This window comes from Sinohyriopsis cumingii, chromosome 12 (genome assembly GCF_028554795.1).
Source record: "Sinohyriopsis cumingii isolate HCF-2022 chromosome 12, ASM2855479v2, whole genome shotgun sequence".
NCBI classification, from domain to species: Eukaryota; Metazoa; Mollusca; class Bivalvia; order Unionida; family Unionidae; genus Sinohyriopsis; species Sinohyriopsis cumingii.
The window spans coordinates 62,321,484-62,393,572 of record NC_142972.1 but is presented as its reverse complement, the minus strand read 5'-3'; the positions used below and the strand labels follow the sequence as shown (position 1 = coordinate 62,393,572).

The 72,089-nt window shown below is 35.4% G+C and overlaps 1 long non-coding RNA gene across 7 annotated transcripts; it reads left to right on the top strand.

The window, feature by feature from the left end:
* Positions 1 to 25,034: 25,034 nt before the first annotated feature.
* On the top strand, positions 25,035 to 54,087 carry LOC149786579 (uncharacterized). 7 transcript variants are annotated; one of them, XR_016424987.1, is made up of 8 exons: positions 25,035 to 26,134; positions 26,640 to 26,761; positions 31,659 to 31,773; positions 50,956 to 51,081; positions 51,426 to 51,515; positions 52,368 to 52,564; positions 53,065 to 53,222; positions 53,418 to 53,957. It is a non-coding gene; the product is annotated as an uncharacterized LOC149786579 (long non-coding RNA). The 7 variants fall into 7 exon arrangements; XR_016424983.1 differs by adding an exon at positions 53,977 to 54,087 and having other exon boundaries at positions 50,956 to 52,564; positions 53,418 to 53,524; XR_016424985.1 differs by having other exon boundaries at positions 51,426 to 52,564.
* The last annotated feature ends 18,002 nt before the right edge of the window (positions 54,088 to 72,089 follow it).

Sequence of the window (72,089 nt, the reverse complement as noted above, 5' to 3'; positions counted from 1 at the left end):
ATAAACATGGAAAAAACATCGTTAATCTTCTGATCATATTTGTGTCTAATGCATTGTGTTATACTCGTTCATTATCAGACACGCACACAAACACCCAAAAGCATACACGCACACACCAGTTCAATTTTAATTTACTATTTAGGTGGAACATATCGATCTTGTTTCACTAGATGCAATGAGAGAGAATTTTCAAATAAAGATGTAGATACAAACATTGGTTATAAGTAAGAGTTGTGAGATTGGGTGATAATATAATTACTGTGAAAGATGCAGACTGATTTACCATTTCATTAGATAAGATTGCAAATGTCGTGGCTTTTGACGGTAACAATTAAATTTATATATTGATTTTCTCTACTTTTGTGATAATTCCGAACCAGTATTTTTTTTGCGATACAAAAACTAAAAAATATTTTCTTCTACTTCAATATCCTGGTGACTAAAAGTTAATACCCCTGAGTACAAATTAAAATATATATATATATATATATATATATATATATATATATATATATATATATATATATATATATATATATATATATATATTTATATATACATACATACATACCTTAGACCCCTTGTTGACGTGTACATCTCTCGTCTATACGTTGCAAATCCGAACGTACATGTGGAATATATCAAAATATCAGACACCAGATAATGGTTTACTCTTTTGGATTGTAACTTGGGGTATACACGAGCAGACAAGGTGTGTCTTCTTCTCATATGTTTGTCTAATCGATTGTCTTAGCACAATTTTCGTATCTCTACTCCTTATCTACAAAGATGATAGCCGTGTAACCTACACATGCACATATATCGTAAAGTCTAATTAAATCCAAAATAAATATCATGATATACATGTGTCTGTTTACAAGATTTGATAAAATGATATGACCTTAAAGCGGTTAAATCTACCAGTGTAGCAATATGATATTCCCAAAATGAAGTTTTTAATTTGTCTGGTTAAACATACAATTACAATATATTTTTCAGTGTTTTAGAAAAGATGTAGGTCATATTCGTTTGAAGGACTATGTTTTTTGCCATGATTCATATTTCTTTTAAAACTATTGTACCTTTCTATACGTGATCTTTTAATTAAAACTACAATCTTATTCCTAAATTATGCGTACTCTATTATCTCTCTTCATATCGTTCAATGTGAAAACACCTGGATCAGTGCTTTAGAAAAGATGTAGACCATTCATTTCTTTCATCTGAAAGACTACATTTTTATACCGTTCATTCATCTTTCTTGTAAAAGCATTGTACCTTTATATATGTGGTTTTTAAACAATAGTGATACTCTTCTTGATGAAATATGCCTACTGTTTTATCTCCCTTCAAGTCGTTCAAAGTGTAAATACCTGGATCACCTAAGAAAATGTGTCTGCTTTTAGATATTTCCTCAATAAGTTTCGATTTTGTTTGCGTTTTGACATTTTAACTATATCAACCATTATCAAATTTGATGATCCAAACGTAAATAAGGTCAGGTAGACACGTAGACACATATTATGATAAATACCATTTACTGGTTTTTTTCTTCTTCCTTTCACTACAGTTATTTATATTCATATATTGTCTTTGAATTATATCCCTCCATTAAATGTAATAATTTAAGGAATGTTTTATTTATTATGAAATACTTCCACGTCCTAGATTTTAAGTTTTCATGAAGTATTTGCACTGCATACATTTCCCTGACCGAGTGACTTGAACAAATATTGAATATTTGTATCTTTGGAATCAGTATGTGTGGGTTGTGTTTCTGTTTTTGTGTGTGTGCATCTTTGTATGTGCACGTCTGTGTGTGTGTGCGGTATGCCCCTACATACGAATAGATCGACCTCCTACTGCTCGTAAAATCGAACGTTCATGGGACCATACCAAGAGATCAGACACCAGGTAACAGTCTATTCTTATTGTTTCTGAATTTGCGGTATATACCGGGAGCAGAAGGTATATCTTCTGCTCATATTTTTCTCTAACTAGTAAAAGGATGACCCTAAGACGTTTACAGTCATACCAAAATCTAATTGAATCTAAAATAATCAGGTACCGGTTCTATACATTTAATGTGTGTTTGTTTGCAAGATTGAATGCAAGTAAAGTTTTTAAATGTAACAGTGTTACAAGATGAAATTTTGTAGACTAAAGAAACTAATTGGTCGACTTCAAACATAAAATATATATTTCAGTATTTTATGTAGATGATGTTCATTTTATTTAACAACTTTATATTCGATTTCCCTTTTCGATACTGCATTTAACTTTGTATATGTACTTTTTTAATCAAATATATACTCTTCTTCCTACAATATGTGCACTCTATCGTCTACCTTCGAACTAGATCACTTAGGGTAAAATATCTGATTTTAAATAATTCTACAGAACGTTTCCGTTTTGTTTGCATTTTGAAATTTCACACCTTATTAAATATGGATATCCAAACGCATATATTGTCAGGTAGACAACTATTCTGACACCGATAACACTCATTTGTCCAGATTTATTGTGTTGTTGTTGGACGGGTTGGATATCGTAATGATGCTGACAGCATCTAATATAGTAATCAATCTTCCAGAGAAAACAAACACACAATCTCACAAACACAAACACCCGAACACACACTCACACATATACAGACACACACACACACAGACACACACACACTCACACCAGTTTAATTTGAATTGTTACTGAAGAACAAATATCATCACAACCATCACTTTATAAGCTATTGAATACACAGTAGCTGACATGTCAACTCCGATAATATTGCACTACTTTTGATTGCTAGAATCAATATCATACTTGGAAAGCCAACAATAGTAAGCATCACCGTCTATCAACCAAATCATTATGTACAGAAAGTAAACACCATCGACACTATATTAACAACTATTTTTCTAACTGAACTGGAAGACTATATATATATATATATATATATATATATATATATATATATATATATATATATATATATATACTATTATTTAAGGTGGGTCGTGGGCAGTTTCGTCGTCCTCGGACTGGTATCGTGGGCAGATGAAAGCTTCGTGGGCAGATGGAAATCTGCCCATGAAGCACGTCGTCCTTTTCTGCACTCTTGCCACAAATATAAATAAAATAAATGCATATTTACGCTGCTGAATGTTAAATATTCGATAAATATTCATCAGCAAAATAAAAAATTGCCTTTTTACCTATTTATTTCCATTTTTTCATTAATGAATTGAATTGAATAGCACATCTTGAGTTACCTCCCATTATGTACAAGCATTTCTTACATGGTAAAAATAGATTGACCCGGAAGTAGTATGTTTCAAATTTACTGCCCATGATGACAGGGGGTCGTTACAAAGAAAATCAAGGGATGGGGTTCTAACCTGTAACAATATAATATGTTAATATTGTTACAGGTTAGAACCCACATCTGTTGATTTTCTTTGTAACGAGCCGCTGTGCCCGTGATTATTATTGTGAGAGATCACAACTGCCCGGGAACCAGGATGTGGAGTGAATAATCTGCCAATGTCGCCAAAAAGCACCATACATAATTACATATATACTATTTATTATGATATCTAAGAAGTTTTCAATAATGCTAATTAGTAATGTACATGTACTGTTTAAGGTACAAAACTGTTTTGCATACTTCATAACTTATTTATCTAATAGTGCAAATAATAGGAGACAGAAGACAGTTAGAAAGAATTAATTTGTCAAAATAAGTTAAATATCAAGATTAGTTTAATGGACGTTTGAAAATTTAGTATTAAAGTAAAATTGCCTATTTTTGAGAGAAAAATCCTAATAGTAATACATGTACTTTATTTAAATTAACAGTAATGTAGAGGATGCTGATTTATTTATGAAATATACCATAAACGTGTGTTTCATGTTCATTACTCCAAAGTAAAATATCCAAGAACCACCTCAGGAAATCAGTAATGACATATTCATGTAAAACACAAAACACAATTCTAAAAAAGTGTTGGAGATGCAGTTATCAGCTGTGAGTCACATAGCTAACACATGTTGAGTAGCAGACTGGATGCTTGGTATGGTAGGAATTGTATTTGCCTTGTCAGAATAGTTGGTAAAGATTGTAAGAGGACTTCCTGGTTGGAAAAAAGTGAATTTGAGAAATGTATTATTTTTTTCATCGTGTGTGTCCTTGTTTCACTTCATTAATAATAATGATATGACTTTTGACAAATCTTTTTGTCTGCGTGACTCAATGCTGATATGTGTAAAACAAATGTCGAGGCTGCGACAGATGTGTCCTCTGTAGAAATGGGTGTTTATTAAACTAGGTCAAAATTAGGTAGTGTAAAAATAGGAAGTGGAACAATACACAATATGGAAAACGCTCGCTTTGGAAGACATTGGGCGGACATACAGACACATCAAGATGTACTTAATAAGATTCATACACATATTATATACTGTTGTATAGCTGTCCTTGTATGCTTCAGATTTATACTATTAACATTGAAGTTTGTGGTACCGAGGCAAACGGCAATGGTAGATGCACGTATCAAGGATATAAAGATCGTTAAATTCACAACCGATACAGAGTCAAAAATACCAAAAATTTCATATTGCATTTTCTTACATTTCTACTATCACAGATCGATTTAGACTGATGCGAAACCTATCAATTTATATCAAATTTGTCAAAATCGGGGTTTATTTACTATTGTTATGAGTTATTCACCTGTATGGAAAACGATCGTATAGGAAGACATTAGGCGAAATGACAGACAAAGGAAGACATACTTAATAAGATACATACACATACTATTTACAGTTGTACGGCTTTAATTATATGCTTTAGCTATATAGCAATAGCATCGAAATATGTAGTACGATCGCAAAACGGCAATGGTAGATTCACGTAGCAAGGATATGAAGATCGGTAAAGTCGCACCCGATATTCAGTAAAAAGAACAAAACCTTCTATTTTGCATTTTCACACATGTCTATTGGCACCGATCGATTTAGTATGATTAGAAACATATCAATTAAAATCAAATTTTTCATCTGATATCAAATGTGTCAAAACCTTGTTTTTGCGATTGTTATGACTTATTCGCCCATATGAAAAACTTTCGTATAGATCGGATCTAGGCGCACGGACAGACAAATAAAGACGTGCTTATTAAAATATATACACACATTTTATAATATTGTATAGTTTTAATTCTATACTTCAGATCTCTAATATTAGCATCGAAGTATGTGCTACAATCACAAAACGGGAAGGGTGTATTAAAGTAGCAAGGATATGAAGACCGGTAAAGTCGCACCCGATATTCCGTAAAAAGTGGAACTTTTTTATTTTGTATTTTCACACACGTCTATTGGCACAAATCGATGTAGGTAGATGAGAACCTATATATTAATATGAAATTTGTCAAAAGCTGTGTTTGTTTACTATTGGTATAAATTATTCACCTATATGGAAACCGTTCGGATAGGAAGGCATCGGGTGCACAAACAGACATATGAAACCGTACTTAATAATATACATACACATATTATTTAATGTTGTACATCTTTAGTTATATCATTCAAATCTATAGTATTAGTATCCAAGTATGTGATACTATGGCTAAACGGGAAGGGTAGATGCACATATCAAGGATATGAAGATCGGTAAAGTCGCAAGCCATAATGAGTCATAAATACCAACTTTTTTATTATTAATTTTCTCGACTTTTTTGGGGGACAGATCGATTTAAACTGATGAGAAACCTATACATTGATATTATATATGTCGAAATATATGGTTGTTTAAGATTGGTACAACTAATTTACCTATATGGAAAATGTTTGTGTTGGAAGGCATTTGGCGCACGGAAAGCCAAATGAAGACGTACTTAATAATATATGTAAACATGTTATATGCTGTTGTTTAGCTTAAATTTTATGCTTGAAATCAGTAGTATTAGCATCGAAGTATGTTGTAACCCCCCTCCCCTTAGTACGCTACTGCAAGCAGACTTTGTCAAATGCTAAGAGACACTAACTTGCTGGAAAATTATAATTTTAATAATTTTGTGGACTCGTATATTATAACCTTATAATGCGCCTTCATTTTCCATCAGGTAGGTCTCCAGGTCGAGTTGTCATGAAAAACAGGAACCAGTATCGTACATTCTTTTCTAAGCGACTTCTCCGATGGTGCAATGTGTCTATAGAGCGTCCGCCTCGGATGCGAGTGGTCGCGTATTCAAACCCCGGCCGAATCATACTAAAGACATAAAAAATGGTACTAGCAGCTGCCACTTTTGGTGCCGATCATTAAGAGGTTAGTGTTCGGATTAGCCGGCCTGTTGTCAGGATAGTGTGACTGGGTGGGACAAGTTTGTCTTGTGTCCGCTAAAATGCAAAAGCCTACTGAACCAAGTCGAACAGGATACGTATTATACAACTTATTTTCGACGTTTCAGCGCCCCCCCCCCCTTAAATGCGTACATTTATTATCAGCATACCTCCATACGCAAGCCTATGCATTTGGGTTACCCCCCTCCCCCCTCTATGCGTACATACTAAATGGACGGCCCCTAACCATTCATGAGATGGTATTGATTCAAATTTATGAGTGCGATTGTGATGTACGCATTGTCCTACACAAACACGGGATGGTATTATTCAACCGTACATGTCCACAAAACTATATATATTTATAGATATATGTATACAACCATGGTACAACAATTAGGTATCTAATTACATAATGACAGTGTAGTGGTTAGCAAATTTGAGAAATATACTTTTTTATTCAGACACCATGCCAAAAGGAAAGAACTAACTTAAGTTTACTCTAAACTAAATTAAATTTACTATTTTTGTTTCCAGCATGGTCGGAATATGTTTAAATGTTTCATATTATGAAACAATTTGCATTATGGCTAAGTATATCTTAGAAGGAAATAAGATGTTCTTACGAACTCTTATTTTGTTGGTGTATTGGTTACCTCTCAACATATGAACCATTCTTTGCCATCTCACGATTATAATCCGTATGTACTTATGTGTTGTCTCATTTGTAGTATTAATTTTTAAATGTATACTTTGCTTGTAAAATGATCCCACTTTATATAAATGTACAAACACCGCAATCGTGATGTGCTTACAGGAATACATTCTTCTGAGTTCTACTGAAGTCAATTATTCAGTATAATTTGTAAAACGATATGGACTGATTGATAAAAGTGACTGTTTTCTTTACTTTGGTTTGTCGCAATATTTTTCTAACACAATACTAATATACACTGGTCACACATGACGCCCCAAAGAAGCAGTTGTAGTTAATTCTTTTTTCCCTGTAGTAATGGGATTTTTACAATATATGGCAGTGGCAGATGTACGTCGATTATCAGACAATGGTCGGCTTTTGCATTATTCACTTATTTCCCTACTGCGAGTGCGGACTGATTGACCGTTAAGCAAAATCTCAGTTAATCTCTGCGATTTATGTGTTATCATTTTGATGCAACGTACGATATTGTCCCCAGTGTTTATTTAATTCCATCATCGTTTAACAAGACTTCTTTTCTTATCCACTCTAAATCAACTTTTGTTGACCAAAGACAATACATTTTATAAGCAAGGCAGAACGCAAAATCACATTGCCCATTCACGAGTACAATGAAAATATATAAACAGAAATAGTTAATAAAATTCCAAAGTATGTATAATATTGTAATATATTTTGGAGTATGCGCATTTGTTTACAGCTCTCCATTTTAAGGATTCATTATATACTTGCTTGAATATGGGAAGTCGGTGCTGGGATTATAGTCTTTAGACCGAAATAATTAGCCAGTTACTAGGGGCAAACGTTACGGAGTGAAGTGTAAGTGAGTTTCAAGATGACATGGTTTACTTTTGGTGAATTCAGGTCAGAGCCGCATGAGTGTCCCTGTCACTCAGTAGTCCCTATTCAAATCTAGTTGCGTGAATTGATCGTGTGACTCCAGGTGCAGTATTTATGACTGGAGATTGGTAAATTATACAATGGAATCAACAGGAAAGAACTGTTCCGCCGTCGGCAGGCGCCATTTATTGTTGCTATGGTGGTAAATATATTACAAAGTTACAGGCGTAATTAAGCAAAAAAATCATGATTTAAATGGCCTAAGGTAGCGTAGTAAAAACGGTTCCCTGTATTAGGTTGTTGAGTTGTATAGTTTCACGGCGTGAAATACTGGTGGTAAGTTACGGAAAGTTAACGAAGAGAAGCTTTGCAGTTGTGACCTTGACATTCAATTGGGAAATTGGGATTTGTGGTCATGTATTAATTAGAGTAACATTATTGATAGAATGGACGCGTTGGACTTTCCAGTTTGCAGAAGTAGTTGTACAGGATTCCTTTGAATCAGGGGAAACTTATGACTCGTAGCGGGATTCGCGCAAGGGCTTGACATCGCTCGGTCAAGAAACCCCTTTGGTTGATACAATATTTCTTGCGTGAGCATAATGCAAATATATATACTGGCTTGCACTGTTTTCAGCTATGATGTACGATGTTGAGATCTCAGTCGGTCAGAATATTCTTTAACAATGGTATCTTTTATCCTAACACGTCTTTCAATACGGTTCCATTTCAATAGGGTACCATTTACCCCTTGCAATAAAGTATATCAGTTGGAGGTTGAGGATGAACTAATCGATATTGAATTTCTCTAAGTACTGTTTGGTCAATGTTCGGATCTCATTATCTTGTTATTGCAAAAAATATATATTGGTTATAATCAATTACACCTTTAGTTTTATGATTATTTAGACATTCTATTTAAATCCAGCATGGTATTAGTTAATATTTCGACGATATTATTATATGTGACCAGTACATTTGAACAGGTATGATTATAAACAGTAAATATAGGCATTTAAACTGTAGGATAAAAAATTCTACTGAAAAATGTTTCATCAGCATAAAAAAATAAGGATTGTCAAATCCGAGACTAGACAACATTTTATAGTACCTATATTTGCTCTTTTCAGGCCAAGTTCTCACATAATGGCTTGTTTTAGTAGATGTTTGCATTCACTTGCTTGTTTTTGTGTGGGGTTTTTTGTGCTTCCACACAAAATGCGCATGCGCGGAATTTAATTTCCGTTGCCATGACGAATAAAAGTTACCGGCCATGCACCAACATTTTTCTTTTTGCATCAGATTTGCATAACATGATTAAAAGTAGTTATACTTGAACAAAAAGAACCAAAAAAAAAAACTATCAAGTGTACAGAAAAAATAATTTAATTTCTCGAAATAAAAGTATACATCACTGTTACTTAGCTACGATTTTCCACCTATAGAGGACGCCAGCAGGAAATGACGTACATTTATCCCCACAAGACGAAGTACTGGGGTGGGTGGGGGGTGAGGGGCACCAGACAGATCCCCCCCACTTTTCCAAAAAATTATGGTGTTTTATGTGTATTTATTCCCCCCCCCCATGTGTTGTATGTTTTATATTATGCAAAAGAATTTAGGTAAAAAACATTTAATTCTAATTTTTAACGGGGTATTTTTTTTTAAACTTAGTTTTATCTATAGGGTTGTTTTTCCGAGTAGGTTTCCATCTTTCCATCACCTGACTTGAAATCCCTTCCCTATACTCTTGGTTGACCTTGGCTAGAGGTCGCCTATATCCCGTGTGTGCTATATGTATATATGCTATAGTTTGTGTATGCTATATTTTGCTTCCATGTTGGGATATCCTATATTTTTTTTTCCCAAATCTCCCCAGTAATCTTAGGACCTTATAATCGGATCAAGAAAAGGTTTATTTTTATTTATTTAATATATTTTGGAATTTTGGCGAAGTAACGGTGTATTATAATTTAATTAAGAAAAAAATAAACCTTAATGTGTTCTGTGTGCAAATATATTGAATTTGTAAATTGAAATCCGCTGTACTCGAGTTGGAGTCCATACACTTTTTTATTTGCTTGTATTTCTCCCACCTAGAGTTAGGCCGTCTCAAATTATTCATTGGATTTCTGCCAAAATCTCTAAAAATGGTTGTTCTTCCCCCCCCCCCCCCCCCACACACACACACAGTGGGGATTTACCGTGCAGTGCGAGAGCTGCACATTTAGAGCGAATAGAATTAGAAGAGAGACTTATTAGATCCTTTGTTTTCGTGTTTGTATGTAAAGTTTCCTATATGGGGTGTTTTCCCCGACTCTTTCATAGCCCATGACGTCATTATCTCGTACTTTTCCCATATAGTTTCTCTGTCCCGATAATTAAGATTTGTGATAGGTTGCGTAATATAATTAAAGTCTATTTAATTATTTAATTTTAATTTTAATGGATAATAAAAAGAAACTGAAGCTTTTTAGGAAAATTTATAAGAAATTAAAAGGGTGGCGGCTACAGCAGATTCCAATCCGGGGTGGGGGTATGGGGGCAAGGGTTCACTTTGTGGTGGTCCCCTTTAAGGGGAGACTATCCATTGCCCCATCTCCCTCCCCTTCTTTTCACCCTTTGCAGCCCCGTCCCTCCCATTCACAAATCTTCCTAGAAGGTCTTTTTTCTAATTAATTTGAAAGGATTACAAAAAAATTGGCCTATTCATTTTTTTATGTTTATGACTTGGTCACATGCCATCATGGTTTTAGTTATGTAATCTGTTATTTTTCCTATTAAATTTTTGTTAAAGTTGCCGTCTTGATATAAAATTTGGTTTCTTCTGTATTCTTATTTCTTGGATATCTCCATAATAATTGTATCCTGTCTTGTTTCCTAAACTCGCACTGTGCTATCGCATGATATTTTGTGGAGTTCGCACATTTGCACATGAGATATTTTACATGTATGCGTATCATTCTCCTTCGGAGTGCCACTTCACCAGTCAGCCATATGTCGTGTAGATATTTGAATATCAAGCTTTGTATTTTTGGAGAGCCGATGTTGGTCCAGTACCTCCAAGGTCTGTCCCAATTAACCGAGATATTTCCTCCTCTACTTTATTTTTAATTTTAGAGGTTAAGTTTTCCCTTATCCAATTATATGTTTCCTTAGTTTCAATTCCCCAAAGTTCCTCATTTTCCCTATATTTACATAAAAGTTCCTTTATACTTCTAAAGGTCCTTGGTTTTTCTAGTCTTTTTACCAGTTTATTATTTTTGTAGATGTCACTTATGTTTTTCATGCTAAAACCAAACCCGTAAATGTATAAAGCTTCCTAAGGGGTTTTGGGTTGGATATTTACTTCTTTTACATTATAAATGAAATACTAGAGAGGAGGCCTAACTCGAATTGGGAGAAACACAAATAATTAAAGAAAGTGCGGACCCTGACTCGAATACAACCTGCCTCATTTTGAAAATAGACTTTAATGTGAGAAACGCCACACCATAGTCACTCACATAAAACAATAGGTTTTATTTTAATTTCAACTGGTAGTATACCGTTCATCTCGCCGGAATTCTAAATTGAAATTAATTCAAAAGCAACTAAATTTATACCAGGACAAACAAATAAATTTGAAAAGTCCATAGAAAAATATATATTAAGACAACAGGGACAAATTTGACATAGTATTGCTGTCCCTATACACAGACTATGTAGCATACACACACCATAGCATTGATACACATAGCATACACGGAACATAAGAAATCCTTGGCAAAGATCACTAAAAATCAAGGATATGAAATCTGAAAATGGGAATAAGACCCATGTTTCAGACTACTACCCTTTAGAAAACACTGGGACTAATTATAAACTAAACGTTTGATCAAAATTCCTTTTTTAAAACTTTAAACAAGCACACACATCTTGGGGTATACAAGAGTACATGAAAACACTTTATTTTTTGTGGTGGGGGGTGCATCTGTCTGGTGCGTCCCCCCCAAAAAAAAAAAATAAATAAATAATAATACTTTCGTAACCCATACTAGCGAAAGATTATCATTTGCAGTCACATTGTATGTTCTTTAAAATAATGATTTTTTTTTAATTTGCGAGATATCGTTGTATAGTTAACCTGGATACAATACAATCTTGGTCCGTTTGCACCTTGTAACTTATCATGCGTGAATGGCAGGCGCCTTCAAGCAATCTGGTGATATTTTCGTTTCTTTTGCGATATTTTTTTTTTATTTGACATTAGCGATACACACACAGTAAGGATGCATACGCATGCCGGCATCCGCTACATTTACGGAGTTCGTTGATATATTTTGTTCTCTAAATTTCGCATGATGAAAAAAGAAGGAATACATTATAACAATGCAAGGTTAGTTTCTTTTATTTTATTTTCAATCAAGTGTTTGTTTATTGTACCGTGCCGGGGTGGGGTGGGGGGTGGGGGCACAAATTCAACACAAAATTAGTTCCTTTCTTATCTGCATGGAATAATGGAGCAAATATGATTGACGATATTGACTAGTAATAACAAGCTTTCAATTTACACACACGAAGACAACTTGAAAAATAGAAACAAACAATAAAATTAACTGGTAACTTCGCACTTGTTCAAGGTTTTGTAGTTACAATGGGGGGGGGATTTTCTTTGCTATTCTTTGGTTAGGCATGACTATTTCGCAGAAATACAAACAAATCTTTTGAGATGAGCATAAAAGACAATTTCTTTTCCTCCATACATTTACGATGCTCTCAAAGGACCCACATATTTAGGTAAAATTATGACCGTTACCAGGCGTTACTGAGTTGAAAAGATGCCGAGTAAACTTACGAATTACGCCACGTACAATGTATAAACAACACTTGGCAACTTTTAATGATAAAAGTTGGTGTTTTTATTTATTTACTTTTTTATTTAGTTATCAGAACTCTTTCAGAATAACAATGTAATTGCCGATTATACAGCTCGCCTCTAAGAAGATTTTCGTAGTTTCCAACTGCCATGCATAAAATAAGTTTATGCCAAAGTGATCGTGACCTGCATAATGTTGGCCATTGTCACAGGGCATAACATTCATAAAACAATAAAGAGCATTCCTTTTTGTTCTATCAAAGCAGCGGAACCATAATGAGTTGATAAAACACAAGGATATTTGTTGTTGTTTTGCAAACCATTGCTAATAAAATCAGCTTCAGAAACTATTATTATTGTCCGCCCTAGAGGAAAGATTTTACAAGGTGGAAATCACTGACTGTCAGTATCCCTGGAATGACAACCAGTATGACAACTCTAACTAGTTTGTGCATCAGTAAATAATCTTGAGTAGCCACTGCACCTGAAATGCATGCAGTCCATTCATCGAATACCTCCTATTCATTTATTGTATAATACACATTTTACTTACTAAGAATACCCTATCACAGTATAAATGTTTAGTCATAAATCGGGAAAGTTTACAACTGGATATGCATATTTATTTCTATTTTAAGCGTACTGTCATAAAAGTACTTCTGTGGAGGCTAGTGTGTATATGTCATGATGAAAGGTTATGTCATCAATAGTTTTCTTTCTTTGCTCTTTACAAAAAATCAAAATAATAAGACTTTCGTTCATCTTTTGTTAGATTTCATATTTTCTTGAGAAATGTTTTTAAAATGTATCTGGAAAGTAAACATAAAAGAATACGATAATTTAAAAAATGAAATTTGGGTCTCCATCTAAAGAATTTATATATTCTTAGTTACTACTCAGTAATTTTTAATTATTCATAAATGATTGTAAGAGAAATTAGTTTTACAATGTAAAAGTGCGAGTTTGCTCCGTTTACAGAAGGGTTTACTTTCTTTTCTCTTTGTATAATTCTCCCAGCTTTAAACTGCAGAGACAGAACATTACATAAGACAACGAATTTCAGTCTTAACCTAAAGCTCGATGCTGGAGAAGAGGTCACTAAATTACCGTTTCCATAGTTACACACTGATCAGATAGAGCAGTCTCCCGCAGGTATCATTCCCTATAGATGAATTAGAGGCCAAGTAAACTGCCTTCATTTCATGAGCTATACTAGTGTAGTATAGATGAAATAAGTTTTAAATTGCAAAAGTTGTCTGTTTTGTAACAAAGTTGTCTCTTTTGTAACAAAGTTGTCTCTTTTGTATAACCAAAGTGCAAATCAATAAAGGAATATAATGACATGTAAAATTACATGAACAACAATGAAGGATCTTTTACGAGAGTCGCAAAAGATTGAAACTATTTAATGAATTTCATAAATTTCATTTTAAATAATCTTAAATGTAAGATTATGTTATGTGTATCACATGACAGAAATGATATTCAATAAAAAGCATAAAAATAGGTTACATAATTGACTTTAAATTACATTCGTCATTACACCTTCAATTCATATGTCGTCATGCCGGCATTTGCTGAGTTATTGGGTGTTATTAAACGTATCATATAGTTACGTATGATACTGGAAAATATCATATGGGTATATTAATCTTAAGAGGAGCCACATTGGCTCAGTGGTTAGCGTCTCAGACCTGCGACCGAAAGGATGCAGGTTCAACCCCTGCCATCGGATCAAATCCTCGACCTTATTGGAAAATAATGAGATAACAAGTACATTCTACAAAGACATGGAACCTATTACTTCCACTGAAACGTACGAAATGATCATCTAAATTTGCAAAAAGTGATCAGGAGAAGTGCGATCTGTTGAACTCGCAAGTTTGATATGTTACACGTTTAAAAAATTATGATAAACAGTTACCGCATTTTGAAGTTAGAAATCAAACTTTTATTTCTGCCATCATTATATATAAACAAGAAATTATTGATGTAATAACTAGTCTTGACCTAAACAAAACCGCTGGAACCAATCCAATAAGTAATAAACTTGTACAAGTATAGTTGAAGAAATGTATGTTCCATTGCAAATACTTTTAAATAAATCACTCCCAGCCAGCGTGTTCCTAACATAGTGCAAGCTAGCGTATGACATACCGATGTATAAGAAAGGAGATAAAACACTACCGTCTAAATACAGACTAATTGTTGACTTCGGCTAAATTATATACACTATTCATAAGTCCAACCTTAGAATATACTTCTGGAGTCTGGGATAATTGCTCTATTGAAGATTCGGAAAGATCAGAATAAAGGGGGGAAAATCAGATGGAAGATGCACGGATCGTTCCAGATCTATACCCATTAATTCTTCTAGATAGTCTCTTTATGCGGAAACTCTTTGGTTTGCACAACGAAGGAAAAGGAAGAGATTATGCATTATGTATTCGATTATAAATACTCAAGTACCTAACTATTTAAGCGAACTTCTTCCACAAAAGAGATATGAGGCATCTAATTATCGTCTACGTTACTCTCAAAGTATCACACCAATCTCTACCAAACTTTATATTTTCACACGACCTTTTACCATATACGATTCGTCTTTAGAACTCTCTCCCTGATGCTATCCGAAATCCTCCAAATCTTTCTATTTTTAAGAAACGTTTCTCTAATTTAACTAACGGATCATCACACAAGCAGAAAGACATCTTATTGTAGCTGGGTAGTCACGTCACTTTTCAATGATAAATCTAGACTTAACCAAGAAGTGTGTTGAAAGGTAGAGCGAAAGAGCTGGGATCTTTGGCATTAGGTAAGGGGCAATAGACAAAGTGCTCAACTTCTTCATTATCATAAGCACATGCACACGTGAAAGAGTTAACTAAATTCACCATGTAAAGGTCGGAATTCAGGAGACTACCTGCTTATCTAAGTTTAGTATGTAGGATATTAAGATGACATTTGTCAGTAGCATAATTTTAGCGTGATGACCCGTTAGTTGAATTAGAAAAACGTTTCTTAAAAACAGAAAGATTTGGAGGATGAGAAACCTATAAATTGATATCAAATGTGTTAACATCGGTGGTTCTTTACAATTGGCATGACTTATTTGATTATATACAAACCATCAAAAAACGGCAAGGGTAGAAGCGGGTGGAAAAGATATGAAGATCGGTAAGTCTCAAGCAATACCGAGACAAAAAAGGCAACTTTCAAGGTAGCATTTTCACACATTTATATTGACACGGGTCGTTTTAGACTAATGAGAAACCAATAAATGGATATCAAATATGTCCAAATCTTTGGGGGTTTTTTTACGATTAACATGACATATTTAGCCTTATAGAAAACGATCATGTTGCAAGGATATAGGCGCACGGACAGAGAAATGAAGATGTACTTAAGATACATACACATAACTTTTACTGTTTTATTGCTTAAGTATATGCTTCATATCATTAGTATCAGCATCGAGATATGTGATACCATCGCAAAACATCAATGGTAGAGGCACGTAACAAGAATATAAGATTGGTAATAGTAAAGTCGCAAAGGATAATGGGTAAAATATATTAACTTTTCTAGGTTGCATTTTCACACATTTCTGTAGGCATATATCAATTTAGACTGATGAGAAACCTATCAAATAATACCAGATTTGTCAAAATCTTTGTGTGCTTACGATTGGTATGACTTATTCGACTCTAAGATAAACGTTCGTGTTGTAAAGATCTAGGAGCACTAACATTCAAATGATTATCATCGAACTATATGGTACCATCTCAAAGCGGCAAGGGTAGAGGCACGTAGGTAGAATATAGAATATGATGATCCGTTGATGATCCGTAATATCGCAAGCGACACCGAGTAAAAAATATCAACTTTTTTACTTGCATTTTCACACATTTATATATTTCACAGATCAATTTAGATTGATGAGAAACTTATCAATTGATATCAAATTCGTCTAAATCGCGTTTTTAAAAAAATTACTAATGTTGTAACTTATTTGCTTATATGGACAACGCACATTGAGAAAGACATTGAGCTGACATACAGACACATAAAGATGTACTTTATAAGATGCATACACATATTATATACTGTTGTATAGCTTTCCCTATATGCTTCAGATCTATACTATTAACATTGAAGTAGGTGGTACCGTGGCAAACGGCAATGGTTGATGGACGTATCAAGGATATGAAGATGGTTAAAGTCGCAACCGATACCGAGCCAAAAATATAAACTTTTTTATTTTGCATTTTCGCACATTTATGTTGGCACAAATCGATTTAGACTGATGAGAAAATATCAACTGATATCAGATTTGTCTAAATCCGGGTTTATTTACTATTGTTATGACTTATTCACCTATATGGAAAACGATCGTATAGGAAGAGAGGGCGAAAGGACAGACAAATGAAGACGTACTTAATAAGATACATGCACATATTATTTACTGTTGTACAGCTGTAATTACATGCTTCAAATATATAGTATTAGCAACGAAATAAGTGGTACGATCGCAAAACGGCAATGGTAGATTCACGTACCAAGGATATGAAGATCGGTAATGTCGCATCCAATATTCAGTAAAAAGAACAAAACGATTGATTTTGCATTTTCACACATGTCTATTGGCAGATCGACTTAGTCTCATGAGAAACCTATCAATTGATATCAAACTTGTCAACATCGCTGGTTGTTTGCGATTGGTATGACTTATTCACCTATATGGAAAATATTTGGTTAGGAAGGCAATAAACGCAAGGACGTACAAATCAAGACGTACTTCATAAGATGCATACACACATATTATTTACCGTTGTGCAGCTTTTATTATATGTTTCAGATTTATAGAATTAGCATCGTAAAAATGTGATACGATCGCAAAACGGGAATGGCAGATGGACGTAGCAAGGAATCGATGATCGGTAACGTTGCAAGCGATACTGAGTGAAAAATATTAACTTTTCTATTTTGCATTTTCACCCATTTATATTGGCACAGATCTATTTAGACTCATGAAAAACTTGTCAACTGATATCAAACGTATTAAAATCGTTCTTTGTTTGCGATTGGTATGACTTATTCGCCCATATGGAAAACGTTCGTATAGGTCAGATGTAGGCACACGGAAAGGCAGATAAAGACGTGCTTAATAAGATACATACACATATTTTATAATTATGTACAGCTTTAATTCTATGCTTCAGATCTATAGTATTAGCATGGAAGTATGTGCGACCATCGCAGAACGGGAACGCTGTATGAACGTAGCAAGGATATGAAGATCAGTAAAGTCGAACCCAATATTCAGTAAAAAGTACACTTTTTTGTATTTTGCATGTTAACACATGTCTATTGGCACAGATAGAGTTAGACTGTTGAGAAACCTATATAATAATATGAAATTTGTCAAAATTGGTGTTTGTTTACTATTGGTATAACTTATTCGTTTATATCGAAACCGTTCGTATAGGAAGGCATTGGGCGCACGAACATATATATGAAGACTTACTTAATAAGATACATACACATATTATTTACTGTTATACAGCTTTAATTATATGCTTCAAATCTATAGTATTAGCATCCAATTATGTGCTACCATCCTAAACGGCAAGGATGGAAGCATCAAGGATACGAAGATCGGTAAAGTCGCAAGCGACAATGAGTCACAAATAGCAACTTTTTATTATTCATTTTCGCCATATTTTTTTATTGTGTGTGTGTGTGTGTGTGTGTGTGTGTGTGTGTGGCATAGATCGATTTAAACTGATGAGAAACCTATAAATTGATATCAAATATGTCGAAATCGGTGGTCGTTTACGATTGGTACAACTTATTTACCTATGTGGAACATGTTCGTGTAGGAAGGCATTTGGCGCACGGTAAGACAAATGAAGACGTACTTAATAAAATATATTAACATGTTATGCTGTTGTTTAGCTTTAATTTTATGCTTGAAATCAGTAGTGTCAGCATCGAAGTATGTTGTAAACTCCCCCTCCCCTTAGTACGCTACTGCAAGCACACTTTGTCAAATTCTAACAGGCACTAACTTTCTTGAAAATTATAATTATCAAAAAAATTCTGGATTCGTATATTATAACCTTATAATGCGCCTTCATTTTCCCTCAGGTAGGTCTCCAGGTCGAGTTGTCAAGAACAACAGGAACCAATATCGTACATTCTTTGTTAAGCGATCGCTCCGGTGGTGCAGTGTCTCTACAGAGCGTCCGCCTTGGATGCGAGAGGTCGCGGATTTAAACCCCGGCCGAATCATACTAAAGACTTGTACAAATGGCACTAGCAGCTGCCTCTTTTGGCGCCCATCATTAAGAGGTTAGTGTTCGGATTGGTCGGACAGGTGTCAGGATAATGGGATTGGGTGGGACAAAATGCTGTATGTTTGTGGCATGATGCCACATTGCTACACATCATTATAAACTGTCACAATGCAGACATGGTAGCGATATGATTGCATTTTTTTAAAGCTACGTAAAAAATTACACACACACACACTTTACTAGGGTATTTGCTATTTAAAGAGATGGAATCTTGTTCATATTTCAACCGCTTTTTATTAATGATCATAGCTGTGACCAACATATACGATAATAATAATCCCGATGATGATGATGATGGTTGCTGTTCATGATTTGTTTTATTACTACTGCTCCATGGTTTTATTATATATCGAACTTGAAAACAGAAGCACTACCAGCAATAAAGTAACTTTGAAAACAAATCGCACTTAGTCGATATAAATAATATTGACATCAAAATGAACGTCAGATGCTCTTGTGCAAATGTATCGAAATGAACTATCACAAGCCGGGTTTTTATTTTATTTTTATAATTTTTTTTTTTTTTTTTTTTTTTTTTTTTTTTTTTTAATTTACATTTCTAAACCGAAATAAGTAGTACTTCAAGGCTCTGTCTATGGTATAAATATGTTCATGTACACTTTTCCATTGTAACTTTAAGTGTATAGACTGCAAATACGATGAAGCACAAATCGAGGACGTCGAGTGGTAACATTGGAACAATATTACTACTTCGGTCCAGAAGGATAGCGACCTATATATATATTCCTGCCCACTACCATGTAGGATGTATCAAACTGTATATTACTCAAGCGCTCTTTGTCGAGCGTGCTGGTGTGTGTGTAAATATAATAACTTTAACTGAAATATATACAATTAAATTATATTTAAAAGTGATGCGGCACCTGGGAGTAAAGCAAAAATGGAAGAAACAAACTTCCGGATCGCTACTATCAACAGCAAGGGGATATACAAAGCGAAAGCAGACAAAATAGCCAAAGAAACAAACTTTGAGATAATAATGATACAAGAAACACACATTGGAATTAAGCCAGAATTCAAAATTTTAGTAGAAGACAAACTTAACGCAATAAAGATATGCAACAATTTTACAAACAATGATATTAGAGTGGGTTGCAACAATAATATTTTTTAATAAAACAGGCAGTAAGCTAGTAAAGGTTTGAGGTGGGGGAATTTTTTTAAGGGACGGTTGCTACATGTTAAAATGTTGAATTGCCATATTATAAATGTGTACATGCCAGCTAATAAAAATAAGAAACTAATTTTAAAGAAAACTTACATACCTACCTACAACAATATTCGATGGAAAATCTAATCATAGGGGAAGATTTCAACTGGGTAGGGGACGAAATTGACAGAACGGCTGACCTAACAAGTGACAAAATATACCGAACTGAAATGGTAAATTTATTAAATAAACACAATTTACATGACATTCATAGAAAACTGAACATTTTAAGAAGAGAATTTACCTTTAACTATAAATAAAACCAGTCTAGCAGGTTTTATAAATTTTACGGGAATTTTTATGATCCATTAATATATATTAATGTTGCAATAACCAACCAAAAACTATCAGACCATTTCATGTTCACTATTGACCTAAAAATAAAAAAAAAATAATAGAAAAATATGGGCCAAATAATAAAATAAAAAAAGAAATTGAAACCTTCAAAAATGAAGAAAATATTAATATAATAATTGATTGGGATGTTTTTGAAAAACATAATGAAAAGAATATATATTCAGTACTCAAATAGAGGGCGGAAAAACAGAAAAAAGACAAACACGAACTCAAATTTGAACTAAGCAAAACAACAAACGACGATGGAGAAAAAAAACGATTGACAGACAAAATTATAATCGTTGAAGAAGACGAAAATCAGGGGGGAATAATAAGGGCGGGAAAATTTATAGAGATCTACAACAAGGCAAAAAACTTATATAAACGAGAAGAATTTAGAAAAGGGGGTGATACAATGTTAAACAAAATCAAAATAAACAATGTAACCCATACTGTAAAAGAAGATATCCTAAATAATATTTCCCAATATTATAAAGAACTATACACCACACAGAACATATACTTCAGCACAATCGACAGCTACTTAAAAAATGTCGACTGTGAGATGACATCAACAGAACATAGAGACCAATGTGATGACGTCATCTCAGATGAAGAAATCACAAAAAGTGTATCTACACTCACAACAATCGCCAGGGAACGATGGACTCACCGTGGAATTCTATCAAAAGTTCCACGGTGAACTGACCCCGATCTTAAACGCTTTGTATAACAATATATTTTTAAGTAAAAATAAAATGACTAAATCTATGAGGGAGGGAGTTATCACACTTATATACAAAGGGAAAGGGGATAGAGACGAGATTAAAAACTGGAGGCCCATATCACTTTTAAACACGGACTATAAGATTTTAAGTAGTATTTTAACAAATAGAGTAACGGGTAGGATAAACAAAATAATTATTGTAAATCAAACTTGTGGGGGAGGGATATACAAAACAAAATTTTAAACATTAAAACTATAATTAACTACATAAATGAAACATGTATGATGAGTGTTATGGTACTCTTCGACCAGGAGAAAGCTTTCGACCGATTTGAACAAAACTATATAAAGAATGTTTTTAAAAAATTTGGTTTCAGACCCAGTTTCTGAAATGGACCAAAATCCTACAAACTGGGATAATTTCATGTGTACAATTAAACGGGAAATGCACGAAATAATTTGAAATAAAACGATCAGTGAGACAAGGATGTCCACTATCAATGCTACAATACGTAATGGCAATAGAAATCCTAAGTCACACGATAAGAAACAACCCAGAAATACAAGCAGGGGCGTATTAACCATTAGGCAGACTAAGCACTTGCTTAGGGCACCAGGGCCAAAGGAGGCACCACAAAGTTGAGAAAAGGGTGAAAAGAAAAAAAAAAGCGAATGAAGATTTGTAAAAACAAATTGATAAAACTAGTGCCAATTGATCATAATGTTCTGTTTCTTGATCATGGTACACCCTAGGGTTATCTTCCCAGGTGTACGTTGAAAGGAGGGGGTCACCAAGATTTGTCAGTGCTTAGGGCACCAGTGAGCCTTAATCCGCCCCTGAATGCAAGGCATACAAATACCAAACCTAAAAAAGAATAAAAAATGCTCTAACATGCATATGATTGCACCAACTTTATAAGAGAGGGGAAATGCTATATGCATCTAGTAGAAGAATTTGAAAAATTTGGTAAAGCGTCGGGTTCCAAAATAAACCACAACAAGCACGAAATCTTAAAAATAGTTAACTGGAGGGGCAACCACCCTGGATTGCCCCCCCCCCCCCCAACACACACACACACACACCTACTGAGAGACACGGTAAAGGCTCTAAGGGTTTACTTTGGTAAAAAAGAAAAGAAGCTGTAGAAAACTATGAACATATTATCAACAAAATAAGAGAAAATATGAAAATCTGGCCATGGCGCCATTACGTATCATGGAGCGGGCCCAAGTGGCCAAGACTTATTTATACTCAAATATTAACTACATAATTAAATCCATATATACGGATAATACTATTTTAAACAAAACAGACAAGGAAATAATAGATTATATATGGAATCATAAAATGCATTATGTAAAAAAAGATACATTATATAGGGCCAAAAGTAAAGGGGGCTTGGGGTTGCCGAGCCCCCTACTACTATAATTAACTAACATAATCAATAGATTAAAAAATTGCAATCAGACCCGGCTACAGCGTGGGAAGCACTGTACATCTACTGGTTCAGCTTCACCTTGAGAAACCGACCAGAGATATACAAAAATAACAAATTAATATAAAAAATTGAAGTGCCACGCAAATTTAAATATATAAGAGAACTAATTTTAAAATATAGAGACAAAACAGATTTATGGAAAATAGAAATAAGTAAAAGTGACGCTTGGATTAGAGAGGAGGTAACCAAAAATATAAAATGTAGATTAGAGCAGGACAACTGGGGGGTAAATTGGACAAACACTTGGAAAAATTGGTGAAAATAAGATCTGTCAAACACAAAGTATAATTTTTTAAATACCTGCACAACACCTGGCTAACAGACGAAGAAGCAATCAAACGTCGTATGCTCAGGATAATGCCGAAATGCCCTTTATGTAAAACAGCGAACTTCACCAAACTACATACGATTGCCCAATGTGAAAAAACTAAACATAATAGGATAAAGTTAATAATGGAAATTTGCAAAAAATATATAAGTATAACAAAAATAACATTTTATTCATAGATGTAGACTACGAAAACAAAATCGTTCTAAAAATGTATAGACTATATAGTAACTACGATGATATCCTGTGAACAGGTGATAAAGATTTTTAAATAGGATACGCAGTAAAAATAAGAATATTAACCACAATACGAACTCAGTACGTCTTACGACGAACAGATACTTACCGTCAGGCTGATATAACGCAATTTATGTTGGAATTGGGAGAGAGAGGAATAGGTATGACAGACCGAAGGGTCGCGTAGCGCAATTGCGAGCTGATGCCATACCCATACCCCCTCCTCGCACCCCACAACAGCCATATTTTAAAGAAAATTTCAAATTATATTTCAAATATTTCAAAGAAACCCATATAACTTTTTCTTTAAAAGAGAAAAGGGAAGAAAGGAAGAAAGAAAACAATAAAAGAATTTTGTAATTTATTTTTTTTTTCTTTCTATGAAAAAAAAATTCTAAAGACATATATAGTAAGGGATACAGGGAAAATATAAGGGGGAAGTAAATAGCGATGACATCATGGGGCTAAGTCACATGGCGCTAAGCGAAGTGGACAGGCCCATCAAAAGTCTTTGAAAACACGCCATGTAGAACATAAACAGACAAAACAGAGACACAAATACATACTGTATAACACTTAGTTTAAAACCCTACTAACTTCTATATCTTAAAATCCATACAGCTCCCGCACTGCGTGGTTGACCACTGCACAATAATGTGGTCTCATATATACGTTTGGATCTTTCAATAAAGCATAATCAGATAAACTAAACGAAGGAAGCCTAACGCGACCCAGGAGAAACACATAAAGAATAAAGAAGCGTGAACCTTGGATCGAGCGTAACCTACCTATCAACATCTTTAAAACCTATTATGAGGAACGATCATATTATCACTCGAATAATAAAATGAGAAATTATTTTTTTTTTAAACAAAATCTAAATAGTACACCATTCCATCGTCAAAATTAGAAAACCATAAAACAAATTAAAAGATACAATATAACATCATAAAGGAAGAAATACAACTGGGAAAGATAGTTGATCTATACTTGCTGTCTCAAACATAAAGAAAATATAGCATACATACAATATAGCACCATTACATATAGCAAACACTGAGACCTAGGCGACATATAGCAAAGGTCACAAAATATTTCAAGGGAAGGAACTTCGAGCAAGGTGAGGGAAACCAGACTCGGACGAACAACCCTTTAGATAACACTATGGAAACATAAATACCCCATCAAAATATCTACAAACTAAATTTTTTTATATAAAATTTTGTTTTAAATAAAACATACAACACATCTGAGGGGGAAAGACACAAACATAAAATACTTTTTAATTTTTTGGAAAGGGGGGGGGCATATTTCCGGCGCCCCCCCCCCCCAAAAAAAAGTGTGTTTGTGTGTGCGTGTGTGTGTTACTATACCCATTACATTACTTGCAAAATATATATGGTGCTGACATTTTCGGCAAGAGGGAGACATACCGATATTCTGCATATAATTATTTTAATGTTTGTCAGAGCGAGAGTATTGGGGCCTGATCAGTTCAATATATTTCTCAACTGATATAGCGGGTATAATAAACCTCCCCCCCCCCCCGAGTTCGCCACAGAGCGCTCGTGTAATATACGGTTTAATACAAAATACATGATCGTGGGCAGGAATATACAAATTTTGGTCGATATACATGATCGTTGTTATCTATTCAAACGAGGGCCATGAAATACATTAGCAAATCCCTACAGTATTTAAGGCAGGCGATTACGAATTATTTAAACCACATTCTTCATCTGTCACAGATTTTATAATCATTTTGAAGTGGCTGCTTTATCTCGAGGAAAACGAGCGGTAAGTGTTATATAAAACAAAATCTTAATAGCAATTTGATCACTTTTGCGTCATTTTACAGTAAGAATAGTAACAAATAGAGGATAATTTCTTTTCCTACGTTAGGCCTAATACCTGGTATGTTTCTTAGTGTGATACACACACACAAAAACCAAAACAACACCAACAACATTTTAAAAAACCCACAAAAACGAGTGGCGCGCCGAAGCCACGGGCTAAAATGTTTTTTTAAATATTTATTTATAGTATCAATCACAAATTGAAATATATCCAGTATTAGCGTTGGAAAAGAAAGTTTTATTTTTGATATATTTTTTTTTAAATTATCTCATCCTAGCGAAACACTTTCTGCAAATGACCTTAATAAAGGAAAATAATAAATTAACCTAAACCACTTTGAATGTCGACCGTAACTTGTATTTACACGGCATCATGCGCGGAAGAAAATACCAACTGAACCGGGATTTCAGACAGCAGATGAACTTGATTCATTGAACTTCATGAGCACAATCAAACAAATGCAACAGTGAAAAAGTGGAACTATGAAAAATCGAGAATGTTAGATTTGCGGAGGATTTATTCCGAATTATTGTCTGCTAATAAAGGATTCATGTCAGTTGCTGTGTCAGGGATGCCCACACAGCACGCCGTCCAAATGTGAAGTTGCGTCGTGCTGAAAGACAACACTGTGCCATAATTTATCTTATGTCATGTAAAGAAGCTGCTTAAATTATAGTATTTAAAATTTTCTTCATTTTGTAAGAGCTCAAGAAATTAATTCTGGTTTGAAAGACAAGATGACGGTAAAACTCAGAAGACGTAGCTGTACAGTACCGTTGGTGTTTGAAACATCATAAAAAAGGTAACTGCGTTAACTTCGCTTTTTGTTTGGTAATATGTTGGAGATCATCTTTTGCAGATCTTCTTTGAGCTTGGAGTAGCTTTTACATTCTAAACATTTTTATTTGCACTTATCTGCTTAACATGTATTGCTGGGATATCATATAGAATATGAAGTCAGTATAATGGTACTATATTTTAAATATTTGAATGATAAATTACTGATAAATGATATAATGATAAACTACAAAATAAATAATTTGCCCATTATCCAAAATATGTTAATTAAAACAAACATTGAATGTAAATTCAGATATAATGAGCAGTTGTAAGAAGTCAGAAATAACATTTTATCAATTGAACCAGTTATGTGTTATCATCATCAATTGTAAAATAAACACATGGAGACAAGTATGCTTAAATTCTAAAATGAACACACACACACACACACACACATATGGTATTTTAATTTAATACAGAAAAGGTGACATTGATATATGCAGACCAATAATTTTTTTCTTTTTCAGATACAAATTAAAAAGCCTAATTCTGAGAGTTTCACCTACAACATTCATGATGGAAAAGGGCCACTAATTAAGAGCTGACATATGTGGAAGAAAAATACCATCCATGTTGAAAAGGGCTAGAGGTAATGTGAGAAAACATAATTTATCAATCTGAATTAACATTATTGTTGCTATTTTATCTCAACTGGTCAAAAGGCTAAGTGGGTTTATGTAATGGTCCAGAGTGTGTTATTTATTTCACATCCCTTCTGTCTTTCAACAGTAAGAAATTAGCTACTTTGGAGTCCATAGTTCTGATCAATTTGTTTATATAAAACTTGGTTTTGGGCTTAAATCAACATCTTGGATAAATCTAATAATGAGCAAAATCCAAGTTTTTTTTTTTTTTTTTTTTTTATTAACCCCGTAATAGGTTGACCACTGGGTCGGGGAACCATCCCAGGATCACCTTACAATCAAACATTTCTGGTTATCAGATAATCTAGGGATAATAAATATAATCTACAGAGAAAGTAAAAAAGAAAAACACACACACACACACACGCATATACACATGCATATGGCCAAAATCTAGGTGACATGGCTTTTGTGATATTACAGTATTTTGTTCCTGTTTACCCTCAAGTCAGAGACAAGTTAAATGTTCATTGTTGAGGTCCATTTTTGAAGAAATTGGTCCTCTTTTTTATTTACCTTGGCAGTGTAATTTTCAATGTTCTTATGCATTGCAACTATTTGCTTAAAAGCAAAAATAGAAGGATTTTTCATATTGAATCTGCAAGTATAAATATAATATTTTGCCAAAATAAGCAGAAAATTACCCAAACTGTCCAGTTGTTCACTTCCTAAAAATGTTTCTTTTTTAGACAGATGTACAATATTTGGGCAAAAAGGTGCAAAAACTTCATTAAAACGGTACCAAAACTGTGAAGTAATACTGCAGTCATAAAAGAGATGCTCAATACTTTCAGTTTCACTCTTACAGAAAGTACATTTGTTGTCATCAAATATGTTAATTCTTTTAAGAAAATCATTAGTAGCGATTATTCTATGGATTAATTTAAAGTTAAAAGAGATCAACTTGGTATCCTTGGTACAGCATTTTGCCCGGCTATATATATCAGACCACTCCTCACTACTTATATTTTTATTTAATACTTGCATCCAAGTTTCTTGCTTCGCAGTGTGTTGCCTTTTAGCTTCCTGTCAAAGATCTTTGTAAATAAACTTGAGTGAATCTTGTTTTCGCAAGTTCGTTATTTTATCATCCTGCTTATCAAAATTATTATGTACTAGGTGGTTTTTTATGGCATCTTTCCATGCTTTAGGAATTCAGCAAAATCCAAGTATATACACGAGGTGATCATGTATAAGATTAGTTGAGTTCTTTTAACCAACCTAAAAGCCATACTTCCACAATATAGACTAAAATCATTAAGTTGTCCTCGAAGTTTGATGAGTGTTAACCATTAATAATAATAAAGTGATCTTTCACCTGACTGAGCATGTTACCACCGCATGCAGTATTTATGCATATAGTGCAGTTTTTACTAAATTTAGAATACATGCTTATATAAATGAGATCTAGATTGAAGAAGTGAAGATGCATACAAATACACGAGGTTATAACCACTACTGCTGATTCAAGTTTGATCATACTTGGCCATTGGGCTTCTATAGTCAAGCTTCACAATGATGCTTATTATGAGTGTGATAAAGGTATGTTAATGAAGTGACCTTGCATCTGATTGGCAGAGTTTCTTACGACTTGCACAACAGTGTTCATGGTCAAATTTAGATCTGACTTGTTTAATTATTTGCTTGTATGTCTGAGGCTGTAAGCAAATTCTATGCAAATAATGTGGTGGTTCTACATCTCACTCGCCATTCTTGCTACTGCTCTTAAAACTATTTCTCATTAATTTTATCAGACTTGGTAAATAGATTTATCTCATCAAGATATAGCAAAGGAGCAATTTTGTAAAAAAAATATTCATTCATATTAAACTCAAATTCTGCATCTGATTGGTTGACCTTGCAAATACTATAAGGGCTCTATTTCTGACAAAAAGATTATTTTGATCTAATGTAGCAGAAATGCTTATATGATCAAAACATCTAACATATTTGATAACAAATAAGAAATAGTTTTTCATGTAAATTTGATAAACATTGATAAATCGGTTCATATCATTAAAAGCTTGGAAGAGTTTGATTACATGCGAGACCTTCACATATTAATCATGCTTTATTTAGAGAATTATTTTTGTCAGGATTTAGTAAAATAGGTAAAATCAATATGGACTGGTTTTGTTATGTACAGCAACACTAGTTGTTTACTGAGTACTGAGGGAATTGGAGTAAGGCAAGGGTACATTGCAGTAGGTAACCTGGTTGACTTGATAACAGGATTGTAACACAAACATTTTTGTCAGGAGTCTATCATACATACCATTGATTCACTGCAGATCCTGCCCCCATTAGTTACCTTTTAATACATAAAGCATTTGGGTTTTTTATGTCACAAATCCCATAGGGATTAAAATTAACATCATAGGTCTCACTGGATAATTTTGTATTTTGACATACACCTAATTTTTAAGGTAGAAGGCATGAACCTAATTATCACAAGCCTAGCATTTCTAAATTCACACATAAGCTAAATCTATAATGTGGTTTAGATTTACTTTGAGTTAGGCATGGAAATAGGTTGGCTTGTTAGTGACTGCCTGTCACAGTTAGATGAGCATTGGAGATCAAATGCTTGATCTGCAAATGAGCTGCTGACCTTGATGTGTGTCTGCTACAGAGGCAAATATAAAAAAATCTAGATGGTTGAGGGTTGATGAAAAAAGTATGCTAATTTGTTATAGTACTAGTGAACTTTATTCATGCATAAGCCACATACTGATTCTTTTAGCTGCCTTGTCACAGAAAAATATTGAAAATAGCTATTTCTTGTCAAAAATGAATGTAAAATTTAGGAGATGGTGGCAGTGATGGTTCAGTATAGAAATCAATAGCTGCATCAGGAATTAACCTGATTACTGCAGTCAAAATCTCACATGTATGCTTTCTACAAAAATCATTAGTTTGTTTTTGTTAGTATCTTCAGTGTAAAATTATTCTCATTTTTCTGTAATTGGTCATTGTCGGATGAAAATTCACCAGATAAACTGTCCAGTGAGACCATAAAATACACAATTAGAAAATAAAATAAATTTATTCTAGAAAGAAATATTGCATGCAACTCTGTGACACAAATGAAATTAATGAGAAAACACTTAAACAAATGGCTAACATTACTCATCTGGCTTATATAACTTAACAGTTGGCCATTTCACTGTGGAGTAGTCAGGTATATCTAGTATTGTAAGAACAGAGCCTAAACAGTAATCTCAAAACTTTTATCAGATCAATTGCATACTTAGGTTTGGAAAGTATTACATGGGAATTATGTTAATTTTTAAAGATCAAAATGTACCTGCATGTTTTGACCCTACCAGAACCAAACTAAAAGCTCAAATGTGTGCAGTGCTTTTTGCTCGTCACAACATAATTGGGATTATAACTGCTAACCCTACCCTCTAGCACACATTTAAGATCTTTAGAGTTTTTAAATACAGCCTTCTAATTATATAAGTTTCATTACATTGGTTAATAATTAGTCACATGTGATGACACTTGTAACTAATCAAACCACAGCCACTGAGAGCAGACTAAGCACTGATATTTATGTGGTACAGTGGCAATATACAGTCCGTCTGCTGCACATTTAGTTACCTGCCCATTAAACTGACAACACATGAAACAAACTGGACAATTCTGAAAGCCTTGAATTTGACTTTATTTATCTGTATGGTAGAACAGAACATGAGTTGAAAAGCTTTTAATGAAAGACCTTGATATCAAACCTAATAATAACTGCAGGAGTTATATTATGGATAATTAACCATTCTCTCAGTTTCAAACTGGGCATTCCATCCCATGGGGTTCTAAATGTAAACCAAGTGTAACTGATATCCTAATGAACTGTAAAGACCATAGCAGCACAACAGCAGGGGGCCAGATATGTCCAGATCCAGGAATCATAGACCAGTTTCAAACTGATAATGAGCCACATAAAAATGACACATCTGCTAGAACTTATGTGATGAAGATAACTTAAACTGCATTATTATTAATCCTCCTCCTCCACATCATCATAATTGAGATGCATCATATATGTTTTATTGTAAAATAGTTTATGCAACATAATTCAGTGAAGACCTTTACTGCCAATTTACCAGTGAACCATTTGTTTCAATGAACATATTTTATGTTGTAACAAGGAGCATCATTTAAACATTATGATACACTTATCATACCTGTATATGAAATCTTAATACTAACACTTATACTTGCAATACTACTACTAATAAAAACACCTGCACTGATAATTTGATTATGTTCAATTGGACTTGTATCTAAATGATCACCAGCTGTATGAAAAGACATATTTTAATATATAGATATTGGATGGAATACTAGTTACCACAATTGAATAGTCATATGATAAATGATATATTATTATTTTAAACAATTTATATTTGCAGTGAAACATACTTTTACATTATCTTCCCATAAATTTCATTTATAGAGCAGTATACTCTGCATTCATTAAATTACTGAAATGGTTAATAATACAACAACAAATACTGCAACTTCCAGAACCACAAAAATCAAAAGATATAAACAAAAACTTCCCTACATGTATCAACAGTTGTCACTTTATAGACAGAACCATGAAGATTTAGGACAGGATGTTAACAAATTAGGTATTCAAGTTAAAAAGAAAAAAATACCAAGTAAGCTTACTACCAAAAAAATCAAACATTAACAGTGAATTTTAGTACATTCCCAGGAAGCAGAATATATAATTTTTCTTAACTTGATCTGATACATCTTAAATCTATAGAAAATGATTCATATTGTATGACTAAAATATTATGTAAACAAAAATTCCATCACTTTTTTCAGATGCAACATGCATACCCTAACCCATCCTTCTTGATCATAAAGTATACCAGCATTCCACTATAAGATGGGGAGCTGTAGTTGCTCAGTGGTTAGCTTTCTGGACCTGTGAAATAAGGTAGGTTCAAATTCTACCATCGGACCAACCTGGGTTAGCTACCATGGTGCGTCCTTGGGCAAGGCACTATACCTTGGCACTAAATAACTTACTTGTGTTGCTTTACCATAAAAAGCCAAACCAAACACAAAACAACAACTTTAAAATATGAGTTGTGTCACTACTAAGTAAAGGAAAATCATACTGAAGAAATGTTTTTGTTAATACAATTTAATGGATCTAAAAATCTCTTTCTTCTGCAGGAGTTTAAAATGTTAAATTAAAAAGGTCATGGTACACATTGCTTTGTTCGTACACATCAGGCTCCGTATCCCATATCCAGCTAAAATTTTCAGTAGAGTCTGAATAAAAAATATTTTAATCTGGATGATAATATTCTTTCTCCATTCATATATTACACCAGCAAGATTGATCCAGATAAGATTACATTTTACTATAACACTGATGATGAGTATGCCTCATAACAACTGACAAATGTGGAGAGAATGGAGTTAAAATGAACTCTGATTTCTTTTCAGCCATAACACAAGATGATCATTTATTATGAAAAAACCTGAATAAAGTTGGAGTTCATAACCATGACAGTCTTGATATAATATAAATTCAATATATTATTGTTGTCTTGAGGTATAGTTCTGTATATTACAATCTCACACAAGATCAGGGTATATTTTAGTACCATACAGTTAATTCAGGATTGTATTAATACCTATTCTGGTGAATGAAAACTGAATAAGTTTTACTATTTTGGAACCAGTTGCAATAAAGTTCACTACACAAGAGAAAATATGACTTTACTGTAATATCTAAAATGTAAAATCTGCAAACAGAATACTCGCTTGACTTTACACTTCAACTATATCATAATATTTATTTGAAATGAATTTATACAAATGACATTAAATTGGGTTTCAGGCTGGTAATGACAATGGTCACACTGACTTAGACCCAGGGTGGGCAACCTTGTCACCAATTGCCACAAGTGGCAAATTGGCCATGTAAGTTTGGCTCAGTTGTGGCATCGTATGATGTTTTTCACTTCTCATTCGCCACACCTGTGGCTACATTGAAAAATAGTTTGCCCACCTCAGACTTAGACAACTAGTAAATTATGAAAGAAAAATGTCATTAAATTATGCTTTTCTGGATTGCTAGATTAATAAGTTATTGTTGACTTGAAGTTAGAATATTATGTCAGTGAAGATAACACTCACAGTGACTTTGACATTTTGAGCTTTTTGTGAAGACATTGGAATTATGTGTGTGAAGTGCTAGATTAAGTGTGTGTGTGTGATTTGGATTTGTTACATTACAAAAAAATGTAATGTAATTTAAAAAATTACTAGTTTAAAAAAACCTCAATCATATCATGGATTAAGTAATGATTAAATTGTATTGCAAAGATCAAATCAGCAAGGATAACACTCACAATGACTTGGGTATTCTATATCCCTAAGAACATTTTTGGACCTATACTGTATAAGAAATTGAATCATGTATTGCAGCATAAGAAAAATTTCTCAGGCATGGAATTAGAGTCTTAAATACAGAAAATCAGTACATACACGTGTTGGTATGTGAAGATAACACTCACTTGACAATATAGCCAAGTTCTTATAACAAATGATATAACTATATGTAGTTTGCTTGTAAAATAAGTTAGGAATGAATATTAATTATATAATTTAGAATAGAGAAAAGCACATTAAATTCCATCAATAAATATTTTGTGCTTAAATAAAATCTTAAACAAAAATGTACAAGTCCAAAATATTTTGTTTTAGTGCTATGTCTTACTACCCAAATAACGGCCATGTATATGTGTTCCAATGTCAATTGTCATCGGAATGAGTAGTCCAAGTTTCAGGAATAGCTCACACACTTGGCAGCCTATATCGACACTCTTCCACTAATTTATGTGTAATTAATATACTTACAGTGCTGTCTTTATCCTGGTGGAGTGAAAATATGACACTAGCAAATGGACACATTTTCATGTTCCATTGACATACATTTGAATTTGTTGCAATGCAATGGTAGTCGAGGTACGCCAAAGTTTGTTTAAGTAGGTTCATGTGGGGAATATGTTTCTTGAATGAAACAAAACATTGCTTACAGTTCCAATAGGCAAAACATATTTTTATTTGTTTCCTTAAAGAATAATGTTTCAGCTTAACCCGATTTTGGCATTCCTGACTTTCATCGCTTTCCAGCCAACTGAAATGTGGGCCAACAAAACTTGAAAACAGGTCCGGTTCTTTTGTGAGAATTTGAATTTATTAGAGAAAAGACATCAGGATAAGTGAAGTCTGACAAAAACATTATAACTTTACTTTGTAGAAATGCATTGTTATTGGTTACCAGTTGTGTGTGATATTTCAGAAAATTTGACTTTCATTACACTGTTAGTCGACATCAAAACGCTCCACACAGCACCCTTCGTTAGGCAGTAAGACCCATCAGCCCCCCAACAAATATATTGGGTGATGTGTCTTATGTTATCGGACTAGTCCAAAATATTGCTTAAAGTTTCTAAACTATATACAGAACAGTAAGAAACAACTTAAAGAAAATAAATAACTTTTAAAAAAGCTCATAGTAATTGCAATATTAGTTAGAAAGCTGCTGAGCTGTCTTCATACATGCAGCCCACAACACCTTATATACTTATGACATATTGCATAAAAACCCCAGCTTGTTAGAACCTTTAAACAAACATGGGACTTAGTATCGCAAAAGTACATTTAGTAAATCTGCACAATAATTATATTTAAAAAATTACCAACTTAATAGTTTACACATTAGTACCTAATGATTTTATAGCCAAGAAGAAAAAAAGTTGATTTCTAGTGGTACATGCCATGTTTACTGCTGCTGCTCATAGCAAGAGTTCGAAACCTGTGTTAAGCTATGCACTTTTACAGTATGATCGAGATACACCACATGACAAGATTAGTCAGCATGTGTTTGTATCAAGTGAAATAAAACAGAGAAAATCAAAACTTAAACACAGTGACATACAGAAACTTAATATTGGTATAAACACATTGAGAGTAGTGAAGTGGGACGATATAGCGTCAATGGGACTTACCATTAAAAACCACCCTGGGACGATATAGCGTCAATGGGAAATTTAACATTGTGGAAACCCCTGGGATGATATAGCATCAAGGGGAATTTAACATGGGAATATGGGACTGTTTAGCGTCAAGGGGAATTGAACAGGGTGGGACTGTATAGCGTCAAGGGGAATTTAACATGGGCAAAAAAAAAAAAAAAATCTTGGGCCTGTTGAGCATCAAGGGGAAATGGAGCAGGGTCGGGACCCTATTTTAATAAGGTTCCGACCTGATGGGTCTATGGAAATGGAACAGGCGAAAATTGAAACAGGGAGGGGTCTCTATTTTTTATTTTTTTTAAAACAAAAAAAAAAATAAAAAAAGGGTAGGCAGTGAAAGTCAAGATCTTTTCGAGACCTATGAGTGGCCCTGAAAAGGGCCTTTGGGTTTATGTTAATATGCCCTTAACATAAAGGGCATCTGTGACTTCTTCTTGTCCTTAGGCTTCGCCTGACTGCAGGACCATAGACTAAAACTCTTTTGAGACATCCTTGCCTCTCCACATAGATCCTACGTATCCATAGGCTGGTATCTGTCCTATGGACAACTGTCCACTTGGATCGGACGTACATCGGTATGTCTGTCCTGAACATCATCGAAGACACAAGCGTAGAAGATTGAACGTTGGTCCACATGTTGAGGCGCCGAGAACAGGTGAAGGAATGCAGTGAACTACACTTATTTATAGGGAGAGGAAGGATTGAAACGGAGTTCACTGACCAATCCAAACACGCCCACATCCAATCCGAAGAGAGCAGTCTGTGACGTCATGTGGTCTATATAGATTTGCTAGCACCTGTGTGCAGTCAATTCATGCGACAGTTTTTCAACATGACGGAAACTCAGAAAACGATAAATTGGGGTGCACCAGCTGTGGAGACTACCCAAGGGAAACCGGACTTACTTTCAGAAGAGGTGAATTGGGATTTTGTGGATTTTCTTACCTCGCAAGAATTTGTTCTGGAACCTTCGTCACCTTCTCCTTCATTACCACACGTGGAGAAATTTAGACAGAGACAGAAAGAAGAATTGGAGAAATTTATACAACAGCAAAAGGAAGCGGAACAAGCTTTTCTCCTACAGCAACAGCAGCAAAAAGAAGAGGTAAGAAAAAAACAAGAAGAAGAAGAAGCAGCAGCAAAGAAACAAGGGTGTGAAAATCAAATGGTCACGGTACTGTTAGACATTTTAGCGGAGTTAAGAAGTCTGAAACAAATGTTATCAGACTTCTTTATTACGACCAAAGAGAATATGACCTTCCCGAGCTAAACACTCCAACCCTGTGACTAAGCCTCCCGTGCCACCCTTAGTGATTTCAACCAAATCATCATCATCAACACTACGCAGTCCAGAAGTAGGCCTTGGCCGTGGCAAAGGTTTAAGGCAGTTAAAGTTGATTGCTTAAACTCACCCCTACACCAAAAAAGGCCCTTTTCAGGGCCACCCACGTCTGTCGAAAAGAGATAGACTTTCAATTGCCAACATCCATTCAAACTATAAAAAAAAAACATTTTACCTCTGTAGTACGTGTGTATGAGTGTGTGAGTGTAGGTTCTTATTTTAAAATCAAAACCCAAAGACACTTACCTTTTAATACCTAATTTATTCTTTTATAAATATTTACAATCCAATTCACAATTCACAACAGAGCACTTTAAAAAGTTCATAAACTTCTTCTGTCTCATTGTTCACTCTCTGAGTTTTTTGAATTTCTTCACCACCACAGTCTTTTCCTCCTATTCCTCCTCACTTTCTTCTCTTCTTCTTTTCTTCTCCTGTTTCTTTTTCTTCACCTGTTTTCTTCCTCTTCTTCCTCTGAAGAATCCCTCTCTTCTTCTGACTCCTTGTTTCTTTTTTGGGCAATCTGGAGACCAGTGTCCTTTTTCTTGACAATAATAACAGGTATCTTGACTTTTGTCTTTTCTAGCCCCTTTTTTTCTTTTTTGACGGTCTGGACATTCTGAAGACCAATGCCCTTTCTTCTGACAGATATAGCAAGTATCTTGACTTTTATCTTGAAAGGAAGGAGAGTAGTCCCTCGGCTGGTCTGAAGAGAATTTTTGGATGACCCCTCGCAAAGCTCTGATGAAACGTTCGATCTGGGTAGTCTCTTCCATCGTTGTGCTCGGTTTGAGAGTGAAATGAATAGTGAAAGGACAAGACACATACCCTTTTATATACGCTGGTCTGCTATGACTATAAATTAGTCCATGGTGTTTAAACTTTAGTCATTTGACTTTTTGCTATCAAGATGAAACGATCCAATTCATTTGAGAAGAAGGAAGAAGAAAGTAAGAGGCAGAAACGTGCTTTATCGCCTCGTACCAGGGCTGAAGTCTTGGCACAAATTCATGCCAGTGATTTTGAAGAGGACATGAGTGAACCAGAAAACAAACCCTCTAAACAAAGTTCACCACCCTTAGTCAACCGTGAAAAGTACTATTCCATTCAAGAGACGGAAGAGCATCCCTCTAGAAAATTTAGAACTACAGCTTACAAATACACAGTGAAGTTTAAAGATTTCAAGTCCGAAGTACTGTTAGAGAAAGCAGAAGGGTTCATCACCGAGATGTGGATTGAAATGCTCAGCATGTTTGGCCTCTCCACCCTGTCTGAGCGAAGGACAAGAACGAGTGCATTGTTCAACTGGTCTGCGCACGTTTGTCAGCCCTGCCTGTTACCAACAACATTTGAAGATGCAAGGTTCACAGAAGAAATGTGCTTGTCAGCTGCTGAGATTGTGCCCTACCTGTGGACAAGGCATACTTACCAATAATGCCAAGGCACACCTGTGTCGAGGAAAGAAAAAATGTCACATTTGCTGCCACATCGTGGACTTGGAACACGAATGCTATGTGCAAAAATACCAACCCCAACCAGAGAAAGAGATCGGTCACAAGAAGAAAGGCAATTTCATCTTTTTCGATTTCACTGGTCAACAGTGAAATCATTACTGACTTGAAAAGGCCCTAATCTGTAGTATTTTGGTGTGCCGAACACGAATATAACCGTGAAAAATTTGTATTGGCTCTCGTTTTGAAGATATTCATATACCTCATTTTCTATGTTTCACTGTGTAAATTTCTCCAGTAGGACTGCAGCAACATCCGGAATAATGATGTAACATTGCATAATACCATCATGCTCACATCATCCACAGTTGATTGCATCATTTTCTGATGCAATGCAATACTAATGCCATGCGGCTGCTGAAGTAAGTTGACGTCAGCAGTGTACTATACATGTGTAGGCCTATTATACTAATGCCAGGCGGCTGCTGAAGCTGACGTAAGCAGTGTACTATATAAAGCCCAATCAGATAGGTTCAGCATTTAAAATATTTTAGACGTTGTGCGAGACAGTTCAAGCTACTGTTACATAAAACTTATTATTTTATCCATTTACGTACAATAAAGAACAGTAATGCCTCGAAAGTGTGTTAATACCGCGGACAATTTTTGCTATATTTGTGGGGAAGTGACATTTGCCAACCAGAAGAAAAGTATCAATTCTCAAGTGAAGAAGGCATATCATCTTTACTTCGGATGCAAGGTTGGTGACCAAGACAAGCCTTGGGCTCCGCATATATGCTGTGCTACATGTACAACACAGCTTTCACAGTGGTTGAATTGCAAAAGGTCATCAATGCCGTTTGCAGTCCCAATGGTGTGGAGAGAGCCAAGCAACCACCTAAATGACTGTTACTTCTGCTTGGTTCCTCCTCTTTCCGGCGGAATAACGAAGCGAAAGAAGTCGAGAATAGTCTACCCAAACATTCCGTCTGCATTGAGACCAGTTCCACATGGTGAGGGACTTCCTATTCCAGAACCTCCAGCAGAATATTCTCTTGATTCATCTGACGAAGACAAAGGTGAGTCGACCTGTTCTTCTCCTGGTCCATCAGCATGCAGTGATCCAGATTTTCACTGTGGTGCATCATCAACCCCACACAGAATAACACAGGAAGAACTAAATGACCTGATTCGTGATTTGGACTTATCAAAGAACAAGGCAGAATTGCTAGGATCAAGACTCCAACAATGGAATCTTCTAGAAGAAGATGTCACAATTACTGCATATCGAAAGCGCCACCAGCAATTGGAGCCTTTCTTCAGAAAGGAAAGTAATCTGATATTCTGTTCCGATATTGAGGGCCTCATGAATGCTTTAAAAATCACTCATGACCCACAAGAATGGAGACTATTTGTGGACTCTTCGAAACTGAGTCTCAAGGCTGTGCTTTTGCACAATGGAAACATTCTTCCATCTATTCCAGTAGCGTATGCTGTCCACATGAAAGAGACATACGATAACTTAAGGCAGCTACTGAATTCCATTGAGTATAACAAGTACAGCTGGCACCTCTGTGGTGATTTGAAGGTAGTTGCCCTTTTAATGGGACTGCAGCAAGGATATACAAAATACATGTGTTTCTTATGCGAGTGGGATAGCCGAGCAAGGGAAATGCACTACATGAGGAAGGAATGGACTCACAGGCAGAATGTAGCCATTGGAGAGAAGAATATCCAACACCCAGCTCTGGTTGAGGCTCAGAAAATCTTGCTACCACCCCTTCACATCAAACTAGGTTTGATGAAGAACTTCGTGAAAGCCATTGACCGGACTTTGCCAGCATTCCGATACCTGCATGAAAAATTCCCTCGACTCAGCGAAGCAAAGATTAAAGAGGGAGTTTTTGTGGGTCCTCAGATTCGAGAGCTTTTCAAAGATGACCGGTTCAACAATTTGCTGGAAGGTGACGCGAAACAAGCATGGAATGCTTTTCGCCTAGTTTCTACAAACTTCCTCGGAAATGTTAGGGCAGAAAACTATAAGGAACTAGTAGAAGACATGTTGATGAAGTATAAGAAACTTGGCTGCAATATGTCTCTAAAGATTCACTTCCTTCATTCCCATTTGGATTTCTTTCCTAGCAACTGTGGTATTGTTAGTGATGAACACGGCGAACGTTTTCATCAAGATATCGCAACAATGGAACAAAGATACCAGGGAAAATGGTCCACTACAATGCTGGCTGACTACTGCTGGACACTCCTCAGAGATGCTCCCGAACAGCTGTACAAGAGACAGGCGAAGAAATCTAAGATGTAGTCAATGACTTGATTTTTTATAGGTAGGCTATTACAGTTGACCTTTTACTATTGGAATGCATTTCGTTATGTAAACATTAATTTCTTGCAGATTACAAAAAAACTAGAGCCAATTTTGCAATTTGACTGTCATATTCGTGTTCAGCACATAAAAATTGATAAGAATTGACTAATTTTATTTCAGTAACATGACTTTTGTAAAAATTTGTTGTCCAGTGTTTTGAATGCATGCAAGAGACTGGTATTCACATTCCTAATTTCTGCGTGGCTCATCGAGCGTGCGAGAAGTGCATTCAAGAACCTATTTTCAGTCATTGCCTTCACTGCAGCAAGATTTCTGGAGGACGTGAAAAAATCTTTCGAGGACCGAACACGCTAGCTGATTTCGCTTGATGGGTCTTACACCCCATCGACAAGACGTGGATCCAAGAGGACATCGAACGTTACGGAGATTGTCATCGTCATGCCACAGTGATGGCTCACAATTTCTCCGGATACGATGGACAGTTTCTTCACAGATACTATACAGAACATGGCACCGAACGTCCTAAAGTCACTTTGAATGGAGCCAAAATCATTTTCATGCAAGTGGGACAAGTACAGTTTAAAGATTCGATGAGTTACTTAGCCATGCCTTTGAGTCGAATGCCTAAAACGTTTGGAATGACAGAAATGGCTAAAGGGTGCTTTCCACACTTTTTCAATACGGAAGCCAATCAACACACCGTTCTACCCCATTTGCCTGAGGCTCACTATTACGACCCTGACAACATGCGTACCGAACAACGAGAAGCTTTCTACGCTTGGTACCAGGCTCACGCCTCTGACCCTTTCGACTTTCAGGAAGAAATGCTAAAGTATTGTCGTTCCGACGTGGACATTTTACGGCGTTGCTGTGGAAAATTTCGAGAACTGTTCATGGAACACGGAGGGGTCGATCCTTTCAAAGAAGCTTGCACCATTGCCAAAGCATGTTCCTTAGTGTACCGGCAATGATTCATGCCTGAAAACACCGTGGCTGTCATCAGTCCTCAAATGACCAACTATGTCAAACGTCAATACTCGGTCAAAGCCCTACGCTGGTTACATTACTTGTGCGACAAGGAAGACAAATGGATTCAGCATGCCCGCAACGGAGGGGGTGAAAAGACCATCAGAATGCATTCGGTCGATGGTTGGGACTTAGAAAACCCCAAGATTGTGTACGAGTTTAAAGGTTGCTTATTTCACGGATGCCCCGTCTGTTACCCTGACCGTGGCACTAAAAATCAGTTTTTACAATGAACCATGGAAGACTTGTACCAGGCCACATGTCAGCAACGCCTAAAGTTAGAACAGGAAGGATACTAAGTGGTGGAAATGTGGGAACACGAGTACCATCACCGTTTGAAAACCGATCCAGAGTTTAAACACCTCGTGGAAAGTTACCAGTTCATGGACCCCCTGAACACGAGGGATAGTTTGTACGGAGGAAGGACCAATGCCACCAGTTTGCTGTACCAAGCCGACGAAGAGAAAGGAGAAGAAATCAAATACTTGGACGTGTGTTCACTGTATCCCTACGTGTGCAAATATTGTCGCTTTCCTGCAGGGCACCCACATTTGTTGACGGAACACATCGATTTGAAAAACATTCGACAATATGAAGGCTTGATCAAATGTAAAGTTTTGGCTCCCACTGACTTGTACCATCCCGTTCTACCTCACCATTGTCAAGACAAACTGATGTTTCCTTTGTGCCGTACTTGTGCTGAAACGTGCAACCAAGACCAGCCTTGTCAGCACACTCAGGAAGAACGGGCCTTGACGGGGACGTGGGTCAGCGTAGAATTGTTCAAAGCTCTGGACATGGGATACCAACTGTTAGAAGTGTATGAAATTTGTCACTTTCCCAAGACAGAACAATACAACAAGGGTGACCCCACTCAGAAAGGCATTTTGGCAGACTACGTGGATGCCTTTTTGAAACTAAAGCAAGAAGCCAGTGGTTATCCGTCCTGGTATCACACTCCCGAAGACCAAAAGACATTCAAAGAGAAATACTGGGCACAAGAAGGCATTACTTTAGATCACATCGAGAAAAACAAAGGCAGGCGATCGTTTGCCAAAGTGATGTTAAATTGCTTGTGGGGTAAAATGGCACAACGACCGTGTTTACCCAAGAATATTTGACAGAACCTTCCTGCTACTTCCAGATGATTCACAACAAAACTAAATTCATCAAACACGTGGATGTCGTTCGCGAAGATTTGATCTTAGTCAATTACGAAGAAGATCTGGACTTTGTAGAAGCCGATCCTTTTGGAAATGTCATCATTGCAGCTTACGTGACAGCTCATGCTCGCTTAAAACTGTACGAAGCTTTAGAACTGTTAGGGGAACGCGTCCTGTACTTTGACACGGATAGTTGCATCTACATCGATCACCCGAGTCAACAGCACTCTAACATCGAAGGAGACCGTTTAGGAGCCTGGACAGACGAGCATTCTGACGACAAGATTCTAAGTTTCGCCAGTGGCGGTCTTAAAAATTACGGCTACGAATACCGGGACAAACAAGGAGAAGTGCACACGAAGTGTAAAGTGAAAGGATTGACTCTGAATTATCGTACCAGTCGAGTGGTGAACTTTGGCGTACTGAAAGAAGCTTTGCAGTCTAGAGAAGATGAACACTTTAAAGTGACCACCTATCAACCGAACAAGATTGTACGTTTACCCACTCACCACATCGTCAGTCGACCCTTGGAAAAAGTCTGTCAAATCGTGTATCAGAAGCGAGTGCGGCTTCCCAATCACTTTATATTGCTATATGGACATGTCGGTATAAAACATTGGTTGTAAGTGGATAGCCACTCACCAGAAGCATGACTACGCCACAGCAAGAATCAAGTGAGAAACCTGATGAGAACTCCAAGTTCAAACCCTACCATTTTCCAGTCTTCTTACCTGACTATTATGATTGTGCCCGTCGATTGGACACATTTCAGAAATAGTTTACGGATAGGGAAGAATTACCTTCTTCGCATGTTTTAGCTAGAACAGGATTTGTCTACTTGGGACCTGAGTCAGGATTGGGATACGAAGTACAGTGTTTCGCTTGTGGACTGAAGTTACGAATGGATCTATGTATCTATAAAGGTTCAGCTATTCTGGAACACACTCGATGGTCTTTGCACTGCCCTTACCTTTCCATGGCCTTTCCACCCATTACACTACGGTACAATTATGACGGTACCTTAGAGACAGTACCTTCAAAAACTAGATATAAAAAAGGAACGATGTACAAGCTTGAGACTGCATTGTGACTAGTATAAAAAGGGGCTATGGTCAAGATCGATAGTTCATTGTGACTACCAAGACCAAGCGAACAAGATGAATCCTTTCAGAGAAACACAAAACAAGTTCAGAAAGGCACAATTCAAGTTTGGGGCTTCTGAAGTGGAATGTGATTGTGAGCCTTGCGATGGGAACGATGCTGTACGCTGTGACCTTAGCGATGCCGTAAAGCATCATGAGAACTTTGTTCTCACTACCCCTCTCATGGAAAGTGATGCTGTGCGTGTCAAACCTGAGGGATGCGAAAGCGATGCTGCTCGTCCTCTTGGACACTTTACTGGGTTTCATTTTAAATGTGGATGTTCACCTTCACGTCTACCCCCCTACGGATGTCATCCAGACTTGAGCAAACTCCTGTCCATGTCACCCAGCCCTCATCGAAACGAACCTGTGAAAGACGAATATTCATTCCCTGTAAGTTTGTCGGAATACTGCGACTTTGAAAATCGTCTTCAATCATTCAAAGGAAAATGGCCTAAGTATCTGGGAGGACCGATCCCCAAAGAATTAGCCAGAGCCAGATTTTTCCACTTGCACGAAGGGGATAAAGTCAAGTGCTTCAGTTGCGGTGTGTCACTTCACCACTGGGAACCACAAGATTCGGCCTATCTAGAACATGCTCGTTGGTCACCGAATTGTCATTACTTACCCTTAGTGGGACTGAGACATTGAAGTAACTTACCATGTCGTTAAAGAAGAAACCAGATTGGTTAGGAGTCAAATGTTGGACATCATCGAGACCAGTATTTAAACTTCATTTCAAAAACGATATTGAATCATTACCTAAAGAACTGCAAGAGAAGATTTACAAGGAAGTTTGGCAGGGGCTTGCCAGAGTGAAATCTCAATGGATAACTGTAGAACTTTTATTCCGAGAAATTCACAAGAGATAAGTGAAAAAAGTCAACCAGTGTGTTAGATTTCTCTGAGTCAAGGGTGCATTCATACTATTATATCGCTTTAGACCGTTTACATCAAAAGAGTTCAATGAGATTCTTGAACGTTACCCTGAATGGCAGTGGTCTGAAATTACTCACTATGTGGATTACTTTTGCTCTAGGAGAAGATTGTGAATTGTACGTTTTAAGTGATGATCTTGGTAATATAAGATTTTAGTCTTAGGGGGATGTTTTCCTTCACGTCTGCGCTTTAACTATAAGAACCTACAGTATTCGTCATTCAGACCGTGTGATCGACGAGAGAATCTAATCCGAAACCGGCTAAGCAATGAAATTATCTAAATTACACTAATAAATACTTACATAAAATATATATATATCAAATTTGGACCAATGGCGAAGACAAGGATTCGGTCTCCCCGAACTCTCCATTTATGAGAGGCGAGTGTGATCGACGAGGGAATCTAATCCGAATCTAGCCAAAAGTATTACAAAATAAATACACTCACAAAACAAGTACCAAATTCTGAACAATAGAAAAACTCATTTTATCAAAACTAGCCCACTGACTGATAAAACTCGACAAACAAATATCATTAAATTAAAAAACACCTAGTTCAAATACCAGGAAGAAATATACAGGGGGTGGGTGGTGGGAAAAACAAAACAAACCTTCTCCACTTCTCCTAACTTAATACTCACCTAACACCCTAACTAACAGCTCCAAAAGTCTATCTTCTACATAGGTGACAGCTAAGACAAAAACTAGGTATAACCATATAGTCCCAAAATAGAACGTATAAGGTGGTCGCAAGAATAGACCATCAGGGATCCCCCGTATTAAGACCCTAAACTTACACATATAAGGTAGTCAAAAAAACCCAACGACTATCGGGCCCGGCGGCACAATGCTGCAAATATAACAAATATGTAGAATACCACCCCAAAAATTACTTGTATAAGGTAGTCAAAAAAACCCAGTGACTATAGGGCCAGCAGCACAAGGCTGCAACCAAAATTTACAACTAGATAATTAGGACCCAAAAACAATTACTCAGTAAGATGGAAAAAACACCAACTCCATCCAGGGCCAGCAGCACAAGGCTGCAAAACCAATCGACAAATACTGTCATCTAAAAGCTAACATCGACCTCAATAGACTCTATCTCTCTTAAAAACAGCACAGAGTTTTTATGATTCAAAATTCCAAAGACGGAAATTTAGAACAAAAATACCCTGGATCGGAAAAACCCTGCTAACCTGTGGCAAGACAACTCCGCCCGAGCCTGACCACTTTCGCCCTTTGCGACGGACAGACATCAAAACACATACGTGCAGTGCACGCATCATAAATTAAAAATACGGACTAGATCGGGTCCAATCCCACTAGTCGCTAATCAATGCAAATGAATGACAGAGTGTGTGCTGGGTCCAATCCCACTCAAACAAAACATAGGCCTTACAATCAGATCGATGTGTACACAAAAGTACCTTGACCTGACGGCCCAATCAATTAGTGTTCTGTGAACACAGATATGCCTGGAGGAAGTGGCTCCATTCCTTCCTCCAAGGAGTAATCAGTTAGGTGCCTGTGGAATCATAAACCAGTGGTACATGCTCAATGCGAAGCGCACGCCACTATAATTCAACTCAACAACAACAACAATCGTTCAGACCATTCCACGGAATAAACAAAGAAGATGGAGGTGACAAAATTATTCAATCTATTAAGAGATATCTATTTTTGGATAATGGATGTTGAATATGTTGTAGGAAGAATAGAAAAGGAATGGAGTGATGGAAATAGGCAAGACTTGTTAACTATTCAAGTCAAAGGACTAAAGGTGGCCGGAGATCTCATCGCAGGGATGATAGAAGAAGAAGTCAGCAAGTCAAGCGGATTTACTGACCCACCTTATGTCAGAGTGGGAAGTTTGAAGGAAGCACTGGACCATGTCATCCAAGTCGGGTGCTTCCTGGAAAAAGTATTGTATTGGATGGAGTGGTGATACGTAAAATGGGGGTTCGACCAGTTGACAAAAACGGAAGAAGTAATGAGGAAAGTGCTGACGGAAGAGGTAAAGAACATCAAAGAAAAGTGGTCTAAGGAAAGAAAAGAAGAAGAAAATAGAAAGAGAAAAAAAGCTTTGAGAAACTCAACAATAACTGGATAAGAATACAGGAGAAATTCCGAGTGATAGGTCATCCTGACTGGATGCCTGAGTCAGAAATAAAGAAGAAGATGACAGGAATATTGGTAAAAGTTAGAAGATGGTTGAAGAAGTGGAAGAGTTAGAAGAAGAAGAAACCCAAAGGCCCTTTTCAGGGCCACTCATAGGTCTCGAAAAGATCTTGACTTTCATTGCCTACCCTTTTTTTTTTCTTTTTTTTTTTTTTTTTTTTTAAAAAATAAAAAATAGAGACCCCTCCCTGTTTCAATATTCGCCTGTTCCATTTCCATAGACCCATCAGGTCGGGACCTTATTAAAATAGGGTCCTGACCCTGTTCCATTTCCCCTTGATGCTCAACAGGCCCAAGATTTTTTTTTTTTTTTTTTTTTTTGCCCATGTTAAATTCCCCTTGACGCTGTACAGTCCCACCCTGTTCAATTCCCCTTGACGCTAAACAGTCCCATATTCCCATGTTAAATTCCCCTTGACGCTATATCGTCCCAAGGGTTTCCATAATGTTAAATTTCCCATTGACGCTATATCGTCCCAGGGTGGTTTTTAATGGTAAGTCCCATTGATGCTATATCATCCCACTTCACTACTATTGAGTATATATTTATAAATCTGAAATGGTTAATTAAAAATAGTTATTAGTCAAATTAACAAGGATGCCAGTTACTAGCTTTGATACTCTGTTTTTGTTAACTGAAAACATGTAGACTCAAGCCACATCTATAATGATAATTTCTGGCACTTTCAAGGCTGATATAGCCCTTTCATTAAAACCTGCAAACATTTTTGACAATTTTATCTGCACACATTGCTGTACATTTTATACACATCTGACTTGCCAGTATTTCTCCCAGCCATTGAGCTACCATTGGCAGAAGAGATCTTTTTGCGAAAAATATTTCCAAATCAAATCCTGTTTGGTTACTTGTAAATCGACATGGAATAGCACAACCCTAGCACAAATATTACTATCCCTACTTCGTGGAGACATTGAGGCTATGACATTGTAGCTACTCAACCTTCTGTCCTATGACCATTTTGAATTTTGCGCTAGATATGGCTGTTACCAAATACCGGTGTCTAAACAGTACATAGGTGCTTTCTGGAAAGATTTGCATGCAGTAAGATTGCACATCAGATCCACAATATTTCCATCAATATCAACACAGATTGGAGGGGGGCCTTTGAAATTGTTTCTACATATTTAAACAGGTTTTCAATGAATTGTTGCTTTTTGTTTTTATTAGCAGGTATTTATACATTTATAAAATGAGTGTCCTGTATCACAATATGTATCAATCTTCCTGCAAAAAAGTTTCCCTTGTTTTTTTGCTCCCAAGTTACTCCCATTTTATTCTTGATAAAAGTAGCTACCCCTCCCCTTACATCTCCTTATAATCATTTACAATTATAACCCCATTTAATTTTTCCTCATATGAAGTTATTAGTTCTTTAGTCAACTTATTATGTGTTTCTTGTATGAAAGTCATATCATAATTTGTCTTGTTGTTTAGTTTAATTATTTTTTCCCTATTTATTCAGTTTAAATTTGCTGAGGCTATATGGAAGTTTTTTATATCCATTTTCGCCTCTCCACCAGGTTGTCGCATTTTTGGTTATACATTAAGTATTATTAGTTTTAATTTAGAATTGAAATATCACCTAGGGGATCAAATAGTAATTTATTAGTCAACATGTAGACCCACTCCATGACCTTCTTGAATCTGTAACCCAGAAATTCCGATTAACTATGCATCTTTTAGAATCATACAATACATTATATAAAATATGGTAAATGTATACCTTAAAACAATACTGCATTTTAATCCAAGTTTCCAATTTTGCAAGAAGTTGTCCCGCACATGCAAAATCATCTGCTACCCAATATGTAAACTTGTCGCCAGAACATAAATTCTCAAAAAATTCCCCAGCGTATAGTCTGTTTCTAAATTCTTTAGTAATTTTCCCCCATCAACAAGACGCAAACACATTGCATCCTATTTCATTGTTGTTTCTCTTCCACATAATAGCTTATTTTTTATAAAATGTTAAACTTTACTAATCTTTTTTCAAGATCACTTTAGTTTGCAAAAATATATCTTGTCATTTATTGGCATTCTACACTGAATTTTGTAAACTAGCTATAAACCTGACCTAATTACTCAACTTAACTGCTGACAGAAACAGTCTACAGTAAATGTATTTCATTTCTATAGCTCGATGGATAAACATTACATCTTTTAAAGCTGTGCACAGAATAGGCCGACATATCACGAGTCAGGAAAACATGGGGGTGGTATCCCCTGTGTCCAAAATTAATATCATTTTGAATAGAATATTCTAGTGACAATTGCCTCTTTTCAAATGGTAAGCATTGCTTTTTTTTATTTTCGTCAATCTGTCAAATTTGGTATGCATTTTGCTTTAATATTTGAGATGGAAACCTTAGGTGCATAGAAATGTCAGACAGCATTGTACATCATGGATGGTGTCCAACATACTTTTATGATCATAAAACAAAATCCCATTGTTTTAGTTATGGCCACTGATTTAAAAAATATTCATCCAAGCTAAATATAATAATAATAATAATGAGGACTTTGTATAGCGCCTAATCTTTAGAAGCTCTAAGCGCTTTGCAACATTAGACAACATAAAAACATACACAATGATATGATTACAAAAACAAACACCATGAAATTAGAAAACATAAAAAACATGCTGAGAATATTTAAGGTAGTTAACATTATTAAGTCATTAAGTTTGTTTTTGCAGTCAGAATAAGTAGTTTTGAGAGCACTCTTGAATGGGATCACTGCGTCTTTGTGTCTAAGTTCAGTGGGCAATTCATTCCATGTTGCTGGGCCCTGGTATGCAAAAGAATGCTGTCCATGTGACTCTGTTTTCATAGTGAGAATAATGAGTATATGATTGTCGGAAGAGGAGTGTAAGTATCTTGCTTGTGTGTACACATAGGTGAGGTCGGATAGGTATGTTGGACTAGAGTCTGTCAGTGAAACGTAGCACAGAGAACTAATGTTGTGTTTGATTCTGGATCGAATGGATAGCCAGTGTTGGGTACAGAGCAGCGGGGAGGTGTGCTCTGATTGTGGTACTCTAAGTATGATCCAAGCAGCTATGTTTTGAACTTTTTGAAGTCTCTGCAGTAGATATTAAGATGAACCAGACAGAATTGAGTTACCATAGTCCAGTCTTGAAAGTAGTAATGAACACACAAGTGTTTTAGTGGCATCAACTGAAAGATATCTGAGAATGGAGCTGATGCGTCTCAGCTCAAGATATGCAGCCTTGCATATGTTCATGACATGTTGGTGCAATGTGAGAGTACTGTCCAGAGTAGCACCTAGGTTTTGTACTGATTGTGTGAATTTAATGTTGGTGTTGCTGATATTTATTGTGTGAGGTAAAGGACGTGAATGAGAAAGTCTTTGTGTTGTAATCAGAATGGCCTCAGTTTTATCATCATTCATCTGCAGCTTGTTACAAGTCATCCATGATTTCACATCAGAAATGCACATCTCTACACCTTGGATGGTAGCATCAACTTCAGTTGGGTGGCTAGATTTGTATATTTGGGTGTCATCAGTGTACAACTGGTGAGACACTGGATGATGATCTATGACACTTGAGAGCAGCTGAGTGTATAGAGTGTAGAGAACAGGTCCAAGAACAGACCCCTGTGCAACACCACAACATAGATCAACTGGGCTGGAGTGTAATCTATTTGCAGACACAATTTGTGTCCTGTGGCAAGGGCAATATGCAGATTGTACATTGCTAAAAAGACTGTTTGAATTCAGACAAGATGCAAGCTGGGATTGAACAACCTTTTGTAAGATTTTTTATATGAATTGGAGATTAGAAACCGGGCAGTAGTTCTTTAAATCCTTATGGTGTAGTGTTAGTTTCTTCAGCAGAGGTTTTACAATGGGAGTTTTGAAAAATGATGGAAATTATGCTGATGAGAGAGAGGTATTAATAACATCAGTTAGTGAAGGCAATACTGGATCTAAGCACTCAAGCAGCAGTAATGTTGGAATTGGATCAAGTTCACATGACTTTGGTGCACTCTAGGATGATTACTTAAAAATGCATTTATTGGTGGTGAGAGACTAAATACATGACTTGATACTTGTGTTTAGCATTAATTGGAAAGCTGAAGATTAGTAATCTTTTGACATACATATCTTAATTGTACCATTTAATTTACAAAATTCAATGTAATTTGCATTGGTAAAATGTGTAGCACAAGAAAAGTCATTATGAATCAGAGATAAATCATATCTTTGTTTTGTCTGGAGCTTGACTAATTTATTGCACATTTCTGTACACTATTTTGTCTTTAATCCAAGATTATTCACTGCATTCGGATGCATTTCATGGTGAAAATTCACCAGCTGGATTTAAAAGTGGTGAATATTGCTAGCGATTGTTCTGCAAACCCTGTATGTCACAAGGAGTCAGTGTATTCAAGGACTCATACAGTATTTACAAGTTCTCATTGACATTTCAGATGAAAATGAAGAACTGAAAAAAGATGAAAATCTCAAGTGGAAACCTTTCTGGTCAGCCATCTCATCCAAAACCTCCTGAAATGGAGAGTATTTTGCAGACTCCAAGATTTCCTCTTATCCTGCTGGTATGTTCTATTTAGTTTATCTGGTCTCTTTTTATTTTTTATCAATTGCTTTTATACCATGCCACAATTGGAAATTCTTTATCAAAAGTATGTATAAATTTCATCATTTTTCTGTCTGTTTAATAAGATGTGTTTAAGAGTACTTACTTACTCATGATGCTGTATATATGAGATAGATGTTTTGTTAAAAAAGAATGCATTTTGTGATATATTGTATCACTGCTTTATATACAGTGGTCATTGCAACCAGTATGCATTTTGTTTACATGCCAAAAAATCCAGTCTGATTTCTTTGTTTCTTTTTTACTGCAATTAAGGAGTAGTGATAATCTTTATACTCTTAGCTGCATCCAGAAGGACAACACCATCACCATCCCCATCCACTCTGGAGTGGAGAATATAAAGATTTCTCTCTGCCAGTTCCTCTGCAAGTAGTAAGTATTGAGGATGGAAAAAAAATGTACATTATAGAATAATGAAACAAATACTACAGGTGTTGACTTTTATATAATCTCTTATTTCATTTACAGCTCTCTAAATACGAGTAGGTCAATTATACACTGTATTTATGAATTTAATTCTCATCTAAGGTAGTAGAACTGTTTTATGTTTGACAAAATGTTGGGTAATTTGTGGCCATACACTAAAAACACATTTTGTAGCATTTAAAAATGCTTATGTTCAATGCACGTAAAACTCATTGGTTTGTTGTCACTTCAGTTGATAATAGTCTTGTCATCTTGTAGACATTTTGAATGTTAGTGTTCAATGCTAAGGTCATATACATTGATTCAACATCAAAATTTGTTTGCAAAATGGAAGATTATGACATGAAAGCACAAGCTCTTGTAGCTTAGATACTGTTATTTCAGAACATTGTGAGATGTTAATTAATTAAATTATAGGTCATAAAACATACTGTTCAAGACTTATTTGTGCAAATAAACAATGAATTGTTTTTCATTGATGTGTCGACTGTTCATCATTCCATTGGTTTTTTTTATTTTTCTTTCTGATGTATACCATTGTCTTGTGTAAGTCAGACGCCTAAACCATCTACATTGAATGCAGACTTTACAGACACCAGCAGTGAAACAACATATCCAGGGAATAAAAAAATAAAGGATTATGGGAAAAGTTTTCATATAAACTGTACAAAAACCATGTATTTCATTCCATAAATATATTTCATTGTTAAACCCATGTTCACTGTACAGATCTTTTTAAGGAGTTTATAATAATGATCTTGATCTTTCAAAACTAATTTCATCACAAATCTGTTACAGATTTCCAGTTGAATGTACTTATGAAACTGGACACAAATATTGAGAATTTGTTGGAGCAGCTGGCCCTCCAAGTTCATACACAAGGCCCAGACACAGAATATAGAGAAGAAATTCTTGCAATGCCATGTGATTCAGTGGAGGAACTAGAGGGCCTTTGCCAGAGGTTGGAGGAGAATCCCAAACTCTCCAAGAAGATGGTAAATTGGGGCTTTATTTTCTATTTAAAAAAACTGTTATAACCTTTATTTGCTGTTGTGAACCTCAATATGCATTATGCAAGTTCTGCAGTGCCTGTATAATTATTTTTGGGGGTGGGGTGAACATGTAGTGGTCGGCTGTTTTGTCTTACGGATGTAGGCCAAAACATGTTTAGAGATGAACATGTAACAGGTATTTTACTACATATACACTATTACATATTATGTGACTACTTTAATTCAATCCTTGAGTGAATGTCATTTATGAAGTTAATAGATTCACGGTGGTTAATTTGGTTTATAATTGCTATTAGTACATTGTGTTGCATAGTTAATGTTATCAAATTTTTTTCAAGTTAGAGAAATTAAATTTGCTTGCAAAACCATGGCAAAAAATAACTATATACAAGCATATTTTGTCACATCGATCATGAAATACTACTACTAATAATAATATCAAAATCAAAAAATAGTAATATTATTATTATTATTATTTTCAGATATGCTACTTGAGCTCCCTTGGCAGGTTTACAATTGGGGATAGTGTCTGCAGGATGATGAAAAAGCTTAAAACAAAAAGACTGGCCAGAGTATAGTCCAAAGGGACGTAAAGGGAAAAAAGCATTTCAAGAGCTTGTGATATGTCAGGTTTTGATAAGTAAGTATGGCTTGATTTAAATTGTGTTTTTCATGTGACTTGCCAGAGATTTTTAAATGAATTGATAAAGTAACTTGAGACCACATTTCAAAGTACATGTTTTAAAAATATTCCATTGATTATTGCTGGCATTTAGAAAAATGCAATGCATCCTTTGTTGTGAAACTTTTTTAAAACATTGTATTACTCTTGCAGAAGCCTGCTTGAAAACTAATGGCAAAGCAAAGGCAAATGGAATGGAAGAGACCATATCAGAGACCCTCAAATATGCACCCAACCAACGCAGAATGATAAAAAACAAGGTAATCCAAATGACTCTTATTTCATCAATATTGGATTCAGTTTCGTCTTTTAAAGCATAGTATTTGCAAAGCGGATGCATTTCTAAACTGATAACAAAATCAGCTTATCCTATTGCCCAGGACTATCAAAGCTAGAGTCCAGCTAACTACAATATGCATATATCTTGTCTGATCGGACAAGTGCCTCCATTTGGAATTTTTATTCACATGAAATATTTGGATGAAATAAATTCATCTTTGTGCAAATTGATTGCACCATCCACTTGCCAGAAATGATAAGTAAGTGCAAAGTTATCTTGTATCATGGCTTAACGATAGTAAGGGAAGCACAAGTGCAGTGAAGAAAATTTCATACATTTTTATAATGCTGATTAACATGACTTCTGCATATGTAACTAGTGCTGAGATGATATGACTTTATTTAAGCATTACAATTTTGTTTTAATTTGCAGGTGCCTGAGCAGAAGAAGTAATAGATAAACTTTACAGTGGAGTTGGAGACTGATTCTGATTCATAATCTTAATTAAATCTAGAAAATAAACATTAAAGTCATATTAAAATATCTGTTGTATTGTTTCCTTCTTTCATTTTTCTCTTAAAAACAAATGTCTGAACCTTTAGTCTGTAAATTCAGTGGATTCCTTATCAGCCCATCTACTTTTACTTTACACCATGCTACTTTAAAAAAAAAATGAATTATCCCCATTGGGGTAGGTCCCCCCAACCCCCCACCCTACTTTGTCAACTTACCTGCCACATTTAAATCTAATGGAAGGCCCTGCTGTAAAGCCTGTTAGTAAAACTACCCAACAAGAGGATTTCATACATTTGCAACTCCTAGGTGGATGGTAATGTTTTCATTTTTGTAATGTAGATTTGGACATTCTTGCCACCAGTATGGAATATGTGTTTCAGAAACACAAGCAGCTTTCATCAGATTTGCATATAGGTTTTATATGTTGTGAGTATGTTGTAGGAAGTTTTTTTAAATAACATCATATGAGATGATGCCAGTGGAAATGGCAGAAAAGTGTCTGTATTGTTCACCAACTACACCTTGTTCTTACAAAATGTGGCTGTTACACATTCCCATGATGATGTCACTGACAGCCATCAGTGAGGAATGCCCCAACAAGCATAATACAAATTGCTTCCATTGTAATTGTTACAATTCCATTCTGACCACTCCAGTGTCCTAGTGGTTAGAGCGTCCGCCTCAGAAGCGGGAGGTCATGGGTTCAAACCCCAGCCAAGTCATACCAAAGACTTACAAAAATGGTATTAACAGCTACCTCGCTAGACGCTCAGCATTAAGAGGTTAGTGTTAGGACTGATCGGCCTGGTGTCAGGATAATGTGACTGGGTGCAACATCATACTACATGTTTGCAGCATGATGCCCCAGTGCTATACATCACTATAAACTGCCACACTGCAGACATCGTAGCAATATGACTGAAAAATTATTCAAGCTACGTTAAAAATCCAATCACACACACACAATTCCATTCTACGATCCAGAACCAACACTAATTCCGTACTACAGTTCTTGCATTTCAATCCAATTTTGCTTTTGAAATGTAGTGCCACTCAATTCATAATGAACCCATTCATTTCAAACACTCGCAAATACATATTATTCCTGTCTACAACTGAAAAATATCTATATAAAAAAACGTGTAACTGTGTTTTATGCAAGGGCATGGAGATGCACAAAAACTTGCACCTGAAGCTTGAATAAATCCCCGACTGTGGATAAGACTTTACCCATCGATTACCCCAGCTTGGGGATAAATTCCGACCGTGGCGATTTATTATATATCCTATGACTGCTCCAGCTTGAGGGCAAAATCCAAGCACATCCCTAAAAAGATAACAAGTATAGCGGCTCTTTACCTTCTGTAAATGCCACTTGAGCTTCCTGATGCTGTTGTATCTGCCATTTGACAGAATCACGAATGTGGATATATTTCTTAATTGCCTCTAGTTGTTGAGTTAGTTTAGCTGTATGAAATTCCTTTGTGCAGACTCGCTCATTATTAATATTACAACAGTGATTTAATTACACATTACCTGTCAGCACACCGATGATAAGTCAGTTATTTTATAACACACCAACAAGCTTGCCCCTTGCACCCCCCGCCCCTTTTTTTATATTTGGGCACCTGTGGACATGAATCTGCAAGGCTCAAATTGTCATTTTTAATATAAGATCTCAACATTTTTAAGGCCTTAATTTTAAAGACATCCTTAAAACCCCCAAAAGGTTATCAACTGGATCACCAGCCTTCGTTTAGAGTAACAGCAAGTATATATATATATTTAGGTCTAAGGAAACACAATAAAAATGTTTGATTTAACAATGACATATTTGCCTCAGGTCTGTGATCCTGAAGTGAATATTAACTGTCCATTTATTTTCTTGGCTTTTCTTTACTAGGAAATTGATTATAGAGATTTCTGCGATGGTGAAGGCAATGTAAAAATTGGTTACTATAACATACTTTTTACGCCATGTTTGAAAAAATAAATCCAATGGAAAGGTTATAGTCTGAACATCTTCATTAAATTAAGTTAATATAGGGGAAAAAACTTTAAGAGTTCATAAATATTTTTCAGTGTTGAATAAAGATATAACATAACACTTTCTGCTGTGATTTTAATAGTTTCTGAGAGCATGAAAAATTTCTAGAACTATAATGTATAAATGTTTTCAAAAGATTATATTAATATGAGGGAAAAATCTGTTATGAAATAAACCGACAAGATCTTGTATGAATTCATGTTATCTTTAAATATGATATTTGTGTGAAAATATCTGGAAGAAAAAACAAGATGGTGCCACTCACACATACAATGTGGTTGCCACAGTAGCCATATTAAGAAACTTTTTATCGCTACTTCTGAATGGATAATTGTGTCAGCGTGTCAACATGTGTACAAAATACTTATGTTGATGTCTAGCAGGTCCTGAATGAGAATTATGGTGCTGTACAGACATCCTATAAGGCCACCAATGTGGCCATCCTGAAAATCTTGTTATAACTACTTCTCCTGAATGAATCGTCATATCAGTGAAAGACTTCTTATGTCTAGTTGGACGTAAATGAAAATAGTGCCAATCTAACCTCCAATATGGCTGTTTTAATGGGCATCTGGAAAACCCCTTCCTTGCTACTTCTCCTAGATGGCTGGTCATTTTGACATTGTGCTTTCACTAGATGACCTATTTGATGTCTGGTTGGCCGTAAATGGAACTATGCATATGGTTTTGATGTCTAGTTGGTCCTAAATGTGGTTTTTGCTGCTCATAAACTTCTAATGGTATTATAGTTGGTTCCTTAATGAAACTGCTGTACAAAATTAAAAGGCCTTCTGACTTTCTATCAAGTTGGATACAATTATCTTTACTAGCTAGGATTTCTTGATCCTCTTTTTTATACCTCAACCCTTCGCATATGTAGTTAGCTAAAACAGTATTTTGAACAATTAATTGCCCTCTTGCAAATAAAATCCCAACTGCATGCTTTTACCAGTGTGAGAGCTCCTTATATAAGTAGCTAAGTATTCAGTAACTGAATTTCCACATCCACATGCATCAACTCAGAATTAAAAGTTGCAAAACATATACAAATTTGAAAATCTTGAGACGTGTCACTTTGCATGGTGGGTGTTATGATTTAAATGCAACAAGGAAATTGAATTAGGGTTAATTTCTTTAAGCTGTATTCAATCATGGGGCCCTGGATTATAGAATGGTCTAGGCATACACATCACTAATCAACTCTCTCTAGTCCAACCAATGTGTGTATATGGGAAAGTTTGCCAGTAGCGTTATGTGTGTTGATTTCTTCCAATAAATATGTTGGCTGCCATGTAAAGTCTATGATGTCCTGAAAAATGGTGTTAAGCTCCATACAAGCAAGCTAAACAATCAATGATATAATGGAACAGTAGACACCATTTTAGCTAAATATGCCAAGAATTGATTTAGAGACTTGGTTAGTGATGATGACTTAAAATTGGCAAGGGATTAAAAAGATAAAAGAAATGACCTTTCATGGCACTGTAATATAACAAATGAGGAAAAACAAAAGTTTATTGCATTTGAACCTTTTGTTTTTTCACAGTTTCAATTTAAGTCATAAGGCCCCTTATTTTGCCTTACCAAACATATAGCAAGTTATTACCTCAAACCCTAGCACTAATAATGCCTCACAAGTAAGCAGTCTTTTATGAAGTCTCAGGTCTGAGTATATGTCTAGCAATACTTATGTCCAGTTTCTTTATAAAATTCTTTCTCACATGGTACAGTTTTCAGAGAGACACGATAAATTCAACAAGTGTGGTAATGAAGGGACAGGCATTCTTTATTTATGCACACATCCCAAAGGGACATTGCTATGTTTGAATCAACACTGAACTGAAGAATGGAGCATCAGTTGCATCAATTAAAATATTGTGGCCCACACAAAATACTGCAAGGACTATAATCAATTTATGAGTGCAATGGGCATGAATTACTGTAGCAGACTGGAGGAAGTAATCCGAATTTATTAATATCTTGAAGCTAAATATAGTAAAGTTTTCATCTATAATCTGTGGAATCGTTTTTGCACACAGTTTGCAGGATTTGTCTTTGGGTCATCGTTTTTCTTTTTCTTCATCTTTCTAGCTTATGGTATCTTGATAAGTCTTATGGTGCCGTGCAACTGCACTTGATGATTACCACAACCAGTGACATTGTATCAAATCTTCTGGGATCAGATGATTCAATGCAAATTCCACATAACCTATCACCATCCGACTTAGTAAGTTATTTTGCCTAAATAATAATAAAAACAATCTGGTCTGATGTATTGATAGTGTTCTGAATGACCATAATATATTCTCTGTATCTACCCTAGAAAATCCTGAGTGGATCGCTGTTTGGTTTTAATAAACCAAAGTAATCCAATGAAAGGCATTTTACAGACACAAGTGTCTGTTTCCTGTATGCAGTGATTAAATGATAGTATTATGTCTTTATTTTTTTAAAACTGATGATACATATGATCACCTTCAATGTGCAATATTAGTTATGTTAATTAACGAGTGGGCAATATTTGAATTTCAAAGATAAAAGTGTATGCCATGATCACTTTAGTAGGATGATTTGTCAAGTGAGGTTATCTTTTCTGTTTGAATAAATATTGTTAACTAAACTATTTTCGCAAGTTATGACATAAGAATGATTCAAAGAAAGAAAATTCATTAAATTGAACATATAAAATGTAATACTGCAACAGAGTCTAGATGAACTATTTCTTCAGAGACACAATCCAGACTCTGTGGCAGCAAAATTATCAAATAGGACACAACTAAGAGACAATCACATTTTCAGTCACAATGGTTTGACAATTATCAATGGCTTGAATTCATTGACTGTGAAGGCAAAGTGATTTGCAGTTACTGCAAAAAAAGTTCCCAAACTGTCACAGATTTTAAATTCTACCAGTGGACTTGTAAGTGTAACTGACAAATTCAGGATTTAATCAAGCAAGTCTCATGATAGTATTATACCTAATAAAGCAAAATGTAGCACAGTATATTCATGACACTTAGGCCAGCATGTACAAAATATTCCTCAAGTTACAGTTGCTAGCACTCCACTAAGAAATGTCATTTTATAATAAATAAAAATGTAATGGAAAAAAAAATCGATAAAGTGATTGCACTCTTTAACATAGCCTACTACCTAACTCAATAATGAAAATGATTTGGTTCATTATATCTTTGTGTTTTATGGAATAAATGCATACATCTGATTGAATTTTAGGCAAGAGACTGAACTTTTGGGTTAAGTTAAAATGTATGTGGAACAAATGCATTTTCTAAAACTACTTGTATCAGTGTGCATTGTGACTTTTCTTTAAGATAACTCTAAATGGTACTGGGTATATATCATTTTCTTCAACTGCACACTGTTGTCTTCCATTTGATTTGATGACTTAACAGCTATACTGTCTACACAGTAGGCCTCAGTATCAGGAAAAATTCTGTATACTTCAGTTACAGCTGAAATAAGTTTTGCATTAGTACCTGAATCAGACAAAAAAGGTTGTGTTCTGGTGTGTGAATAGAAATGGCTAAAAGTAATATAGACAAAAGCCATAAGAGTACACAAGTTACATATGAAAACCACCAATTCACTTGCATGTGTGGCATACAAGTTCAAAGATTTGCTTTATGTTTATTTGTGTACACACATTGTTCAACTCCTAAGATATTTTAAGAGCTATTTCTCTATTGTATGCATAATTCATTTACAAATGTGATTAGTGGGCCACACCGAAGGCCATACTATTAGTTCACTTGGCAATATGGTAACGTCAGCTGAAAAGCATAATCATCCATTAAAAGAGCATTATGATATGAACATTAGGTATTTAGAACATATAGATTTTTCTTTTCCAAATGGAGTCCAAGTAATTATTGCCCAATCCAGGTATAATTTTGTACACAAGTAAAGAACAAATTAAGATAAATCTTCATTTATTTGCAATTGACAATACACTTCTTAATGAATATACACTTTTACATTTATTTTGTATCACTTGAATAAACAATATTTCTTTCAGTTCATTTTAAACTTTTATTTTATATCACTTGAGTAAACAATATCTCTTTCATTTCATTTAACACTTAGAAACAGGTTCTTCAAGTTACAATAATCAACTCTGGAAACAATAAACAAACTGGAACTTTTGACCTAATTATATTACATTTACTAGGGTTAAAACAATAAATTCCTTAACATAATAAATTAACAGTTCCAGTTAATCAAACACAAAATCATCTTTTATACAGGGTGTGAACTGTTAATATTTACAGGATAAAGCTTATAGTTTCCAAATTGATTGAAGCTTACATGTTGCAGTTGCTGGCACATATCTATTTCCAGCATGGTTTGCATACATTCCACTTTTAATAATTTTGTTACTTCCCTACCCCACCCCATTCAGTAACAAGTATCAAAAATCAGGCTCATTCTAAGGCAAAGTCTGTAACTTGTGTACCACAGTCATCAGAGTGACAAAGATGCAAAACTTTATGATGCCTGTCAAAGGAAGAAAACAGTTTGTTGTTTACCCAAGTTTTGAACCAGTTAACTTGAATTCTCAGACCATCAATTGCTACAGCCCCACTAATTACAATTGTTAGGGAATAATGAGAACTCACCTTCAGTTATCTGTGTATATATATAATTTTAATAACCAAGAATACCGGATGTCTGGGAACATTATAGCATTCAATGGTAACGTCAGAACTGAGATGAGAGAATTAAACAAGCATAGTACATGACATAATATATCCATAAACTATTGACTGGGAAAAATACTACAGAACACCATTTCTGCTGGCAGTAAGATGTTGAACCTATATGTCATAAATATCAGGTTGGACATCTAGGACCAGTAATATTCATAATGGGCAGTACCCACCCCCCACCCCCCAAGTGAGAAGGGCCTGATTTGTAATCTAAGCCACCCAACCTATCACAGCCTTTATAGTACTTGAAACAAATATTGAGTAATAGTAAAACAAACTCTGAAAGTTATTAAAACCAATTTGTTATATTTCCATAACTCTGCATAGTTAACTGTGCAAGCAGACTTAAACATATCAGTGTATGACGGTTAAATTGAGCTATAACATCGATTAACAGAAGCTACGAATTCATCAACAAGCAGTGAACAATCATCTTCACAATAAATGTCAAACATTAGCATCCATAAGCTGTCAAGACAAGTTGTTACACTGGATATATAATCATCCATTTATTTCAAACAAGCTGTGAAAAACGAACCTCACGTCCGCTATATGTACGCTGGCCATTGCAAAGGATGCTTTAATAGATTAATGTTTATCGTCGTGTCTTGACAACCATTTTGCGCGCGCACACCGGAAAGTCATGCTATATATTTGTTACTTGTGAACGTATTCGTGGGCAGTACGCTATATATTGTTCCCGGGGCCGTATTCGCGGGCAGAATGCTATATGTTTGTTCTTCGTGAACGTATTTTTGGGCAGTTACTTTGTCATCTTCAACCTAAAGGTCAAAACTGCCCATGAAATTTATATATCTGCCCACGAACCGAAAACATGAATAGGACTATAACATAAGTGTATATACTTATTTTCAACATATACATAATTACTATGTAAGAAATACAACCTATGTATATGTATTTTGATTTGAAATGTAAACTATATCATGTCCTTCCCGTAAACCCACTTTCGGGATGACTGCCCACAACGCACCTAAAACGTGTATATATATATATATATATAGAGAGAGAGAGAGAGAGAGAGAGAGAGAGAGAGAGAGAGATTAGAAGGGGATGGACTTAGCCGAAAGGACAATATCTTTAATGAAAGTTTAATTTCGAATGCTTGTGGTATGAATACATCATGTTCTATTTTTTTTCATATTTACGTGCATAAGCGAATGTTGCGTGATTCAAAAAGAACTGTGAAAGATGCAGTCTGGTTTACAATTTCATAAAATAGCATTGCCAATGACTTGGCTATTAACGCAAAAATATATTTATATATACCTTTCGTCACGTTTACTGACAAGTCCGAACACCGATTGGTAGAGATCCGTCCATTAAATATATGCGGTTTGGACACAGAAGCATATTGTTTCCTGTTGTACGTATGATTTGCTAAATTAAAAATATTTTCTTTCTACTCTAACTTCTTTATCACGACCCCAAAATTGCCTTGAGCCAAATAAATTTAATAGATTGCCGCACTTCCTCAATTAAGACTTAATGGCTCAGCAAAAACACGAAATATACTGAAACTTTGTGTCATATATATATATATATATATATATGTGTGTGTGTGTGTGTGTGTGTGTGTGTGTGTGTGTGTGTAGTAGTAGTAGTAGTAGTAGTAGCAGACCCCCATTTACGTATACATAGAAGGCCTAGTCCTCGTATAACCGAACGTTCATGTCACGATATCCAGAGATCAGAGACCAAATAGGGATATATTCTTATTGTTTTTTAACTAAAGATAAACAGGGAGAAAACATGTTTTATATTCCGCTCATATTTGTGTCTAATGTACTGTTTTATACTCGTTCATTTCCACACACGCACACAAATACCCAAAATCAAACACCAAAACGCACAAACGCACACACCAATTGAATTTTAATTTACTATTTAGGTGGAACAGATCGATTTTGTTTCACTAGATGCATTGGGAGAGACTTTTCAAATAAAGATGTATATACAAACATTCGATATAAGCAAGTGTTGTGAGACTGGGATATTATATAATTACTGTGAACGATGGAGACTGCCTTACAATTTCTTTTGATAAGATTGCAAATGTTGTCCCAATTGACGCTAACAAACAAATTTATATATTGATTTCGCCTCCTTTTCTGATAATTCTGAGGCGGATTAACTTTCCGATACAAAAACAAAAAGATATTTTTCTTCTGCTTCAATTTCCTTATTACTAATAATGAATAGCCCTGAGTGCAAATTCAAATGTATTTATTTATACTTATGGCGTAACTATGTCTTCTTTTCACTTTTTCAGCCTGCATGTTTGAGGAAAATATATGGCATTGTCAGAATATATTTATATCCATTATTGTAGGAGCTATATATATGACAATATTGTGTCTCGGTCAATGATCATTAACGTGACAAAAGGAAAACTTTCAATGGGCAATCTTTATTTTGTTTTTCTTTTTCTGCAATCTGCAAGTAGACTGGTATGTTAAAGATTTTGTCAACTCAGCGTATTTTATGATTATATTATAATCACACTTACTACGCTTCACGGCTGGTCAATTAAAATATCAGAAGAATATCGGGATAATAATTCTTGTTTGCTATAATCTGTTTTGCAGCCTTCAACATGCCTGGTTCCTGTGCCTTTATAACGATTTGCAGCTTTACTACTTCGCTCACATTTTAGGCGTCTTCCTGATTTGTGAAACATGTCTCTCACTGACTTCATGTTAGTGACAATGACAACCCGATTTCGGTAAAATGGAACAATAGCTATCGAAGGCAAGTCCGCGCTCTTGATAAATTCTCTTGGCATTAGTATGCGCCTCTTATGTTTGGGACATAATTTGTCTTTTCAAAATACACAGAGCAGTGTTCCCACCGATTTAATGCGATCTTTGCCTTCATTTCTTTACAGATAGTTTACCATGGCGAGATATTTAATTATCGGATATAGTTTACCAGGGCGAGATATTTAATTATCGGATATAGACTCTTGATCTTGTATACCTTTAGAAAATGATTATGCGCTTGCAATCTATGTTACTACTGACGTATAAGTATGTATTGGCGAAGACTCGGAGTCACATTTATAAATGTACACCTAGTCAGAGGACATAAATAGTGTAGACAAAGACAGCTGTAAAATAGCATCTTGATTAAAATGAATTAGAACATGATGCCTTGATGTAAGCTAAGTGAACCTCATTCTCTATCTGGATAACATAAAACTGTCCTACAACCTTCTGCATATGTTGTAACTTTTCTATCTGCAGACACGTCAGTCTCAATCACGTTTTTACTTTCCCTTTAATTACATGCCAAAATTTGAGAATTGTGATGAAGATTTATTTAGACGATGAACTTCAACATAATAAAAAATGTGATCAGTTAAGAAAGGAAACAGGAATGTGCAGCTGCAACGTAATTTATACTTCGCTATTGTGAGGGAAGAAAATATTCAGTTAGACAATGATATTTTATTGCGTGTTTGAAGTCTACATCTGTATCAAAACAATCTCAGAAAAGATATCGTGTAATGATTTTTAACCCTAGTATATAAATTATATCAAATTTCAATTGAAACAGAGAAGAATTAATAAAATGCAGAAATATATAATTTCCTCTGGAAATGACACCTTTGCAATATGTAAGTTAGATACTCTCTTTTACTTACGTGGTCATCTACAATGTGAAGGAAAAATTTAAACTACTGAAATGGTGAAATCAATCCAAGAGCTAAACTACCTTTACAAGGTGCGTGCAACTATTTTGGTTTGTAGAATAATGGTAACGGTGCTAATTTATATTCAAAACTAATAAACAATTTCGGCTTAATGCTTTCTGGCAGCACATTGCAAGGCAAGTTGAAATTTATTAGATCCAATTTATCCACAAGAAAACCCATACATTCGGATGTTCTGTATGGAATAATACCACGTCACGCAAACACTTTGTGCTGAAGGATAACCTAGACAATGTCTAAACCTACCGACGACAGACCTGTCAAATTCGCAGCGGTTAATGTTTTCACTATTATTATACAAGATGTACACAAACCTTTATCAATGTCTTTAAAAAAAACATTTACTAGCTTCCGAATAAAACATTACCAGCTTTCATTTTGGAGCTACGGTTTAGATTTTGTAGAAAAAACAATTAATTGGAAAACGGGGAACAAATTCCGTGATACTGAGTATATTTAATACATACAACCATGTACAGTTGCTTGGTTTCGTGAAGAAAAATCTGGAATAATGGGAATAAGTGTCACGATGGCCGCTATCGCTTAACCGACTTGAAGCAGCTGTTCCGTTTTGTTGTGCTTGTCTCCTGTCCTTGTCTACGTTACTGTGTTCATCATGCATTAGCTTTTCAGTTCGTATATGTTTCTTCATCCTTTTGTTTTGGAAACGAGAACAATTTGACTTTTTCTCAGCTGTGTTGCTCAACTGCTACAACTTCTTTTGTTGTTGAACAAACCGCCATCAAGTGATACTCGCCAGTCAAGCCGTTTATGCTATTATGGATCCTCATTAATTGTTCTACATGGCCATTCCTTGGCACTCCACATTACACTGTGATCTAAACTAAACGAACAGGGACACATTCATCATTACTTAAATGTAAACAGAAGCGAACTATGAAACTTTGTTTCAAACCTGGCCGGCGTAAAATAGGAAGAAGAATTCCAGTTGTCTTCCTTATGCCCTTTCCGGCTCAACAATTTAAAAATTCGAACGTTAGTTTACATAACCTAATTCAAATCCCTATTAAATCGTTAACATTTGTGTCAACTATCCAAGATATACTTCTGCGTATTTCATTGCTTAATGCCCAATCAGTAGGACCACCGGAAAAGAGCGCAGAAATAGTTAATTGTATCAACGACCAAAATACATTTGTTTTTTTTTCCTGACAGACACATGGCTAAAAACATAGGCGATCAACCAAAGTGAGAGGATCTAACACCCACTGGTTACTCCATCAAGTCGTTTCCACTCCACTCTCGCGGATGTGGAATTGCGGTCATCACTAAGAACTCCAAGATCAAACGTCTTAACAACACCACAACTTTCAATTTATACCATTCATAGTCTGAGCTAGTCAAAACCACACTCACATATCACCTCTGCATTATATGCCATCTTGACGTATCAGTACGTAACCCTCCACCTTTATCTGCTACTAAGAGAAACTTCCGTATGATAAAAAGAACCAAACGAATGCATGACATCCAAGCAAACTTAACAACTTGCTTACTTCCTACAGCAGAACAACTATATAACTGTCTGCGTTCATTGCTCGACAAACATGCCCCAGCTACCAGTTCATATGTGTTCTCCATGGTATAGCAGTGTTATGGACCGGCTTCACACTGCTAAAAGAGACCGCCGAAAAGCTGAGAAGCTCTGGCTTTCCACCAGACTCACCATTCATAAGTAAATCTATGAAGCCGATAAGAAGAATGTCACAAATATAGTCCATGCAGCGAAATCAGCCCACTACAGTTCTAATATCATGGAACGTTTCAGCTGCTAAGAGCTCTTCGAGATTACTAACAAGCTAATGTCAAGGAACAAATGTATACCACTTCCAACTACTTTCTCTCCAGAATACCTTCCGGTAAATTTCTTCCGTGACAAAGAACAAACCATTAGAGATAAGCTTGACACCACAATTTCAATTGACTCGTCGTCACCATACAGTTCGGATACAGAATTTCAGCGGCAACCATTAGCAGCATTTGAACCTGTCTCTATGAATTTCGTACATACAATCCTGACGAAGGTTGCACAAAAGTTATGTGAAATGGATCCAAATCCAACATCAATGCAGCTTGAGTGCTTAGATCCAGTATTGCCTTCACTAACTGATGCTATTAGTAACTCTATCTCATCTGGAGGATTCTCATCAGTTTTCAAAACTGCCATTGTAAAGCCTCTGCTGAAGAAACCAACACTAGACCATAACGATTTAAAGAACTACCTCCCAGTTTATAATCTCCCACTCATATTAGCAATGTACAATCTGCATATCACCCTTGCCACAGTACTGAAATTACTCTTCTAAAAGTAGTTAATGACATTCTCTCTGCATTGGGTACCGGAAAGATTACAGTCCTCACCCTCCTTGATAATTCTGCAGCATTTGACACAATAGGCCATCATGTATTTGGCATTCATGATACAGCCTTACTGTGATTAAAGTCCTATTTGATCAACAGGACACAAATTGTGTATGCAAATTAAATGTCTCTACCCCAGTTAATCTCTGTTTTGGTGTTCCACAAGGGTCTGTTCTTGGGGTAGTTCTTTTCATTATATACACCAAGCAGCTCTCGAGTATCAAATATCATCATCCAGTGCTTCACCAAATTAAATTCACATTGCACCAGCATGTCTTGAACATATGCTAGGCTACATATCTTGAGCTGAAACGCTTCAGCTCTATTCGCAAATATCATTCAGATGATGCCATTGCACACTCGTGTCTTAATTAGCACTTTCAATATTGGACTATTGTAATTAAATTATGTTTGGTTCATCTCAATATAAACTTCAAAACATAGCTGCTCAGATCATACTTAGAGTACCACAATCACAGCACACCTCCCCCGCTGCTCTGTACCCTACACTGGCTATCCAGAATCAAACAAATGTTTGTTATCTGTGCTACGTTAACTGAAGGACTCCAGTCCAACATACCTATCTGAACTCTCCCATATATACACACCGGCATGATACTTTCGCTCCTCTTCTGACTATGGTATTCTCAATATTCCTACTATGAAAAAGAAGAAATATGGACAATGTTTTTTGAATACCAGAGCCAAGCAACGTGGAATGAATTGCCCACTGAACGTATTTACAAAGACAGTAATCCAATTCAAGAGTGCTCTTAAAACTCACTTATTTCGACTGCAAGAACAAAGGTAAATAACTAATACTGTTTCCTACCTTAAATATTTTAGCATGTTTTTTTATGTTCTCTAATTTCATGTTTTTTTTAATTTGTAATCATATCATTATATATGGTTTTTTGTTATAGGTGTTGTCAAATGTGGTAATGTGCTTAGAGCTTCTAAATATTAGATGCTATACATAGTTTTCATTATTATTATTATTATTATTATTATTATTATTATTATTAAGTGTATATTACTTGCCTAGTTTGTTAAATTGACACTAAATTATGTTAATGAATCAATTTAAATGCTATCAAAATTACATTCGAATTATAACATATTTGTCTCAGCACTGTTGGAATAATGGCTCCCAAAATCCCAATGTATATTTTCCACAGTTTATTAAGAAAATCCTTCAACCGATCTAGTCTATATACATCTCTTTTCTTGTAAAATATAGATGTAACATTCTGCTAGAAGAAAACAAAAATGCCTTTACAATCCATGGACTTCTCATCTCTCCAAGTGTGGGTCTTAGTCCCGACTCGAACAATGTGAACATGTTAGAAAGCATGCCAGTAGCTAAGAGTAAATAGTTCTTCCTGGATTATAACACCACCAAATATAATGGCCAACACAATAACCTATTCTGTTGAAAATGTCATTAAAACGCAAACGCAACAACAAATCAAAATATATTACCTAGAATCAGGTAAAGTTTATAAATAATTGTGAACGAATGTTAACTATTGTATCATACACGAGTGGACAATATATTGTCATTCCAGTGTTTTCCCAAACCACCATCATGAGGTGCGTGTTCCTTGCATGATCAATGTGCGCCTTACGTTAAGGTAAAATGTCCTGCCAACAGCCCATGTAAAAGGAGCACACAGAAAATCGCTGACCACTTAACTTCCACTGTATGGTCATCGGGCGTGATGGATACTTAAATAAACCAAAATCATATCGTTGTAATGAGTCTGTCACCACATTCATTCAGAAGCTGGATAGTGCGCGGAAGAGACGAAGGAGGGTCTGCATGTCGTGACTGTTGATGCGATCTGATCACATCTATCGCGATATTTCTAAAAGTGCCAGACTTAAGGAATAGAGCGAATATCCACTGAAGCAACCACTCTAGAGCAAAGCAAACAAGATGGTACCAGGCAAGTTTAAAGACGAGTGTGCCGGCCAGCCAATTGCTGAGTTCCACGGTCTCCGCCCCAAAATTAAGCCATTATGCTGATAGCGTGGTGATCGCCTTGGTCAAAGGCAGTTCCCGGATGGTAGTGAAAGCATAACGTTTCCCGAATGCACTCTTATTCTTTGCTATTCTTTCACTCTATCCATGATAATGTGTAAATATATGTGCGTGTCTAGAGTGAATCGTTCCACACGACTTTATTCCTTGTACTTCACCGCTAGTGTTATATGGATTATAAATGTAGTTTTGCTTAAAATTGGAATATGGCTTATGCTTTATTTATAAATGGATACTGGTAAGTTATAGACGCTACTGAAGGTTTTGTTAGAAAATACGCCATTTATGTTTACCTCTTTTTATAATCCTTCCCTGTGTGGCTATTGGATTGGTGGGAGTGGTCACAATCAAGAGGTGTATTTAATAGTAAGTGTAGGGTATTGGTCACTTGAAACGGCGTATTTAACATTATTGGGTAGTACATAGTAGATCACAAGGTGTTGGATATTAGGTGTAATTTTACTATTACAATTCCCATATATTTTCTTGTCATTTTCTCATTTTCAATTTAATATTTAATAGCCTATATGTATGTTTGCGTATTTAGTGTATTTCTATATTTTTTTTTGTCTCTAATTGCACTTCACGGTAGGGTTATAAACATTATAAAGATAGTACCGATGGTAGTTGTCATTAAAAATATATGGTGTGGAAGTAAAGTTTATAATGGATTTAGATTTTATTTTATGCCACTTCGTCTAAAACACTAATCGGTGGGTCAGTTGAACGTATGATAGTCAACGCAAACATTAGATAATTTTAATTATTAGACACTTAAATGACGTGGTAATATGGGGCATTGAATACTACATCACTGGGAATCAGATAGTGGACATTTAGGCTTTTAAAGTAAATAACTATGGGTATTTATGATCATTACATTTCCTATCTTGACCTAAAGAGGCCCATCATGTTGAACCTAACGAAATTCTTATGGTCAAAATTCCACTTTTGTATATAAATAGTTCAATCTGACGGCTTAATATTAAACTCCCCCTTGTGCCAGTAATGTTAATCATATGAAGATTTGTAATATTATAATAAACCTGAGCTTCACGCCAAATTCTGAGGTCACTCAATGTACAAAATCTAGACGAATTGTATATTTTTAACACACATAACAATAAATATCCAATACTAGGACGAAAGACGAAAATATAGACTAAGTATATTACAAATCTAATACCCCACTTATCGTTTTTACTGTTGTTTCGTTCCGGCCTTCACTCGCGAAAATATAATTGCATTCGTATGATTTACCCTCATTGTGAATGCTATCGTTCGATCAATCATTCAGTCGAGGAAGAAACGTAGAGAGTAGAAATGCAAATAGATGTAATGAGATCAAAGTTCTTTGAAGCATAGCTACAGTATTCATCCTTTCATCGACCTTGTACGCAATCAAATGTGTTATGTCCGCTCAATAATATTTTGTAAAAGGTAGATTTATTAATAATTTTATCTATGTGACAACTAATTGCGCAACCTACCAAATATTTATTATTGAGAGAGAGAGAGAGATATGGAGGGAGTACGTGTATGTCTACTTATATCTCAACATTCATCCTCAGTTAATGTCCGTAGTAGGAGAAACGTTGTCATGGACACGTCTTCTATAAGGTCGTGGAGAAAGGTTTTTCATTTGAAATGATTCAAGATGGAATGTTGTTACAGCAAATGTTTGTGCATATAACATTAAAATTAAATATTGCCAATGATCAACTAATGTTAATTACCTCTGACTGAACTAATTTCATGTGATTAATTCGTCCGTCATTTCTAAACAATATTACAACTTTGACTGTTAAACTTCACCTTGTTAGAATATATTGCCATTATACATTTCCTGGAAGTCACATTGTGGATGATTAGAAAGTGAAGAAATAGTAATAGTTTTTATTTTCAAAGGGATGGCAAGTCTGCCTAAGCAGCACTGGAAAAGTGAAAAGCAGTATAACAAATTCTACAACACACTTGACCCCATAGAGGATTTACGTTTGTGTTTGGATTTTAGAGGTAAGCCAATATCTGTTCTTCACTACATGCATGATAGGGCATAAGTTTACTTTACTAACAGGTTGTAGTGATTATAAGGTGGAAGAGACTGTGGCTTCGTATGAAAAAGGTTGGTTGAAACGTTCTAGGGAATTGTAGGCTTCACATTGTCTATGAGAGATGCTATATGGCTTCCGATACTTATAGTATGGAACAATGGGAAACAGTCTCTAAATGGGCGAAGGTAAAATAGAGTATATTTGGGTTTGGCTCACCAGGATTGGGTGATAATAAAAGATAGATTTTAGTAAATTGAATCTATTCAGAACGTATCCTAGTTGTAACTCAAGCAGAGACTTGAATTTGGAATAGTATTTGCTGCAAATAGAATCCTGAATCAGCAGCTGTCATCCAGGATGCATCTATACTTATACATATAGGTTCGATCATGAGCTCTCACATAGTTAAAGTTATTGAATATTTAATATCATGGACTTTGTATAGATTCGGAATGTTAATTGAACGAATACTGTTAGTCCATAGCATAATAGGGAAGGTAGATTTGGATATAAGGATTTTAAAATTTTACTTTTGATCCCTTCTTTAACATTCTAGTCTGTCGAATTAGTAGATGTGTGGGTGTTTATCATTCTAAACGGCATAGTGAATAATAACACAGTTATTGGCTGATTTGGTTTGTAAATGTTGGGTAGTGGATATTAGATGTACAACACTTTTAATAGTACATTTGCTGCATAAACACTTGCTTTTCCTCATTTTCGCTCAGTGGATGGTCAGGAAATTGACTTTTTTAGAAAAAAGTTAACATAAAAGTTTTCAGTAATCTGAAAGGTTAGTTTTGTTTTTAAGAGATCATATTGATGTTACATTCCCTATTCTGCTTTGTATTGTTTTTGTTCAGTATGTAAGTGGGTGTTGGTGAATCGATAGCGCATACTAAATAGTAAACGTGAGCTTTTGGTCACTCCCGAACGCATGGTATATGTGGGACATTGGATATAACAGAACAATAGGTATCCACTAGCAGATAGATGGGGTTGAATGATAAATGACCTGGGTTTGCATAGTAGATAATTA